Genomic DNA, 67,516 nt, shown 5'->3' on the forward strand with positions numbered 1-67,516 from the left:
ATCGGCCTTAAATAAATGGGTTTCTCTCCTAGCTTTAGTCTATGGGGCTGGGACAGCGTCTATGTGGTTATGTGTTTTACTCTGTTACTTGGTAGCGTGAACTAGCATCGTCCTCCTGGTAGGGGCCTCCGGGCGGCTCCCTCCGCGGGCGGGCGGGTGGCCCGGGGGAGCGAGAGGGCCAGGGCAGGGCGGCTGCGCCCCGCACCCCTGGCTGCCCCCGCCACGGGGAGTCTGGGCCCACAGGCCCTCCCCGACCTGGCCACCCCCGTCTGGACCTTCCGACGCGGCGAGAGGACGTCGTGGGGAGGGGCCCTCTGGCCGGGGCTGGCGCGGGGCGCGAGGGGACAGGGGAAGGAAGACCACACGACGGCCGCTGCCGGGGAGGCCCGGGGGAGCCGCTGCCCGCCCGCCCGCCCGCCCGCCCGCTCCAGACACGGGTCCTCCCAGCCCCCCGGCCTCACCGGTCCCCTCTGGCCCCACCGGTTCCCCGGCCCCACCGGCCCGGCACCTGCCGCCCGGCCTGGCTGCCCTCGGGACGGCCAGGCGACCACATTAATTGTTAAATAGGATTTTCTACAAATATACAACATATAAAAACTGTTAAATATATAACTTTAGGCTTTGCAAAATACATTTAATGATCTCTTTCAAACAGTGTTACTTCAGTTTTCTTTAATTTGCTTTCTGGAGCTAAATGGCGTGTCGATGGGACGCAGTCACAGAGACCCAACATGCTCTTGGCGCGTTTACTGGATTATCCAACTACCGGACATGGGCTGCGGGAGGCTCTAACTGGTTAAAACAGAAAGTGAGTTTAGTAGGTCAGGTCCGTCCGAGCGCGGGGCGGGCGCCGGGGTCCTCCGGCCGGCGCTGGCCCTGAGCGGGCCCCGCAGTGTTCGTGGGGCGGTGGCCTCGGCCGGGGTGCCCGCCGCGCCCCGCCGGCATGTCCGCGCCGCCCCGCAGGCAGGGGCTCGCCGGGCGAGTCCCGTCAGAACAGCCTGCTCTTTGGTCTGTCGCGGTGCTGAAGGGTAAGAAAATAAAAGCGATTCAGACAGTCCAGGCCACGAGGGGCGGCCACTTCTGCGCCGGGGCCGGTCCCAGGCCCGCGCCGTCCTCCTCGGCTGCTGGCCGGCCGCCCCTCGGCGCCTCCGCCTGGTGGGCGCCGGCCCGCCCCGGACGCCTGGGGCCCGCTGAGTCCCGGGCCAACACACCCGGCGGCGGGCAGGCTCAGCTCAGACGCCGAGGAAGCCTTGAGAAATGCGGGCGGGTGGCGGCCGAGAGCCGGGGTGTCCGCTGTGGACGGAGGACGGGGCCGGGGTGTGGACGCTCCAGGGAGCCGAGGCCACTCCCGAGGCCCCTCTCGGCTGTGTCTGTCAGGAGACCTGGAGCAGAGAGAAGACAGCGGTCAGCTCCGGGCTCAGGCGGTGTCAAAGGTCCGGCAAGCCGGGGGCTCATCGGTCTCCCCTCAGGCTGACCTCACGGGCCCAAGGACAAAGGCGACGCCCGAGCCACGTCTGCGCTGACTCGGCACCTCTGGCCGAGCACGAGGCTGCGGCCGTCGATCACCAAGGAACTGAACTGGGGGGAGACGGAGGCAGCAAATACCCCTCGGAGCAGGCAGAGAGCCGACTCGGAGGATGGCCCCAGGCACGGACCGAGCCACAAGCCCCTCTCCCCAGGTCTGCCGGGGTCACCTGCACCTCAGCGGCAACCCCAAGGGTCCGACCCATCTCCGGTGCAGCTGGGCTGCGGCCTCGGCCATCACCACGCCAGCCCCTCGCGGGCCGGGGACAGGCACCTGGATGCTGGGGGCGGGGGGGGGGGAGGCACCACAGGCTGCCGAGACTAGGGCGCCCAGAGGGTGCCGCTGCCTGTCCCACAGCCCTTCTGTGCCGCGAGGGCGCGGGGCCGGCGTGCGGGGCCTGTCGGGAAGGCGTGTGCTTGAACAGAGAACCAGGCTGCGGGCTCCTCAGTCTCCGCAAGTTGATAAATTGCTAGAATATAGATTTATTGATGAGCACACAGTCCAGCTTCATTTTCTGGGAAGAAATCGATTAATCTGAATATGGGAAAACGGAGTCCTGTCCCCACAGGGCCGGGCTGTCCTCACAGCGCTCTGCCGAGTCTGTCCTCGGAGGCGTCTCCTCTGGTCCGGCTCCGCCCGGCGGGGCGCCAGGACGCGGGCCGTGGTGCTCTGCAGTGGCCACTGCTGCGGGGCGGGGCAGGGCACGCAGGGCCTGGCTGCGCGGGGTCACTCACTCGGGGTCCGCCCCTGACCCCAAGGGAAGGGGGCTTGGGCAGCGCTGCCCCCACGCGGGACTGGCCTGCACAGCTGCGCCCCCAGGGAGCCTGGTCTGGAGACGGGCGCGGGCTGAGCCGGAGCTGCGCGCACGCGGGCCCCACCAGGGCGCCACCACCTTCCCCAAGGCTCCCGGGACGCCCCGAGTGCTTCACACCCGAGATGAAATGTAAAATCACTGTAACATTTGGAAAAAATTCTTTGGAGATTGGACTGAAACGGTGCTAAATCTGAAAATTAAATCAGGAAGAACGACACCTCCCTACACCACCCCCGCGCTGGAGCGGAACGGGGGCTTCCAGCCAACTCACCCCCTCGAGCGCTGGGGTACGGCAGCCCTGTCTCGCTGGAGACTTGGAGTAATTTTATCTGCTTTCTGCTTTTCTCAACAAAGCTTTCCTCTCACTTTTATGGCACTTACTGTTTTAATTAAACGCTGCGCCCCTAAACGTCACGACCAGCTCTATCGGGTTTCAGGATCTCCAGCTGCAAGCGGGCACACGTCCCCCTAAAGCTGCCTTCAGGTCGGCCTGCCCCCTGCCCGACCGCCCGGTGCCTGCTGTACCCTGCTCCCGGCGGGCAGTTGGGCGACGCTGGCCGTCCAGGCTGGGTGGGTGACCAGAGTGCACAGAGCCAGGCGGCGCCTCAGCCCCGAGACCTGCTGTCGCTGCACCCTGCATGCTGAGGGCAAGCAGGGCTGTGTTCCAATAAAGCTTTATTGACAAAATGGGGAGGGGGCCGGAGTTGGGCCGTGCAAAATGGGACCCCCCGGAGTCCCGACCGGCCCAGTTTATGAAGCTCCTCGGTTAGTGTTCAAAGTGTTCCCTGGACCCCGCAGCGCCGGGGCGCACCGGCCGCTGCCTGTTTCACGGGGACTGTCCAGTCTCGTGTCGGACACTCTGACCGTGTTTGCCAGGACTTCAGGAAGATGCCAGCAGCGGTGGGCGACCTCCGCGGGGGACGGGCCTGAGCGCTACATTCGGCCCCTTCACCGCACGGGGCCTGGGTGCAACGGGACCCCCTTCTGCCCAGGCCTGATGGGGCGCTGGGGCTCCTTTGTCCTCTGAGAGGGGTACCCACTGGCCACGGCCCTTGGCTCTCCGTGCCCACCCAACTGGCACCTGCTGCCCTCGGCCTCTGGTGGGGTTCTCCGCTCACCTGGCTGAGGTTCAGGGTGCACTTTCCTTTCTTTCTCTTTCCTTTTCTTTTTTAAATTGTCTTTTTAAAAAAATATTTTAGAGATTTATTTTTTATTTATACAAGAACCGGGGTGCAGGCCAGAGGTGCAGGAGGGTGAGAGGACTCACCAGAGACAGAGCGGGGAGCAGAACAGGCAGCTCGACTGAAACACACTGCTGAGGGGAGCAGTGGGGAGTCAGGAGGGGTCTGCAGCGCCCTGTGGGACCCTCGCCGGCCGGCCGGGAATCGAACCCGCACTGCAGAGGCCACGGACAGCTCCACGCGCTGCGCTCAACCCGCTGCGCCAGCGGGGAGGCCCTGCACTTTCATCTCTTATGCAGACCTACTGTGTGGGGCCCCTCTTGTCCCTTTGGGGAGGCAGAGGTCAGGGTGCTGGCGTCTCACACAGGTGCAGGAGCCGTGGCCCCACCGCCGCCAGGGGTGCCCCTGGGAGACAGGCCATGGGTACTCGAGCCCCACGTGGCGCCGGGGACCTTGGCCTCGGGGCAGTCTGCGGAGTGAAGCCCTCGGGCCAGGGCCAGCCGCGCCTGCTGGTGAGGCGCCCGGGGCTTCCTGCCCGGGGTGCTCCCGGCTGCCAGGGCTCCGGGTCCGGGCTCAGCTCGTGCCTAGGACCTGGGGGCGAGACCCCGAAGGACAGTGCCCGCTGGCCGCCTCGGTCCTGCCGTCTGGGGACGTGACCTGTCTCTGTCCCTTCAGGCGTGTGCCTGGTTTCCCCAGAAAATGCCACGCTGGGTCCAAAGCCCCACATTCAGGGTCAGTGAGCACGGGGCCGGGCGAGCCCCCGACGGCTCCCGCCTTCCCTCACATTCCTTCCACCTTTCCGCGGCCTCTCTTCTTCTTGTCGGGGGCTTTCTCGTCAGCGAGAGCCTCCACAGGCCCCCTCGGGGCTCCCACTGCGCCCGAGGGGCCGGAGTCATCGGTGGTGGCGCCGTGTCCGCCGCCTCGGCCCGCAGAGCCCCGCGCAGGGGTTGCGCCCGCTCCCGCTGGCCAGCTGCCTCCGCGCGGCGAGGAGCAGTCCGTGCCGGCGGCCGGCTGGACGCTGATGCCGCCACTCGATGCGCCGGCCCCCTGCGCCGCGCTGGCCCCGAGCCGCCCTCCCCTCCCTGCCCCCGCCTGCCCCCGGCCCTCGCTCAGCTGGCCGCGGGGCACGGCAGTTCGTTGTAACGGCCGTTGTTTCCACGTGCAGAGCTGGCGCGGCGCGGGGAGTGGGTGCGCGGCGGGGAGGCGGGCTCCCCGCTCCCGGGCAGGACGGCCCCGGGTGCTCACCCCCGGCCTCTCCAGCAGCGGCTCTGCCCTCCTCGCTGGCCTCGGCTTTCCCTGTCGACTTTCTCAGGACGGGCAAGCGGGGGTCGCCGCAGGGCGGGGGGCGCGGAGCGGGGGCTCTGTGACCTGGGCAGGTGAAGGCGGGTCCTGCAGCCCTGGGCGCGTCTCAGGCGTTCCCTGAGCTTGCACATGGGGGCCGGCCCCAGGCACACGGCAGGCGGGGCTGGGCCCCGGGGCTGGCAGGCCTCTCCCCGGCTCCCTGTTCCCTCGCGGCTCCCTCCTATTCTGCTCCCTTCCGTGGCTCTTCCTCGTTCCCTCGCTCTGCTCTTCTGCTGGCGCCCCCGTGACGCCCCCCTTATAAGCCCAGTCTCGGCCGGGCGCGCCGGGCTGTGCACACCCACACCCCAGTGCAGGAGCCGCCCTCAGGCCCGCGGGTCCATCATGGATGCTGACGCGGGAGGGCGGGAAGCCTGCTCTCTCTCACTTACCCTACGGCGCGTCCAACCTTGCAAATGTCAAGCTGTTGTGTTCACCCCTTTGCCCAAAGCGGCACCTCGAGCCCGGGCTGAGGTCCTGAGTGAACGCCTGCTCGGGCCCCGCGTCAGCTGGTCTGTCTCCGGCGCCGGGGACCTCGCTCTCCCGCCCCCTCTTGGCTGTGGTGCCGCCGGGGGCCGTCGTGGCTTCGTCTCCCGAGCCGCCGCACGCAGCGCCTGGCCCGAGGCCGGCGTCTGGCCCCAGCCGGAACAACCGCGCTCTTCTGGAGAGAGCCGCCCGCGCACGGGGGCCGGCCTCCCCTCGCAGCCCGCTTCTCCGCCTTTTCCCGCGAGTGGTCCTGGGCTAAGATCCGGGCGGCTTTGACCTGCAGCTGGTGCACCCCTCGGCCCCCACGCGCCGTCTGTGTCCATCTCCAGTGCTGCCCGGCAGGCCCTGGACGCTTGCCCTCCTCTGCTCCAGGCTGTTCTTCCGGCCGCCACCTTGATGCTGGAGGCGGGAGTCCCCGGGAGGGGGCCGGAGCCAGCTCCCCCGCTACACCCTGGGCGGGCCCCCACGGACGCGGCATCTTGACCCCAGAGCATGGACGCCCGAATTTCCGCACTGACGCCTTCCTATGTTCTCTGTTAAACAGGCAGAGCCTACTCATGGCTGGAAGGAGCCAGCGGGCCCTGGAGAGGTGGGGGAGCAGATCAGGGTCGGGGGCCTGACTGGTCCGGGGGCCTGTGAGACCCTCCTTTTCAACAGGCTTTGAGCCAGCAGGAGGCGGCTGCGGGCGCCCAGCCCTGGGAGCCCGGCTCTCTGCCCAGCTGGGCACCTCTGCTCTCTGGAGAAGGGAGAGCGAGTGCGGGCCTGCGCCCCGGGGCCCCTCCTTCCAGGCCTCGCCCTGCCCTGGGCGTGGACCCACAGGGCTGGGGGCCTGGGTGGGGGCTGCCTCCTGCCCCATAGCACTGACCACTGCCGGGTCTCCAGGCCGGGTTCGGCCCAGGCCCAGCCAGTCTGCAGTTCCAGAACAATCACAACCGTCACAGCGGAGACCGCCGGCCACGGTCACCGCAAGCGGGTGGGCGAGCGGAAGAGCTGCCAGCGTGATGGGACAGGCGTGAGCAGCTGCTGCTGGGGAGGGGCCCCGAGACCCCTGAATGCAGGGGATGACCAGGATGACCAGCGTCTCGCTCACGACCAAGCGGGTCTGCCTAGAGGGGCTTGAAATCACGAACTTCAAAAATGATGACTTAGAGGACCAGGGAGAATGTGGGGACCCGTGGGGCCTGCGGGGAGGGTCTGGGCACAGCCCACGCACCCCCTCACCCACGCCCGGCCTTCAGGGGCCTCAACCCTTCGTGCTGCAGACGCTGGACCTCAGGCTCTGAGCAAGGGCCTCCCCGCAGGCTCCGTGGCCCCCAAAGTGGCATCTCTGGGGGGTTATGAGGGGGTGGCCTCAGCTCCCTGGGATCTGGGGGATGGGACACCCCAGCAACCAACATGGAACCAAGAACAGGAGGCGCTGAGCAAGGGACCCCCGCAGGGAGAGGACAGGGGCTGCAGGCCCGAGGAAGGGGTCAGCGCTCAGCTTCCCAGAGCCCCCTCTACAGCCCGACCTGGCACAGGCTGCCTCAGCCTGGGCATCAAGAGCACCCCAACCCGGACCCTGGACCACGGGCTCTCTGTGGGCTCGCCTCCCATCTCAGCCGCTCCCTCACGATTTAAGCGGCACAAACCACAGCCCCGAGGACAGTGGGGTGACGCAGGCGCGAGTTGGGTCATAGTCGCCCCTCCGAGCACCCCCAGGACCTGCTGGGCCGCAGGCAGCCCCTCCCCGAGCGGCCAGCTCCAGGCCTGCGGGCTGAGGCGATAAGGGTCCCCACCGTCCAGTGGCCTCTTGGAGGAGCTAAGGGGCCGAGGCGGCGCTGGGCCGGAGCAGGTGCTGCCGTGGCCACTGTCCGGGGCGGGAGGTGCGGGGAGCGGCCCCCAGAGCCTGCCGGGCAGGGCAGCACGCCCAGCCCAGCCCAGCCCAGCCCAGCCCAGCCCAGCCCAGCCGGCCGCTGCAGGTCATGCCCTCAGGGTCCCCGCCACCCTGACGAGGGCCACGTGCCGACACCACTGAGGCGGGGGCTGGTCACGGCACGGCCAGGCCAGACCCTCCAGTCCCTCCGGGCGTCTCCCGGGGCGCCCGCCCGCCACGCGGCAGGACACTGCATGCCAGGAGCTGGCCTCGCCCCCCAGTCCGCTCCGCCCGACGCCCCTTCACCCCAGGAGGCCCGAAGTCCTCTGCGGGCCGGCCTCCCGCCTAGGACCAGGCCGCGGCCCCGCCGACAGCCCGAGGGCCCGGCCGATCGCCCCACGACCCGGGGCTGCCTGTGGGCACTGCCCTCGCCGACGGTGGGCGGGGCTCCGGCGCGGGGTGGGCGGGGCTTGGTAGAGGGTGGGCGGGGTGTGGGGCAGGCGGGGCTTGGGAGAGTGAGTGGGCGGGACCTGGGCGTAGGGTGGGCGGAGCTCGGGGTGGGCGGGGCTTGGGAGAGTGGGTTGGCGGAGCCTGGGCGTAGGGTGGGCGGGGTTTTGGGCGGGGCTCGGAAGAGTGGGTTGGCGGGGCCTGGGCGTAGGGTGGGCGGAGCTTGGGGGCGGGGCTCGGGCGTGGTGTGGGCGGGGCTTTGGGCGGGGCTCGGAGTGGGCGGGGCTCGGGAGTGGGTTGGCGGGGCCTGGGCGTAGGGTGGGCGGAGCTTGGGGCGGGGCGCGGGGTGGGCGGGGCGCGGCCTGGGGGCGGGGCCCGGGCGCGGGGAGCGGGCACGCACCGTGGTGGTCTTCACCCGCCCGCCGGGCTGTGAGCACGTCCAGCCGGAGCGGTTGATGAGCAGGTCGCAGCCCTCGCCCTCCAGGCACGGCAGCATGTCACACCAGCGCTTGGTCTTGATGATGCGCGCTGCGGAGAGGACACGGTCAGCGCGGGGCGCCCCCAGCGGGGCGGGCGAGGGGCCCCTGGAGCCAGGCGGGTGGGCCGGCCAGGCCCTTCCCGGGGGTCACCGCGGGCCTCGTCCTTGTCTGGCGTCGCGGGGCCAGGAAGGGGACGGGGGGGCCCGGGCAGCACAGCCCCAGGGCAGGCGGGCAGGGCGAGCCAGGAGGACGGCAGGGGCGGGCGCCTGCCCACCTCGGGGACCAGCCGGCGGCAGAGGCCTCCCCAGGGTGGGACCCCGGGGGCTCCAGGATGGGGCCGCGACCCGAGGGGGTGGTCCCTGGGGAACACGAGACCCCAGGCAGGCTCTTCCCCGGGAGGACACCCCCACCCTGCCCTGATCACGCCCTGGCCTGGACGTGCCCCCAGCCCCTGGCCGGAAAGTCTAGAGGCAGGACCCCGCCGTGACGCGAGTGTGGGCTCTGGGCCAGGGACGGGCGTCCCCAGCGCCCCGGAGGAACCGCTCTTCCTGATCCCCGATTCACAGAAGGACGCGGGGCGTCCTTGGCCCTTGGGTGGTCGCTCCGCCTGGCCGGGGGCACGTCGGGGTTCTAGAGCCAAAGGCCGTCCATGTGGATGCTGGGCAGGCAGCTGGACGCGGGCCCTGTGGACGGCCTCTGTCCAGCTCAGTGAGGCTCAGGTTCACGGCTCCAACTTGACCCCTGGGGGGACGGGAGAAGTCCCAGGGCCTCACAGGAGGGGTGGGCACGGCCCCTCACCACGCATCCCCCCACGCAGAGATGCCCCAGGGCCCTGACCTCTAGGCCCCAGGGGTCCTGCAGGCCCTGCCTGACGCCCCTCCCCTCCAGCAGAGGCCCCCGGGGCAGGGCAGCTCCAGGTTTTCCCGTTTCTACTCCTTTTACCTGGACTTCACCTTCTGAGCACCCCGAGCCCCAGGAGGCAGAGGCGGGCGCAGGCCCCAGAGCCCCTGACCCCAGGAGGTGTGGCTGCGCCGTGGCCCTCAGTGCCCGCTCTCCCTGCCCGCCTCTCCCCTGGTGCACCGACGTGCCAGGCAGCCAGGCTCCCTGCTGACGTCTGCCTGGGTTTCCCCGCGGGGAGGGGCGCCGTGCGCGCAGGGGTGTCAGTGACCGCGGCGGCTCGCGGGCCAGGCTGCCCTTGTGCTGGGACTTCCCAGTGACTTTCCAAAGGGTCCCCACATTCCCCTTTCGCAGGGGACCCCGCCAGTGATGCCTCGCGGCCACATGTGGACACACGTGTGGACACGCAGCTCACATGCCGGCAGCCAGCACGCGCCCACGTGCACGCCCTGCGGGGCGGCCACCCCTGGGCCCTGCGCCTGTGGGTGGAGGGACGAGCGGCCCGTGTGCCCGTGGAGCCGCCTGCTGAGGGCGCTGCAGCCCCGCCTGCTGAGGGCGCTGCAGCCCGTGGTGCGCTTGGCGCCTTTGTCCCCAGAGCCCGCCCCACTCAGCGCCGCTTCCTGCTGGGGCGGCCCAGGCCTGGCCCCAGCCCGGGACAAAGGGGCCTTTCATGCCCGCTCGCCGCGTCTCCCTCCGCCCCCTGGAGCTGGGCTGGAGGGCCGGGGTGGGCGGCGCGGGGCTGCGGCTGGGCCTGCATGTCCCGCAGCACGAGAGCTGCTCCCCGGCCCCGGGGGCTGTGACGCTACAGGGAAGGGGCCGCCTCTCCCCACGGCTGTCCGGGGAAGAGGGTCGCGAAAGCCTCGGCCTGCCACAGGCGCGGCCAGAGATGGGGGCCTGGCCGGGGCTCCTGCCGCCCGGCCTCCGTGAGGACACGGGGGACGCAGGGCCCGGGGGAGGGTGTGGACTCCCTCTGGGGAGGGGACAGCAGAGCTTATTGGGGCCACGCCACGGCCCGGCATACCCAGAGCACAGGGCCCCGCAGGACGAGGGGGCGGGGCTGGTGGTTCGAGACCAGCCCCGCCGGGACTAAGATGCACCCCTGCCTCCCGCCCCCCAGGCGCCCCAGCTCCCCCGCGCCCCCTCAGCGCCCCAGCCCTCCCGGCTGGGGAGCCCCCTTCCGTCACCCCGGGAAAGGCTGCAAAGGGTAGGCGACCACTGTCGGAATTAGACAAAATTTCTTTCTACAACTTTCAGACAGCGGAGTTCCGAGAGCGCCGCCGTCATGAGTCTCTTTTCTTTAAATCGTTACAGGGAATGTGCTGGTTCCCGAGACGCTTCTCTGATCAGCGGGTTCTCAGCCCGCGCTGCCCCGCTCCCCGGGCCCCCAGGCAGCCCCGCGGCCGCCACCGGGCATCAGAGCGGCGAGCGCACGTCCCCGCGCCCGTCCCGGGCATCTCCCTGGGGGCGCGGGCAGAGAAGACCCTCCCGGCTCCCTGCTCGGCCGGTTCCCACGACTGACAGGCGCCCTGGGTGGGGCGAGGCAGCTGCTCTGTCCTCACGCGCTCCCTGGGGACAGCCACCGCCCTGTCCCGAGGGCCCCAGCGCAGGGGCTGCTGGGCGCTGTCTGGGCCACTCTTGGGTGTGGCCCCTCACGGGGGAACAACAGACCGGCCAGGCCGAGAACGCTGCCTCCTCGGGGCGCCAGTGCCGCAAGGCCCAGAACCCCCAACACTCACCGCAGGTTCCACCGCGGAGCCCTCCAAACACTGAGAAAGTCGTTCTCTGTCCGCCTGTCCCCCTTCCGTTTCCCCCACCTGCCCGCCCTCTTGTCCACCCGCCTACCTGATACCCTGCCCTCCCTCCGCTTGCCCACCCAGCTCTCCCCCCACCCCCTCCACATCTCCTCCCGTGTCCACCTGCCCACCCTGAGTCCACCTGCCCACCCTGTGTCCACCCTTCCATCCAAGCCAGGTTGCGCTGAGCACCTGGAGTCCCCGAGTCGCCTTCCTGTTAGTCTGAGGTCGAGTCGAGGCTGCGCTTGCCCTGAAACTCGGGGGGCCCCTCCCAGCTCCTGGCGCTTGGGGCTGGCAGGTGCCTCCCCCACGTCGCCTCCCGCGCCGCTCCCTGTGCCCACACAGGTTCTGCGCATTGGGCGTGGTTGCCTTGGTTACAGCTCTGGTCGGGTCCCCCACCTTGCCGGACACGTGATTGTCCTTCAAAGCCCCACAGGCTGCACCTGTGTGTGGCCCCACGAGGACCCCCACCCCCTGAGCCGGGCGAATCCGCGGCAAGGGCCCCCGGCACCGACCCCAGGATTCGGACACGTTGTGGGGATGCATGGGCGCCACGGCCATCAGCTCACGCGTCCCCTACAGGGTGCAGGACCCGGGGGGCTGGGACGAGGGCCCTCGCCGGGAGAGCTGCACCCGGGCTTTGACGTGTCCCGGCTGGCGCCCCGGCCCGCAGGCGAGAGCAGACCCGCAGAGTGGGGCCTTGCCCCGGCCTGGTGAGGAGCGCGAGGCTCCTCCTGGAGCCTCCCCTACCCGCCCGCCCGCCCGCTCCCCACTCCCCAGACCCCGGTGGGCCCTGGAAGGAGACCGCGGGCCTCCGATGCTGCAAACCTGGCCGTGGCTGGCAGCCAAAGCTCTGGGGTGAGGCCGCCCTGGGGGATGCAGTGGGAGGCACTTGGGTGCTGGACCCCAGCTTCAGGGGGCTGGGGAGCAGGAGCAGCAGACACAGCCCCTCGGGCGGCAGCCTGGTGGCTCTCAGAAAGCTGACCACTGACCACCTGTGTCTGGTGCTGGGGTCCATGACATGAGGCAGTTCTGTCCCCACAGCACACAGGACACCCCAAGGCCTGGCTGGCGGGGAGGGCACCTTCTGACCCCGGGAGAGGGAACACGGCCCAGGGCACCTGCCGTCCAGAGGGGCCTCGCTCCTCAGGGGAGCACCAGGGATCAGAAACACCCAGGCTGGGGAGAGCTGACCTCTCTGACATGCACTGGGGGGCCGGGGCGGCCAGGTCAGGGCACCGGTGCACGGGGGAGTCGCCCCCCCCGGACCTGCCTTCCTGCGGGGACTTCCTCTGTCCCCCTGCTGGGAGGCTGGCAGGCGGCGCGTGGCCCTGGGGGGGCGTGGAGCTCGCCCCCGCGTGAGCCTCGTGTCAGACGTGAGGCTGCGGAAGCGCGTGCAGACCCTTGCTCCGGCCCCTGGAGCGAGCAGACTGCCGGCGTCTGTGCATGCCCCCCGGCTGCTCCCTCCTCCGCGGGGAAGAGACGGGCACGCGCTGCCCTCTGGGACTGTGGCGGCCGGCCCGGCCTCCTGGACCAGCGCCAGCGGGCTCTAGGGTGGTTGTGCGGGGGGAGCACCTGCCCCAGGGCCCACGACACCCCGGGCCGAGGTGGCCGCGGACCCTGTGGATGTGGCTGCGACACGGACTCGACATGCTGGTCACCGTGTGTCCTGGGAGGGCCCTGGGGGGCGGCCTGCGGGGTGGGGTGGGGACACTTTGCTTTCTGCCCCGCTAGTCTCTGAACCCAAACTCTCTAAAAACAAAGCCTTAACAAGGTTGGGGTTTTCATCCAAAGAGGTGAGTGCCGTGCCCAGCCCGGGGCGCGCCGCCCCCCTGCCGTGTGAATGGCGCACGGCAGCCCCCAGGACCCTCGAGGACGCCGTGGGGAGCTGCGGTGCATCACGGCCTCCCCCGGCCCCCGAGCTGTCCTGCCGTCGGGACCAAGACAAGCGCCCACGCCCGGCCTGCTCCTCATCCCAGAGGCGGCACGTCTGCAGGGTCCGCCCTGGCTGCCCAGCCCTCCGAGGCCCACCCCGGCCGCGCTCCACCCTGGGGCTCCACGCCCAGGCCCTGGCCGCTCTGTCTACAAGCCCCACTCGGGCTCTCGGCCCTGAGCCCCGTCGGCAGGCCCAGCGGGCCGTGGGCCTCACCCCAGCCACCTGCCCTCCGGCGCCGCTCTTAGGGGTGGCGCCTGCGCCCCCTCCCGCTGCGTCCGGCTCCTCCTGCCCGACCCAGGTCCCTGCTGCCCCACCCGGGCCTCGCTCTGCCAGTCCCTGGCGGCGCCTTTGCTGTCCATGTAACTGGCCGGCAGACCCGCACCCCGACTTTAGCAGCAGCTGTGTTTACGCGGGCGCGGCCGGGATCGGGGTGCCGGGAGGAGGGCCGGGCAGAGCCTTTCCGAGGCTCTCGAAGGTGGACGGACTCGGGCAGGCGCAGGAGCCGCGTCATGCAGGCCGCGGAGGCTCACCCAGACTTGGGGCTCAGAGGCCCCCCGGGAGCTCCCCCCGCCCCGCCCCGGCCCCTGCGTTGGGGAGGAGTCCCCGGTGGACGCTTCCTCACCCCTCAAAACGCTGCCGAAGCGGCCCCTCCCTCACGGCTGCAGCTCTGCCAAGGTCCTGGGCGGGACGAGCTGGGCCCGGCCACCCCGCCGCGGGGTTCCAGGCCGGGAGTTTTCGGAGCCCCTCACGCTCGCCTGCCCACGCCCGCGCCGCGTGTGCCAGTGCGCGGGGGGAGGTGCGCGCCGGCCAGCAGGCGGGCGGCCGCACTGGGCACCGGTTCCCCAGCTCCGTGCTCCCGGGCGCGGCCGGCCAGCAAGAGCCACGGCGGCCCCAGCGGGACGAGGCAGCGTCCTCTTCGGCGACGCCACCCGCAGGCAGGAGCGGGCAGCAGAAGCGCCAAGACGGAGCGAGACCCGGCCCAAGCCCCACCGTGTGGGACGCGCCGCCCCCGGCTGGGCCTCCCGTGGACACGGCCGGGTCCTGACTTGGGTCTCCGGGCCCGGCTCGGGGAGGGACGCGGGGCAGCGCGGCTTCAGGTGAGCAGACCCAGATTCCAGGAGCGAGGAGCCCTGAGCGGCGCCACCTTTCCGGGTGCTCTGGACACCCCGAGCCCTGCAGCCGGGACACCCACGGGCCGGGCCCCAGCACGGGCTTAGCCCCAGGCCGCCCAGGCTGCCCTCCGCCCCGCCGCGGGGGGCGGGGCACACCCAATGCGCCACGCCCTCGGGACACCCCGCAGGCCACATGGGCTCCCTGGCCGGGCGAGCTTGGCCCCTCTGAGGCCCGTGATCTGCCCTCCTTCCCGGGAACCCCCCCGGGCCTTGGTGATGGCCGTGTCTCGCCCCAGGCAGGCGCCCAGGGGTGGGGGGAGTGCGGCCTTGGCCCCAGACCGCACTGGTCGACACTCAGCGCCAAGGGCCCGGCCCTCCCACCCAGAGCGGCCGCCGCGGACAGTGCGGGGGTGGCCGAGGCGCTTACCGTCCACGCAGGCGGGCCGGGCCCGTGTGGTGCCCGCGATCTGCCCCTTCCTGCAGGCGCAGCGGGCCGTCTGCCGGGCGATGGTCCTCCGCGGCTGGCTGCTGTCCCGGTCCAGGGTCACAATCTCACAGGTGCCGGCGGCCAGCTGACCTGCAGGACAGGCACAGGGTCAGCGCGAGACACGCACTGGGCTCTGCCCCGGCCCCTGCTGGGGAGACCTGCACACGGTCCCGCCCAGGCAGCCGCCAATGGGGCAGACCAGGCCGGGGCCGCCCGCAGGGCCCCACATGGGGCGGGGAGGTGGCTGCGGAGGGGCCCAAGGGGGGGGGAGCAGCCAATGGGTCCTCGCCTCTGCGCCCACAGTCCCGCCTCATCCACACCACCCTCCCTACGGCCACCACGGCCCCTCTGGGCAGCCGTCCCGCCCTGTCACTGTGCCAGGCAGGGCTGCGCACACGGCAGCCTGAGCCGGGGGCACGTGGGCAGAGGAGCGAGGGGGAGAGGCACACAGGTGTGGGCAGGCTCGCGCGGCCTCTGCGCCCCCCGGGCAGCCTGCCCCAGAGCGTGCGCCCCTGACCGCCTCTGTCCCGAGGCTGCCCTGCTGCGAGCGGCCGGCAACCCCCGCTGTGCCAGGAGCAGACGGAACGCACTAGCCAGCCGCGCGCTCGGGTGGGGGGCAGCGTCTCCTGACCAGGCTGGTCGGGCCCAGAGGCCAGGCGGCTGCGGGCGGTGGCAGCGGGGCGCGGGCGGGCGCTGCGTGGGCCCCGCGGCTGCCGTTTCTGGCTCTGGGAGCTATTCCCGTCCTGGCTGCCGCCCACCTTGACCCTGACCGCTCCCGCTGACGTCGGCGGGCGGCCCAGGCGACTCCCAAGACCGGCTCACACGTCGGCACTGGGGCGGCCACCTGGGCGTCGGGGCGCCCTCCACACTCGAGGGGCTCAGGCCCCGCGTGGTCTCTGCCCAGGGGACTTCCAAGGCCGTGGCGAGCCGGCCTGAGCTCCTCATGCCCCCGCAGCAGGAAGGGAGGGGAGGGGAGGCCCCGGCGGCACCCACCTGGGAGACCCTGGCCTGGGCCCTGAGGACAGGCAGAGCGTCCAGCCCCACAGGACAGGGAGCCAGGGGCTGTCAGGACACTGTGGTGCCTTGACCAGTGTGGGCCCCCGAGGGGTCGGCGTGGACAGAGGGGGAGACAAGGGCCAGTGGGCGCGTCCTTAGTCCTGGAAGTCCTGGTGTGGACGGTCCCTGCTCCCCACCCGGGGCTGGGTTTCGGCGCGGACACGGCTACCCCGGACCGAGTCTCAAGGCCAGGGACACACGGCCTGGCCCCTGCGAGGGCCTGCTGTCCAGTGGCCTCGCAGGGTGGAGCCTCTAGGCCACACATGGGGCCCGCCGGGGGCCACACTGCCGAGGGGATGCGAGGAGGAGTCCGGCCTCGAGTGTCCACCTTTCAGAACCGCGCTCCCGACTGGCAAGGCAGCTGTCAGGCAGCTGAACCCTTGGGTCCTGCCAGCAGCCGGCCGGAGGGCGGCAGGGCCGCCTACCCCGGCGTCCAGGCTCCAGGGGCCGGCCGGGCCGCAGAGACCATGCAGCGAGGCTCGCTGGCAAAGCGCCTTTCCCCTTATCCTGCTGCAACCCCGGGGACTGCACCAGGCACCCCCAAACCAGGACATGCCTCAGCGGCTGGTGCTGCAGATGGGCGTCCACCAGTCCTCTGGGCCCCAGGGCCACTGCCACCTGCTCCAGCCCGGGCCACGGCTGCTCCACGTGCCAGACCCAGTGGGGCAGCAGGAGGAAGCCCCGGCGGCCACCTTAGGGTCCGGCCGCGCTGCCCATCGCCAGAGGCCTGGCCTTCGCCAGCCTGGGGCCACCCCGGGTCCATGTGGGCTCCGGAAAGTGGGCGCAGAGAGGGCGACTGGGAGGGTGGCCCTGCGGGCAGAGCAGAGGACTGAAGCCCCGTCCCCGCACCAGGGCCACAGCCGCCGTGTGCATGTCCCCTCCTGTGACCTCCAGACGCTCGGACGGCTCAGAGGGAGCCTGCAGAAGGCGCAGAGGGGCCGGGACAATAGGGGCGCCGAGGCGGGTCCCAGCGCCAGGGCTGGAGAGGGGCCAGGAGGGCCGGCCCCCAGCTCTGCCGCCATGGCGGCGCGAGTGTCCCGGGAGGGTCAGCAGCGGCCCCGGGGATGCACCCCGCCCAGGACAGTCCTGTGCCCGGAGCCCCACGGAGGACGGGGCGCGGCTGCCCCGAGCCCGGCAGGGCCGAGAGGAGGGGCCCCGCCCTCGCAGGTGTGCCTGTGTCCCGTGTCCCGGCACGGCTCGATTTTACCCTGTTTTGTACATGAGAAAAACAAGTTCTGGGGCCTCCCTGGTGGCTCAAGGAGTTAGGACGCAACCTGTGAAGCATCCGCAGCCTCTGCAGCACGAGCTCCATCCCCGCCAGGGAGCTGCCCACATGGTGCAGCCGACCCCTCCTGTCGCCCGCTGCTCCCCTCAGCAGTGCATTCAGTCAATCCACCTGTTCTGCTCCCCGCTCTGGCTCTGGGGAGTCCTCTCACCCCCGCACCTCTGGTCTGTTCCCCAGCTCTTGTGTGCATAAATAAATCTTTAAAAAAAACAAAGAAAACCAAGTTCCCAGGAACCCAGGGACAGGCCTGGGGCGCAGCCACTGGGAGACGCTTGGGCACCAGCAGGGTCGCCCGTGGGGGCCCTGGGGCCTCCGGCCTGGCAGACTATAGAACGGCTGAGGTGGTTCAATAAACAATATGTGGAACCCCAAGGAAAAGGGGGTCCTCCCCAGCGAGCAGGGGTCCTGAGGCTGCTGCTGCCCCTCCAGGACGCTGCCCCCAGGCCCCTCGGCACCCTGCTCATGGGCACACCGGGCACACCGACGCCCCGGCCTCCTCAACACGGTGCTCAGTGTCCGCAGGCCCAGGACCCACACCCCGAGCCCAGGGCCCCCGGCCCCGCCCAGCGCCCGATGCCCAGCTCTGGGAACCAGCCCAGCCTCCCGTCCTGTGGGCTGGGGAGCAGCGTGAGCCCTAAATCAGCGCACCCGGGAGCAACAATGAGCAAATTGGGCGTTAAACGCGCACCACGGACGGCACGTAACGGGGGTGGGGGAGCAAACAGACTCAAGAGCTGCGGCGGAGGGTCTGCGCGGGGCCTTCCCGGCGGGGAGCCGGGTGAGTCAGGACGGCAGGACCCGGCCCCGGGGACGCAGCGGGAACGAGACGCCCGAGGCGGCCAGCAGGGACGCGGCAGGCGCTGGGCTGGGTGCGCGTGCACAGGGGCCCCCGCCCGACCAGCTCCCGCACCTGCAGGCCCCAGCTGCCCTGTGTCACGGCCTGAGGACAGCTGAGTCAGCAGGACGGGGGTGGGGGGGGGGTGGGCGGCGGCGGTGGGGCCAGAACCGGGAGCTCAGGGCCCCACAAAGAAACAGCGGCTCACCCGGACGCAGGAAAGGGGGGCCCTCAAGACGCAGCATGGGAACCCCGACACCCTGCAGCCGGTGGGGCTGCCCGACGGGCTCCGTGGGTCACAGGCAAAGCCAAAGAGGATGTCCGGGGCGCCCCGCAGGGCCCCACTTGGCCCGGGGGTGCCCTGCCCAGTGGGAGCACTCGACTGGGGCTGTGCATGGCCCCGAGAGAGGACGCACCCCTTCCTGCCACCACCCACGGGCCGAGCACCCCCGGGCTGCCGCCTCGGCCCGCACACCGGCTGGCGCAGCTCCTGCCGCTGGGGCCACGCGGCCGGGGCATCCTCGTGGAGATGGGGCTCACCCTCAGATCGGAGCTGCCTTCCCCCAAGGCCCCTGGGCTGTACCCCAGAAGGTGCCACCTGGGGTGGGGCACAGAGCCCAACACATGCTCAGGACCCGCCGCAATGTGAGATCCGGCCTCGCTCCGGACCCGGGGTCGAGGGTGCGCAGGGCGTCCCGGGCTCGCGTCCAGACAGACGCCTGCACCCAGCTCCCCGGCGGGCGCCGCCCCGGGGCCCTCAGCCCACCCTTTCCCCGGTGTCTCCAGGGAGCAGACGCGGCCTCGGCACGGCGGGAGTCTCGGCGACCCCGGCGGGCAGGCCGGTTCAGGACCAGAGCAGCTCCCGGCCCCGGCGGGGACCCAGCACCCCGAGCAGCAGCGTGGGGAGGCCCCGCGGCCGGGCAAGAGGCTCCGCTTTCCCGGGTCTCTCGTCAGCAGCCTCCTAGGAAACCACGCGCTGTAAAAAGGCCTTGAGGAGACGGGAAACAACAACAAAAATAGCTAAAAATAATGGCAGCTGGACCGCACCGGAGGGCGGTAGGCAGTGCCGAGCTGTCCCCGCCCGTCACCAGCCGGGCGGCCGGCCAGGGGCAGGGAGGACAGGGGCTCCTGGCCGCGGGAGCGCCGGGGTGAGGCCGGGGGGACCCCTGAGTCGTGCAGCCGGGCCCGGGGCTGCGGGGGACTGGGCCCCAGGAGGGCTTCTCTGCCCGGGGGGACCACTGGCTCGGCTGCGGCCCGGGCCCCACCCGGCCCCTCCGCAGACCCCAGGCCCCGGCCCAGACAGCCGGCTCAGCCTGCCGGGCGGCGGGTGGGCTGCGGTCTCCGGCCCAACAGCCGCCTGCCAGGGTCTGCCCCCCACCGGCAGGACCCGCCAGGCCGGGCCCCTCGCTGGCCGGACCTGCGTCCCCAGGGCGGAAGGGAGCTGCACAGCGGCTGCCGGTCAGTCTCCCTCCGGCTCGGGGCCGGTGCCCAGGCACCCACTGCACCAGACCCGCTGGGCCTGGGTGTGAGACGTGGCTGGGCTCCGAGGCCGGGTCTGGTCAGCTCCGGGCTCCACGGGGCCTCCCCTGGCTCCCGCACTGCACCGGGATGCCCCTCCCGCCCCCCGGCTCCGAGGACGCCCAGACCCGGGACTCCTGTGAACACGGCACATGGCAGCAAGGGGCAGCGGGGGGCAGCGGCGGCCCCTGCCGGCCCCGTCCCCTCCTGAGTATCCAGAGGACGGTTCCTCTCACGCGCCGGCTGGTCCCGTGCTGGGCGAGGGTGGGGGGGCTGCCCTGGGGGGCCAGGGCTGCAGGCGCCACTGGCTGGCTGCGAGGCGGGGTCGGCCTCGAGGGCCAGAGCCTTCCCATGTCCCGAAACCCCCACAGAGGTGGGGAGCAGGGAGGACACGGGTCCTGGCCAAAGCAGCACTTGTGTCTGAGCACCCCAACTCGAGGTTGGGGAACAGCCACAGAGTCCGGTCAGGAGGACCAGGGGCTGGGGGTGACCATGCAGGGCCGTCCAGTTCCAGGATCGACCCCTGGAACCTGTCACTATTGGGGGGCCTGGCCCGGAGGCTTCCGCACGGAGGGGGCAGGCTGAGTGGGTGCTGAGAAGCTGAGGCAGGCCCCATCCTGGGCCCCAGACCCCGAAAACCGGGCCCGACGGTGGGGACAGGGCCGGGGGCAGCAGCTCACCCTAAAGCCAGAGCCGACCCATCAGACACACTCCGGAAGGTGGTCAATGGGCGCAAGTCCACGCCCAGGCCCCCCGGCCGCAGCAGCCCAGGGGACCCAGGGAGCCTGGAGCTGGGGCTGCCTGCACCAAGCCTCCCCGGAGCCGGGCTGCTGGGGGCACGAGACATGGCGCTGCCCAGGGCCAGCCGCACGGCCTGTCCTTCCAGGATGGACAGCACCCAGGGTGAGGGCCCTGGAGACCGCAGCCGGGGCTGCTGGACCCGGGAGCCCGCCCAGCCCAGCAGACGGCACCTCCCCGTAGACCCGGCCCCGGCGAGGGCTCACGGCCACGTGAGGCTGGGGCTGCTGGGCCTGCGCCGGCGCCTCCCATGGCCAGCTCCCACGAGGGGTGGCCCTGACCCACGGACGCACCCCACAACCCGGGCTCAGGCCCGGGCCGGCTCCTGACGCACACCCGTGCCGTGACCAGGGACAGGACGTCCCCTACGGAGGCCGGGCCGGCGGCTCAGCCGGACACCCCCAGCCACGCGGAGTGGGGGTCCGAGCCCCTGACCCGCTTTCTCTAAGGAGCCGGGAGGAGGAGGGGCCGGTGTGCGGGGCCTGCCCTCGGCTCCCTCGGACAGGGGGCCCGCGCAGAGGCGCATCTGGAAACGCAGGGGATGCTCAAGGTCACCCAGAACAGCCTGGCAGGCGCCTCGGAGGCCCCACAGCACAAGGCGACCGAGCTTCTCCCACTGCCCAGGAGCCTGGCTGGACACCACCCGGCCCCACCGCGGCAGCATCCCCCACCCCCGCCGGGGGCTTCCCCAGGGGCCTCCCCCAGCCCCTCTCCAGGGAGGACGTCACCCCAGCACCCGGCCAGGTGGTCCACAGGCTGGGCACCGGGGAGGGGCCGGCCCTGTGACTTCCCCGGGGCAGCAGGGGGACGGCGCACCCGAGCAGCCCCTCCGGCCTCCGCTGCCCTCCTGGCTCCCGCGTGGCCTCCAGGTGCTCGGCGCTGTCAGGCCACCAGCGCAGGCGCCCCAGCCTTCCTGACTGCGGGCCCCGCCCCCGGTAAGAGCCACGCCAGCGAGTGCCCTGGCCCCCCGGCCGTCCCACGAGGCCTCCCCGGCACCCCCCCGGGCCTCACACTCTGCCCTCTGCGGCGTCTGCCCGGCCAGCGCACCTCCACTGCCCAGCACCCCAGCCCGCCTGGCCTAGCGGGGCCAGTGCCCACGCGTGCCCCATGTCCAGCACGGCTGGTGGGGGGTGGCCCAGCGGGCCAAGGGCCTCAAGGCTGCCGGAACTTGCCCGTCCCTTGTCCTCGCCACCCGGGAGAAGGGGACCTGGGTCCAGGAGTGGCACCGGGCGGTGCGGGGAGGGGCGTGCCAGGCCTCGCAGGGAGCCGGATGCTCCGGTGAGGACTCGGGCGCTCGGTCTCGCGGGCTGGGGGCAGAGGCCCAGGGCGGCCGCTCAGGAGCCTCGCCGGGCGCAGAGGAGGAGGAGGAGGAGGCTGGACGAGGCTCCACCCTGCCCGCCCCACGCCAGGGTCAGAGCCGCCCCTGCGTGCGCCCCAGCACGGGTGCGGCTCCCTGAGGGAGCGACTGCGCCCCACCCCGCCCCTCCCTGCCCAGCGGCCGAGGCGTGGGCCTTCCACTGAGGCCGGCGTGTGGAAAGCGGCTCTGCCCCCCTTGGGCGCCCAAGAGCCAGCGTCCTGGAAAGGGCTGCTCACTCACGCCTCCTCCCTGGGGCCGTCACGGCCGCCCCGCCTGTCTGCCCGGCCCCCCTGGCCGGTGGGCTCCTCATGCCGCCCGGAGCAGCCCCAAGGCAGGCCAGGGAGGGCCAGACCGGTGGGGCTGGGGGCTGGGCGGGCCAGGAGGCCTCGGGGGTCAGGCTGTGCCCCCACGTGCTCTCTGGTGCCTCCTGGGCCGCGGCCACCCTGCTCCCGCGTCTTCCACGGCAGCGGGTCGGCCTCACGTGCGGCGGCAACGGCCACGCTCGGCCCTCGGCGCGCTCCTCCGGCACACGCCTGCCCGCACCGCCGCTGTCCCAGGCGCCAGACGCCCGGGACGGCAGACCCTGGTGGGCGCCAGGAGGCGGTGCCCGGGCAGAGAAGGGCTCCCGGCGCGGTCGAGGTGCAGCACCGGCCCCTCCTGCTCATCTAGGCTCCGCGACCTCGGGGAGCCGCCAAGGGCGAGAGGCAGCAAAACTTCCAGGAGCTCGGCGCCGGGTGGGCGGGGGCAGCTCGTGGCCAGACGAAGCCTGGCCTCCGGGGACTCCTGGCCATCCGGCCCTGCAGAGCTCACAGCTGAGGGCAGCCCCCTGGGGTGTGGCTGGGGACCGGCTGGGGGGTCAGCCCGGGGACCCAACCCTGGCGGGACACCCACTTCCCAACGCGGCAGGGCTGCCTCCAACTCGGGCACTGCCTCTCGGGAAGGACCAGCAAGTCCCGGGAGGCCCCCGGGAGGCCACCTCCCCGTCGCAGCGCGCCCCTCCTCTGTCCACGGCCGCCAGACCAAAGCCGAGGGAGTGAGATGTGCCTCGGGTGGACAGCAGAGGTCACCCGGCCAGGGCCAGGTCTCCCAATCCCCCGCTCCCCGGAAAGCCTGGCACCCCGACTCGGCAGGAGGGCGGAGCTGGGACCCTGCTGTGCCGGAGCGAAGGTCCGTCTGCATCACGGCCCCTCTGGCGGCCAGCGAGCGACCCGGCGGCCACGGCCGGCCGCAGGCAGCCCGTGGCCAGTGCCGAGGGCAGGGGCACGGCCAGAGTGGGCAGCAGGTGTCACTGCCACCGCCGCGGGTGCCTCCTCCTGCCGTCCTGGAGGGCCGGCGAGGGGCTCGGAGGGCGTGGGGTCCCCTCGGAGCGGGGCAGGGCCGGGAAGTTTCCAGGACTGCACTGGGGTGCGTGGCCACCCCTGCGCTGTGCCCCACTCCGAGCCCCGGCGCTGGCTCCCCTCCCGGAGACCCCCGGCTGCCAGGTCTGGGCGCCCACAGCGCCCTCGGCCGGGGCCCCAGGGTGGGCTCGGCTCGCTGGGCGCCCGCAGGACAGAGGCCGGACTTGGGGCTGGGGGGTGCCCTGCTCCCCGCGCGCCCCTCCGCCCGGGAGGCTGCCCCGGGAGCCGCCCGCGGGGCGCCGGCCCCCCAGCACCCCGGCCGGCTCTGCTCGGCCCCTCCGGCCCCTCCGGCCCCTCGGCGCGCGGCTGCCACCTGCCGAGGCCGCGGCCAGCGGGCGGGCGCAGCGGTCAGCGGGCCAGCGGGGTGGCCGCCGGGGCAGCCGCTCGGCTCGGCCGGGCCCCCGGCCCGCGCCCCCCCCGGCCCGCCCCGGCCCGCGCCCCCCCCCGCGCCCCCGGCCCGGCCCGGTTACCTTCCCGCAGGACGTGCGCGCGGAGCGCCAGGACGAGGACGCAGCAGAGCGCGGCCCCCGCGAGCGCCCAGAGCGCCCTGGGCAGCGGCATCGCGGCTTCGCGGCCGCCGGGTCCGCAGCGGGGCCGGCGCGCCTCGGCCGGAGCAGCCGCCGCTCGGCTCCCGCCGCCGCCGGCCGCGCCTGGGCTCCCGGGGCGCGCGGGGGGGCGCGGCTAGCGGGGGGTCTCGGGCCGCGGCGGCCGCCGCTCCGGCCCCTCGGCCACCATGGCGGGCTGCGGGGCGCCGGCGGCCCGGGCGCGGGGGGGCGGCCGCCGCGGCCCCATGAACAGCGCCGCCCCCGGAGCCGGAGCCGGAGCCGGAGCCGAGCCCGAGCCGCGCGCAGGCCGGACGGGCCGCGGGCTGCGCAGCGGCGGGGGGCGGCGGGCGGGGGGCGGGGGTCCCGCGGGGGGTCCCGGGTCCTGCGGGCTCGGCGGGGCCGCGGCTGGCGCCGCCTCCTCCCGCCCGCGCCCGCCCGGGGGCTCAGGGGGCCGCGCGGGCGCCGCCGAGGGCCGGGCTCGGGGCGCGCGGCCGCCGCACCAACCCGCCGCCGGGGCCGCGTCGCGGGGCGCAGAGGCCGGGGGGCGCGGGGCGCGGGGCGCGGGGCGGGCGCCGACAGGTGGGGCCGGGACGCGGCGCCTCGCGGCCGGGGGACCCGCGGCTGCGGCCGGGGGCGCGCTCGGCGCGGGCGGGGCGGGGCGCGCGGCGCGGGGCGCTGCAGCCAGGCGGCCAGGCCGCGCGGGCCCCCCCCTCCCTCCCTCCGCCCGGCTCCGGCTCGGCTCGGCTCGGCTGGGCTCGGCTCCGGCTCCGGCTCCGGCTCCGGCTCCGGCTCCGGCCCGCGCCGCCGCTGCCGCTGCCGCCGCCGGCCCGCGGAGCCGCGATGCGCACTGGGCCGCGGAGGGGACCCGGGGGACCCCCCGCCCCGCAGCGCCCCCGCCTGGCGCGCCGGAGGGTCAGGCGGGGCCGGCCCAGCCGAAAACCGCGGGTCGGGCTCCACCTAGGCGCGCCGGGCCTCACTGCAGAGCCGCGCGCCCAGCCCGCCCGCCCCGCGCGCCCCGCCCCGCGCGCACCCCCCCCCCCCCCCCGACGGGACGGCCCGGGGCCGGAGCCGCACCCCGCCTGCAGGCGCGCGCCCCTCTCGCGGCCCGCTCGGGCCTGCACAGCCGCGGCCTGACCCCGGCCCGGGGCCGCGCGCGCGCGAGCGGGGCGTCTGTCCGGCCAGGCCGCTGCCCGCGCCCCGCGCCCCGCGCCCGGGCGACCCGCGCCCGGCGGACCCGCCAGCGGGATCTCTCGGCGGCCGAGCGGGGACGCCCGCCCCGCCCACACCCCGCTCCGACGCAGGCACCTGCTCCTGCCGGTGCGGCCCCGGGCGAGGGCAGCGGGGCCCCGAGGGCCTCGGGAGATGTCAGGCCTGGGGGCGGCCAGGGTCCTGCCCCAGGAAGGGAGCCCGGTGCCCGCACGCACGCGCCGGAACCCAGAGGCGGGATGTGGAGGCCGGTAGAGGTCAGACCGGTCAAGCCACCGCGCAGCAGGGAGGCCAGGCGCTGACCCCGGCCCCCCGTCCAGCAATGGGGGGCAGGGCCTGCCTGAGCTGCAGCTGCCCGCCTGCCTGCCCACCCGCCCCGGGGAGGGTGCCCCCAAGCCAGCCCACGCCGGGGTGGCTGCAGCCCCATCCCCACCCTCCCGGGAGTCAGGTCCAGCTGGGGACCCTCCCCCATCCCCCCGCAGCCGGGCCACTCAGGTGCTTCGGGAGGTCTCTCCCCTGCTCAGAACCCCAGCACCCCCGGCCCGCCCCCCGCCCAGAGACCACCGGCAGGGCCCGCGCCAGCCCTCCGGAGCCACCTGCCCGCGCCGCAAGAGCCGACCTCCACCAAGGTCGTTGGCCTCCAGCCCCGGCCGGAGCAGCGGCCACATGCGCCCCAGCCAGGGCCGGCAGGACAAGGAGCCCCAAGACCGGTGTCTGGTCCACGCATCTGAGCTAAGCCTCTGAGAACCGCACGGGACCGTGAGGGCATCTGGGGACTTTCAGAAACGAGCCATTTGCAGGGTCTGTCCGTGCAGAGAATCAAGGCAGTTCCCAGGGGAGCGTGGCCCCGCGTGTCCGGAGCTGGGCAGGCGGCCACCGCCGCGGACACCTTCCCGGGGCGGGGCCCTGCCTGGTTCCCTGGCAGGAGTCACGGGACAAGCCACCTCTCCGGCTGGCAGTGCTGAGACCGGTGGCACCGCTGGGAGGCCAGCCCGGCGGCAGAGTGGGCACTGGAGGACGCAGCCCGTGCCTGACCAGGAAGAGCTTGCACAGCACAGTAGAGCGTCGCGTGGCTGGGGTCGAGGACGTGGCGGGGGCAGCTCCCGGCACTGCTGCAGAGGGCAGGGGCTGTCGCCGGGTGCGGGGGGCTGCAGGGCCCTCCCTGGTCATCACCCGGCGCCCAGGAATGGGCAGGCCTGGAGGGAGGCCGGCAGAGGGCTGCTCCCAGCCAAGGGCTGTGGTCAGGCGAGGTCGGTCCAGCTGGAGCTGAAGGTCAAGCCAACAGAGGAGCCCCGCCAGGGCCCAGCTGCACGGGACGGGACGGGGGTGGGGGGCTCCGTGCAGGGCGCCCCTGGGACACGGGGCAGGAGGCGGCTTAGGGGTGACGGGAGGGAGCTGGGAACGGTCCCGCCGCTGGGGCTAGTGCGGCTGCAGGGCCCCTGGCGCGACAGCTGGTGGCCCCAAATGCTGTGGGGACGCTTTAAGACTGTCCTCCTCAGCCCCCCGCACCTCAGAAGCCTCTTCCTTGACCAGGCCCCAGACTCTGTTGAGTCATCCACGACGTGACTGTCCAGCGTCCACCTTTGTCCTTCTGACCTGCTGGACGGCCGTGGCCCCACGGTGCCCCGTGGCGTGGAGAGACTGGGGCCTCTGGTCCCTCCATCAGCGCACGTGGGCCTCCCCCGTCCTGGTGCAGGGAGCAGCCCTCAGGTCATGGCTCAACAACATTCTGTGGGGAGGCCTGGGTGGCCACTGAGGCCGAAGCCCCACCGCCCGGGAACCAGAGCCAGAGTCCAGGGTGTCCCTGCACGTGGCCCAGCGGCCGAGGCTGGAGCTGGCCCTGCTGCCCACACCCTTACGGACCCCAGCGGGCTTCACTGGACGCCTGCTCCGCTCGGGGCCCGGCAGCGTGACCGCCTGGCAGGGCCGGGACGCGGGCGTGTGGGGAGCGGCCAGCACCCGCACCCGTACCCGAGGGCAGAGGCCGCCGAGGAGTCGGCTCACCCGCGTGGCGGCCAAGTGACAAACAGCACCGTTGCTGGAGAAACTGGGGGGAGGCGGCGTCACCAGAGCACAGGGCCGCCGGCGTCTTTTCCGTCCCCGCCTTCGGGCTCGCCCTGGCACCGTGTGTTCTGGCGACCGGAGGCGCCTCATTTCCCGCACGGTCTGTCCGGACACCCTGGATGCGCAGGGCCAGGCGCGGGGCGCGTGGGAGCCCATGGGGGGCGTGTGCCCCACCTCCAGCTGCACACGCACCGGAAGCTGCTCCCGGACGGGGCTGCCCGGCTCCCGCCCCCGGAGGCTCGGCCGCGCCGGCGGTGAGGGCCCCGCAGACGCCGCAGAGCACCAGACACGCGGGGGGGGGGGGACACGCACGGTGACGGGCACACGCAGAGACACGCAGAGATGGAGACACGCAGAGACACACACGGGGACCCACACGCAGACAAAACATCTGCACACACGTGGATGCACAGCGGCGTGCAAGCGCCCTGCACGCAGATGCTCCGCGTCTGCCCTGGGGCTCACTGGGCGGGGGAGGCGTCTCCTCGGCCGCAGGGCCCCGGGCGCGCCTGCTCCTGCACCGTCCTCCTCAGCAAAGCTTCGGCGAGGCCGTGGGGGCGCCCGCCCGCCCCCCTCAGGCTGAGCCCCCGCCGGGGAGGGCAGCGCAGGGCCGCCGGCCGGCTCTCGTGCTTCGCATTTCGCTTCGGCGTCTGAGCAGGTGGCCCCGCCGCCCCGGCCGCCGCGCACCTCAGGAAGCCGGACTCTTAATTTTTATTTTTCACCATCGAAAGTTGGGGGACGCCACTAAATTGACCACTTCTGACCACCTGGAGGGGCCCCAAGCCCCGAGCTCCGGCTGGGCCAGGAGCCCCCCGAGGCCGCCGCTGCGGCCCCCCTGCACGCTGGCCCCCAGCCCGCGGGGCCCGTGCTCTGCACCCCGACAGCCTCTCTGTGGGGGCCCGGAAGAGCTCCGAGGCGCAGCACTCGCGGTGAGGATGGGGCGGCCCCCAGGCGCCCCCAGCCCCGGCCGGCCCAGCAGCAGCCAGCTCTGCCCGGCCGACCGGCCTCCTCCGCCCCATCCAGACGCTCCTCCGCACTGCCCGCGCTCTGGCCGGACCGCACGGACCGTGAGCCCGAGCGCCAGAGGCCCCTGCGCCCGCCGTGCCCTCAGGCTGGCCGGTCGCTGCCCGCGCCTGCGGCTCCGTCTGGGCCCAGGACGCCAACGCAGGGACCCTGCCGAGTGTGCAGTGATTTCCTGTCCCGGCAGCCCAGGAGGGTCCGTGTAGATGCTTCAGCCGCCCCGTCTACCCTGAGCAGCACCGGCGCCCGCACACGCGCCCCAGGCTGCGGGCAGGACGGACACGCCCACGCGCGGGACAGATACGCCTGCATGTGGGATGGACACACCCGCACACGCAGCCACGGCCCCGCGGCTTGGAAGCAGCCTGGCGCTCCCCCGCAGTCAGGCCGCCTGGGCAGGCCCGTGCACAGGCGCTGGGGCACAGGATGGGCCAGGCGAGCCCCACGTGGCAGTGGTGGCCTTGGCAGGAGGCTGTGGGCCGTGGACGGGACCCCAGGCTGGCTCCTCATCCCCCTCAGGGACCACCTGAGGCTCAGTCCCCACCTCCTGCCATGCACACCGGACTCAAACTCAGTGACCCGCCGCAGCGGCACAAAGCGGGCCTGGGTGGGGCCTGGACCTTGCGGCCGCCCCGTCACCAGCCTGAAGAGGCCGTCATGTGACATCTTCAGGGGCCCCTCCATCTCCCAGCCGTCCGCTCGTGTCCGGCTATCCAGCCACCGTTCACGATCCACACACCCATCCACCCGCAACTTCCCGCCCATCCGTCACCCACTGCACGGCCATAATCCACCCTCCACCCACCCGCCCGGCTGCCCTCCACTCATCTATCCGTCACCCACCCCTCATCAACCCACCCGCCCACGCGTACCCGTCACCCATCCAGCCATCCCTCTCCGTCCAGCACCTGTACATCCACCGACACAGCCACGATCCAGCCTCTGTCCATCCACCCAGCCACCCGTCCATCATCCATCACCCACCCGTCATCCAGCCACCCGCTCATCCTCACACCGTCCATCCAGCATTCTAGTCATCCATCTGCATATCCATCCTCCATCCATCCTCCATCCTCATCCATCCGTCCATCCTCCGCCCACCATCCATCCATCCTCCATCCACCATCCATCCATCCTCCGCCCACTATCCCTCCTTTCTACTTTTCTCCCATCTGCACATCTACCTGTGCATCTCGGCCCCGTCTGTCCCCTGCTTGTGCTGACCTGGTCACGGAGCACTCACGAGGGATGAGACCGAGGCGTGCTCCCCCCACCCGGGGAAGACGACCCTGCTCCGGGCAGTCCAGCCCCAAAAAGCACACTGTGGGCAGGGGCCAGCCCGAGGGTCCCTGGGAGCCTTGTGCAGGCTGGGTGGGCAGCAAGGCAGAGGTCTAGTGTGGCGGACGGGCTTCCAGAAGCTACGCCCTGGGGACAAGGAGGGTCTGTGCCGACACCCAGAGCCCATGTCTGAGGAGAAAGCTGCAGGCAGCGGCGGCGGCACCTCGGGCTGAGCGCAGTGGAGCTGGAAACGGAGAGAGGGCTGCCCGTCCTTCGGAGGCTGCGGCCAGGCAAGGAGTGGCCGCGCTTTCAGGGCAGACGGGACGCCTCCCCAGGCTGCTGCTGCGCCAAGGGCACACCCTCCACCTGCCCGCGTGCCCGTCTGCGTGCCCATGCTCCGTCCGCACCCGGAGGACCCCTCTGGGTGACCAGGTCCTGGGGACGCCTCGCCTGCTGCGTTCTGGCCCGGCCCTGTGGGCGCCGCCACGGAGCTGAGCCAGATGCCCAGCAGGGGTGCTGGCTGGCTCCCCGCCCCCGGCTGTGGTCAGGCGCAGGTCTGGTCCTGCTCCTTCCCGCCCCTGCCACCCCAGACCCTAAGCTCAGCCTTCCCTGCTGCCCAGGCCATGCCGCGCTCGTCAGCCTCTGGGCCCCGCCACGAAGCCCCTCAAGACTGTAGACGCACCTCCAAGCTCTCTGAGCCTCAGTTTCCCGCTGCGCACCGCATCAGGAGGCGCTCCCGAGGCCGTGAAGGCCGCAGCCGTGAGTGTGTGGGCATGAGCCGACCGTGCTCGTGCCCAAGGTGGTTGCCGTCCCCGCGCGGCTCCCGCACCCCTCCACGGGGGTCAGCGCCACGCACCTGCTCCAGCCAAGCGCGCAGTGGATGCCCACCTCCCCGGGACCTGGGTCCAGGCCCCAGGGGCTGATGGTCCAGTGGGCTGCGGACCCAGCCAGACACCTGTGACAGTGTAGCTGGGCTCCATGGCTGGCACTGCCCCTGCCACTCACCCGCGTCCAGAGAGCCCCACCTTCCCGCAGCCCAGGATGCCCCTGCCCGCCCGCACACGCCAGCGCCAGGCCCCGGCCCCGCAGCAGCCCCCGCCGGCCCTCCCGCTGGGAAACAGCCTTTGCTGCTGCCCAGGACGCGTGTGACTGCGCTGGGGAGCCCCGCTAACCACAGGCAGGCTTGAGGAGGCCCTCCCGCCCCCCAGTGTTCTCTGTCCACCTTCCCTGTGCACCCCTCCTTGGCGAGACGGCCACATGGGGACCTGAGGCCCTGCACCTGCCCCTGCTTTCATGAGTCCCTGCCAGGCTGCCCGACACCACCTGGCTGCTCTCCCTGAGGCCCAGTTCCACCCGGTCCCTCAGGTCACCTTCCTCCCTGCCTCTCCAGACAAGTCTGCACCCCTTCTCCAAGGCCTGTCACCCCTAAGGACCTGGGAGGAGAAGACGTCCCCTCTCTGGGGCCCCAGGTCAAGGCACAGGGCACATGCAGGGGGCAGCTGCTTGGGGCGAGGAGGGGCCACGGCCAGGGGCAGTTGGGAGGGCCCCAGAGCCGGTGGGCAGGTTCCCGCACACCCCAGGGAGGAGCCACGCTCAGGTCCCCGAGCAGATCTGCGGCCGGGGCTGGGGTGAGGCCAGGCCCCACCTCAGTCCAGGAGGCCACCAAGCAAAGCACCACAATCCAGGGTCTGGACAGCAATTTCTCGCCTTCTGGAGGCCGAGGCCCAGCATGGCAGCCCAGATGCCTGTCCTGGCCCCGAGGAGGGCCCCCCTCCACCACCGGCCCGCACGACCTCGGGGACCCTGCTCTCCACCCGCACCTGAGGCCCGGAACATGGCCACGGAGCGGGCCTGCCCCGGATCAGGTGCCCGCCACGCGCCGCTCTCCGGGAAGGCGCGGGCACAGACAGGGGCCTGAGGAGGCCCCACGCCCTGTCCCCCCCTCACCGTCCCGTGCATTGCTGCCCACGCGCCACGCCCCCAGCCCGGGACACCTTTCCCGCGGGCCCAAGGGGCCGAAGCGGGCGTGTCCCCTCCGGCCGCCCGCGTGGGGGGGGGGCGGCAGAGCCCAGCCTCGGGCCCACCGCACTGAACCACCGCGGGGTCGGCCGTGCGGACACTCCGTGGGCGAGGGGACGCGGCCGCCCCGGCGCACCCCGTCTTCCGGGAGCAGGACACTTGCGAACCGGGCCGCACCTGTCCGGCCGCCCCACGCAGACGCGCAGAAGCACCTGTGCGGGGAGCAAAGGCGCCGAGCAGGCCCGGCAGCCCCGCCCACCCGGCCCCGCCCACCCCGGCCCCGCCCCCTACCCCTACGCCCCGCCCACCCCGGCCCCGCCCACGCCCCCTACCCCTACGCCCCGCCCACCCGGCCCCGCCCACCCCGGCCCACGCCCCGCCCCCACGCCCCCGCCGGCCCCGCCCCCTACACCCCGCCCCCGCCGGCCCCCCTACCCCTACGCCCCGCCCCCGCCCCCCCCGGCCCCGCCCCCCTACCCCTACGCCCCGCGCCCGCACCCCCACCCCGCGCCCGCACCCCGCGTCCACCCGCAGCGTCCACGCGCCAGCCCGGGGAGTCCCCCCCCCCCGCGGAGTGGACCCGCCGTGGGCGCCCCGGCCGCTGACCCCGCGCACGGCCGGCCGGGGGGTGAAGCCCAATCTGAGGGCAAACCTGATAAAACAGCGATCGACGTCCAGCTGCGGCCGCGATGAGCGTGGATGACCCTGGCCAGCCCGGCCACTGCTCCCCCGACCACCCCGCGGCCTCCTGGGGCCGACCCGCCTCCCGGCAGGGAGCGCCGGGGGACGAAGGGACGGGCCGGGGTCACCTCCTACCCAGGAAGGCGCCAGGCCGAAAGCTCACCGGGCGCCGCACCCCGCGAGCCCTTGGGCCAAGGAACCCTGGCGGAAGGAGGAGCCGGCGGACTCCGTGGCCAGCGCGGCTCACATCCTTTCTCTCCGCCCTGCGTTTTATTAATGCGAAGAGTGACCGGCCCAGCGAGCCGGTCGCAGGCCTGCGCGCCGCGAGGGGCCCACGTGGTGCTCCCTGGGACGCTGCTGGGCCCCTCCGCCCGAAGCCCCAGCGCACCCTCCCCTGACCTCAGCGGGCAGGCGTCCCTGGAGGGCCCGGGGCGGCCGCGCTTCCACCTTGGGGATGTCCGGGAGGTCGGGGCCTGGAGGGAGGGCCGAGCCTCTCCCTGGGCGGGGGGCGGGGGGCCTGGCGCTGCCGGGTCCAGGTCCTGCTGGACCACGGGCAGCGACCTATCAGGAGCTGGTGCTGGGCCAGATTCCGGTGGGACCCTCCCTGCAGCAGGCACCCCAAGACCCAGGCGGGCCGACGGCACAGGAGCACTCAGCCGGGGGCGGCCTGTAGGGCGGGCAGCGCGTGAGCCAGGAGCTCAGACACACCACAGGCACCTTCCAGAAGGCCCCCCAACAGCACCCCGGCAGAAGCAGACTCAGTGGCACCAGGGCCGCCCATCGGCCAGACGAGCAGGAGGGCCGACCCCCGTCAGCACAGGCAGCCCCGGGCCCAGATGGGGTGGCATCCAGCTGCCCCTCACTTCGTCAGGAGCTGGCCTGGCCCCTCTGGACGTGCTAAATATTTATTTAAGGTTTTTCTAGTTGTCAGTGTGATAAACGGACCCTTGACAAGATCAATGAGTCAAGTAAGCCGCGCTAATCTACAGGGGACCCCGGGGGCTCTGCGGGGTGGGGGCTCACTGCACACTCGGCCCGCACGGGGCTCCGGCCTGGCCAGGAAGGGCCTGGTCTGAGCTGCTGCGCAGGAGGGCAGAGCAGCGGCCACAGGGCCGGGCCGTGGAGAGGCCAAGCCAGTCATATGCCCAGGTGGCCCTACCCTGGGCTCCCAGGCAGCCCTGGACAGAGGCCTGACCTGCCTCAGCTCGGCCGGCCGGGCAGCAGCGCCCTAGGGCCGGGAGCAGGGAGGTGACAGAGGCTGAGCCCGGGCTTGCTCCTGCATCGGGCGTTCCAGAGCACGTGGGTGTCCTCTGCAGAGCTCACGACAGGCCCACGGCGGCCACCCCGGCCCGAAGGCCCCTCCTGCTCTTGCACAAAGCACACGTGGTGGGTGGGTGGCAGGTGGGCGCGGCCGGGCCAGCCCTATGGCCGAGGGCCTTCAGGAAGGTAGGGGGACGCGCTGTCGGACCTCTGGCGAGGACCCTGGCGGGCTGGCCCCGGCGGCTGGGGTGTGTGGGCGGGGGGTGCCCCCTAGCCTGCCCTGGTGGGGGCAGGGTACTTGGCCGCCATGGGGGCATGAGGGGCAGCCGTGCAGCGGCCCAGGCAGGGGCAGCACCACCTGGCGTGTGATCCTGACGGCCCCCGGGCCTGTGGTGTGGGCAGCGAGCAGGAGCTGAGGCGCAGGCAGCGGGAGCCTGGAGGAGCTGCGAGCAGGTGCGTCTGCAGTCAGGGGCGCCGAGGAGGGGCCGGAGGGTGGGGGCCGGCCACGGCTCTCCGGGAGGGGCAGGGGTGGGGAGCAGTGACCGACCGCGCAGTGTGTGTGAGGCTGTGACCGGCCGGCAAGGCCCCGCCAGAGCTCGAGCCCACATCCATGCCCTGAGGCCACCGCTAAGTCCACGCCCTGCCCGCTCGGCCGCAGCTGGCGGAGTTGGGACAGCCCCACAGGTCCAGGCCACCAGCCTGTGTCCCGGAGCAGCTTGGGGTCCCCGCCGGCCAGCTGGGGTGCTGGCAGGGGAGGCCCACGGCCAGACGCCCCGCCAGGGAAGAGGACGCCCCGTCCAGCCGGTGGGCCTCCCGCGCCTCCACCAGGCCTGCGCTTCTCGTGAAAACACAGAGACCATCAGACGCGTCCACCATCCACCATTTCTATTTTTGTTTCTGCGCTTCAATTTTGGCAGTTCTCTCCTGGGAGCTGGGGGAAAACACATTTCTCTGCCATTTTTAATCTTCTTTTGTTTATCAAACTCAGCCCCTCCTTTCGTGGGTTAAGGCAGACTTGGACCGAGCCTGGAAAAACAGATTCTTTTACAACAAGACGAAGACTGGGCCGGCCAGCTGGCTCCTCCAGCCTCGCGACGGGCCGCTGGGTGGGGGGGCTGTTCCTGGGCCCGCGCTCCCCGCGGGCCCGGCCCCGGCCCAGCCCCGGCCCCGGCCCCTGGCCAGCCTCACTCCAGCCCTGGCCCTGGGTCCAGCCCCAGCCCCGGCCCCAGCGCAGCCTGCCCAGCACCACACCGGGCCGAGCCAGGGTCGGCCGGGACAGAGACGCGAGCTTGCTGGCGACCCAATGGGCACAGCCAAGCGGACCCTGCCCCCCACCATCGTCTCCCCTCCTGGCCCGCGGACCCCTAGCACCCCCTCAGTGCAGGCGAGTCAGGGGGCCAGAGACGCCCCCAGCCCTGGGCGCGGGTGCCCCGTGTGGACGCCTGGCTCCGGCCCCACCCCCGCGACGGTCTGCACAGGTGGGGCCCTGGGCTTGTGGCGCAGGGGCCCCCGCAGGGGAGATGCACGTACAGGGGCGCCGAGGGTGGGGCGTGCGTGAGCCCCAGGCCAGCCAGCAGGCCGCAGGGGCCGGCAGGCGGCCTCCTTCCGTGCTGAGTCCCATGAGTCCTGGGGCTGCTGGGAGACACCCCTCATGAAAGCCTGGCGCCTTGGGGGGGCCCTCCTGGGAAGGACCCTCTCTGGCACAGCACTGCCCACTCGGTGGACGCAGGGGCTGCTGCCCTCTGACCTGGTGATCCTCTGGGGGGTCCGGGGCCTCGGGGATGGGCTCTGGGCAATGCCAGGAGGCAGATGGCACTCACGGGAGGCTCTCATGGCCGCAGGGGTCCCCCACTGCCTCCACAGCCCACTCCTGGTTCCAGGCATCTCCTCGGACCCCGGGGGTCAGGCCCAGCCTTGAGCCCTCCTCCCAGCCTCAGCACCTCCTGCCCCCGGGGACGCAGCCCGGCTGGTGCGGAGAGCGCCAGGGAGCCCGTGTCTCTGGCCGCCGGGGCGTGGGGCTCGGCCCCGCCGGGACGCGCTGTCCTGGGGACCCTCCGGCCACGGGCCGGGTGACGCGCTACAGCCACAGCAGATGAGCCGCGGAGGCGACGTGAGGGGCACTGCCCAGACCCCGGGGCCGGGAGGGCAGGCCCCGCTGGGCAGCCGTCTCCCAGTATCCAGAGACGGACTTGGGCCTCCGGATGCCGGCCCCAGCGGGCAGAGGGGCGGCAGGGCCGGGCCGAGGCAGGGACAGGGCAGCACATGCCAGACACGTAAACAGCCTCCTTGGCCCTGAAGACCTGCGGGGGCCCCGGCTGCCGGGAGGGAGTGGGCGCTGCTGGGGGGCCCGGGGGCCCTCCCCTTCTACAGCCCCGGCCGTGGGGCCGCCCAGGAGAGGTCGCTCAGGGCCGGGTCACTGGCTGGAAGGAGGCCCCAGCCGCTGCCCTCAGTGTGGACACGGCTCCATCGCTGTCAAGGGGGAGCCCGGGGTGGGGACGGCAGCTCCCGGGGGCCGGGACCGGGAGGACAGCGTTCACCGCTTCCCGACCCTGCAGCCGGCGCCTGCACAGCTGCCCGCGCCCGCCCGCCCGCGCTAACGTCGTTAACACCGTGTCCTCACCCCGCCGGCTGCGCTCCTCTGAATAAAGCCCAAATTAGCATTCGGTGCAAGGATCGTGGGCTTGTCAGATGTCACCTCCGCAGGGGCCTGCCGGCGCCCTGGCAGAGCGCGGCCGTTCTGGAGTAAAGGGAGGCTGGGACTGACCCTGAACCCGGGCCTGCTGGCCGGCCCCCGGCCTCCTTTAGGATGACAAGCCACACAGGGCGGAGGGCACCCCAGACCCGCAGCGGGTCTCACCCGGGGCCATGGCTGTCGGGTCCTGGGGAAGGCATGGGAGCTCTTTCTGGAGGACAGCCCCGCCCGGACCGTCTTGCTGGGCCTGGTGCACAGGGAGCTCCAGGTCCGAGGTCTTGGGGCCACGGCGCAACGCCACAAGGCCCCAGGTGTCTGGTGCAGGCTGGGGGGCTGCACCCCATGGTCACAGCCACCTGGGGCCGTCTGGGGCGGGCCTCCTGCCACCCACGAGCCACGTGGGGCCGAGCCAGACCCTCCAGCACCAGGTCCCACCTGGCCCCACGGGGCAGCCCATCACCCTGCAGTGGCACCAGGCCGCGGAGCCTCCCGACGGGGGTAATCTCATCAGTGCAGTGAGGGGTGCACTCTCCTGGCCCAACACCCAGCCTGTTAAGCACCCAAAGGACCCAGGTCTGAGTGGTTCCTGAATGGGGCCTACCTAGGAGGTGGGGGTTCTGGCGCCCCAGACGGGCAAGAATATGGCGGGGGCGGGGGGAGGCGCAGCGGCTGCCTGGGGCCTGAGCCGTCTCCGTCAGCCTCTTGCCCTCTCTGCCCCGCCATGGGGGCTGTGAGGGTCCAGCGGCGGGGGTGCCCTGCTTGGACACGGCCCACCCCCCTGCTCCCTAGTGACACTCCCACGTGCGCCGGAAAGGTCGGCTCCTCCGCGCCGCGCGGCTCCATGCTGGGATCACGCTTTACGAGCCCCGACGAAGATCGTGAAGTTCCACAAATGTTATTGCAAAGAATGACCCGGCCTCGCTCCTGCCGCGGCTCTCCTGCCGCTGGGCGCAGGGGCCCTCGGCCCAGAAGAACGAAAACAGAGGACAAAGGGGGGGGATTTGTCTGTGGCAGGAGGAGAAGGGTCCCCTTGCCGGGTTGGGGGAGCAGGTCACAGTGCAGGCAGCCCCCCAACACACGGTGTCCCTGACCCTGCGGTTGGCAGCGCTGAGGAGCAGCCTGAGGTGGGACCAGGGGGGCCTCAGCCTCTTGGGTCTGCTCCGCCCAGGCCCCCCAAGGCCCACAACATGGGGGCACTGCCCACCCCAGTCCTGTGCCTGCGCTGACCCAGGAGCCACGCTGGACAGCCCCCCTCCCCACGCCTTGTGGGGCCCAGGCAGGAGCGCGTCCCTGGTGTGGCCGGCCTGGAGGTGGTTGGGATGGCGCGGGGGACAGCTGTTGTCTTCAGTGCCAGTCTGACTGCCCAGACGTCCAGGACCCTCCCGGTGCTAGGGGCTTGGGATCCACACCACACCCCGTCCCCGGCTCCCCTGCAGCACCCTCCCAGAAGCACCCCTGGGCCCGGCTCCCCTGCCCCCATCAAGCCGCCCTGCTGCAGTGCTGAGGCCCCCGTCCATGCAGGAGCCGGCACAGGCGGTCAGGCACAGGCGGTCAGGGTGTGGCGCCGGCCTGGGCCCCAGGGCTGGCACCCACGGGAGCGCACCCACCTTGTGGAGCACGGCTGTCCACCCCCTACCCCGCCCCCGTCCTGGGGCCGCCCCCGCCTGTCGGGATGGAGGGAAAAGTCGCCTTGACGAGCTCCAGTCAGTGAGCGTTTCTGACGGGAGCGCCACCAGCAGCCGCCTGGCCGGGCCGGAGGGAGCTCAGCGCGTCTCCCGGGCGGCGCCGGCCCGTCTGCTCGAGCGGGGTCTATTACCGCGTCGCTCTGCCTGCGATTATCTGCAAATAAACCAATTTAGGAGCCCGCCAGGGTCTATCTGGCCACCTCCCCCGGGCCCTGGCCGCGCGGCCTCGTCTCCGCCGCAGCATCTGTGTGAGATGTGGAGCCGCGTCGTTTACCCGAGAGCGAGGGCGGGACACGGCGGCAGGACGCGGCAGGCAGGAGACGGCGGCCCTCGCGCCAGCTCGCAGGAGTCCCTGGCCTTCCAAGGGAGGACTGACTGGAGCCCGGGACACCCCAGCGGCTGGCCCAGGGGTGCACGGCCCCCACAGCGCCCTCCTCCCGGGACCTCTAGATCCACCACCGGCTCCAGAAAGTGCAGGGCCCCGAAGGAGACCCAGGTGCCTGCGGAGGCCGCCCAAGGGTCACTGCAGTCCACCCCTCCCTGCCGTGCATGCAGGGGGCTTGGGATGGGCCTGCCGCCTCCTCCAGCCAGCGGGCTCTGGGGTCCCCTGCAGGACGTCTACTAACGAAACGTGGGGGTCCCCGAGGGGCTGTGCTGCCCACCGCTGGCACAGGAGCCATGTGCCAGCAGGCAGCGGAGCACGGGCGCCCCGGTCAGTCAGGCCCCAGGGCCCACGGCTCCCCACAGACATGGCGGCGCACCCGCAGAGCCGGGGACACAGGGGCCCACGCCAGAGCTGACCCGGCATGTGGACGGGACACCCCGCGCGCAGGGCCGGCCCCCCACGCTGCAAGCACCCCGCGAGTGGCTCCAACGTCCCTCCGCGGCGGCCCGTCGCTCTGGAAAAGGCCAGGTAGTAAACACCAGGCTCGCGGGCTGCGGCCATCTGTGCTGTTTCTGCTCACGCTCGAGCCGCGAGAACCGCTCTCAGCCGCGGGAGCGGGAACTGGCAGGAAGAGCTGCGCAGCTGGCGGCCCCCCTCCCTCGTCGGTGCCGGCGCTGCCCCCTCCCCGGGCCGGGCCCCCGCGCCCCAGCAGGCGTCTGGCCGCCACCCGCCCCCACGCGCCCCTGCTGGGCGTGCCGGACCCAGGCTGAGGAACTTTCCAGAGCAGCAGCCCCGCACTCCGCGCCCCTGGTGTGCCCCAGCGGACGCCTGGCTCAGCGCAGGGCGTGACCTGGACCCCCTCCGGCGCGGGAGGCCCCCTGCTCGCCTCACAGGCGCAGGGGCTGCCGGGCTCGGGGAGGACCACCACGGCCAGGCGGCCAGGCCCAGGCTCCCAGTGCAGGACTAGCCTGGCCCGGCCAGACCACGCCTGGAGGCTGCGGACGGGGGGCGCCTGGGCCCCAGATGCAACCCCACCTCTCCCGACGCCTCCCTGGGAGGTGCGGCGGCTGGGTGGGCAGAGCAGAGCCTGCGACCACGGCCTGGGGGGGGGTGTGGTGGCCGAGCAGCCCCGCAGAGCAGCGTCCCCCCGACACCCCTGCCGGCCCAGTGCCCGCGCACGTCAACAGGAGACTCTGGGTGCCGCCAGGGCAGGGCACAGCGGGGCCTGACGTTGGGCACGTTTCCCGACCAAGGCCCTCGAGAAGCCCAGAGGCGCCCAGGAGCCCTTCAGGGAAATCGAGGCAGCCGGCCCACAGCTACGGGCCCCGGCCAGACCCTCGCCAGCTGCACACTCGGGGCCTCGCGCCCGGGACACCAGAGGCCCGTCCACTGCGAGAGCCTCCCGCCACCACAGAGACCCGAGTGGCTGCCCCTGCCCCTGCCGGGCGGCCTCTGCCCACCAGCTGAGCCAGCCCGAGACAGCAGCCGTTGGCGGGACCCCAGGGCTACACCCGCAGGCGCTTCCGAGACGTCAGATCTGGTCACCCGGCGGGACCCTCGTTCCTCCACAGTGACCACCGGCCAGCAGGCCAGGGCCCCAACGACACGTCAGGGCAGGGGGAGTGGCTCATCACATGCCCCAGCCCACACGCCGAGGCCCCGGCTGGACGCGGCTCTGCGCGGGTGACCGGCCCAGGTGTGGCCTGTGGGGTGCAGGGCAGGGGCCTAGGGGCCGCTCAGTCCCTCTGCTCCAGGGACGAGGATGCAGCCCCACCGCAGTGCTCACCGTGGCAACTGCACACGCCGTGGGGACCCCACACCGGAAGGAGCCACCCAGTGGGGACAGTGTCCAGTCCGGGTGTCAGGGCCCCCGTGGCCTGGGAGGGGCAGTCACCCCCACTAGACTGCGATGCCCTGACGCAGGCAGAGGCCTCCTTCTGGGGTGTTCCTCCACCCTGCCCTTCCAGCTCACTGCCAGGGGAGGCCGAAGGTCGCCTGGGTGGGAGCCTCACTCTGGGGGGCCACAAAGTTCCCACCAGCCTCCACCTCCTCTCCTGCACCCCACATCAGCCCATTACCAGATCGGGGCAAAGATCCCACTTGTCCATAGTCCAGGCTGCAAAAGACCCTCCACTCCTGCCTGGACACCCTCTGCTCCTGCCTGGACACCTGGTCTCCTGCCTGAACACCCTCGACGGCCTCTGACTGACTGTCCCTGCCTCCATGCAGGCCCAGACACATGGAGTCACTGGAGCTCTTCAAAGTGAGGGGGGTTAACTGGCCACGGCCCCACAGGGGATCTGCTGCCCAAGTCACTCTGGAGCAGGACATCGGCGCTCACCGCTCCCCCAGGCCAAGGGGCTCTGCCTTGCCCAGGCTTTCCCCTGGGTGGGCCCCCCTCCCCGACCCCGGGCCAGGGCGACCTCCACCAGGGCAGCGGGGGAGCCTGGGGGCTGCCGACACCACAGCCCCGCCTGCTCCGGGCCCTCTCGGGCACTGCCCTGGGGGGCGGGGCGGGAGCAGCGGGGTGGAGAGGACCCTCCTCTGTGGACTCTGGACCCAGGGCCACCCTGGGCTCTTGGGGAGAGGCCATGCCTGGGACAGGCCTGGGCCCGCGCCCAACAGGCCTGGGGCTGCCCGGAACCGGAGCTCTGTTTCTGGAAGTTTCCCTCCAAGGGCGTCTCCGCAGCCCCTCTGCGGCTGAGCCCGGGGCGTCTGCAGGGCCCGGCTCCCGGGGCCCACATGGGGTCACTCGCACACTGTCCCTTCACCCCCAAACACGGCCTGCACTGCCTTCCTGAGGAGGGGGTGTCTGCCGGCCTGGGCCTGGGCTGGGACACTGGGCGAGACCCCAAGGAGTCAGGAAGGCGGCGGGGCCAGGCCAGGCCACAGCCCTGCTGCCCCCGCCCATGTCCCCGCCCACTGGCCACTGGCCGGATGGGCGCGGCCGGGGCGGGGCTGGGCGGCCGCAGCCCCTCCCTCGGGTTCTCCAACACACACACCCGCCCGTCGTCGCAGGACGAGAAAGTTGGGAAGTGATGACATAAGATTAAAGGCAGAGAAATCACTTCAGAAATGACAAGGACGACCGACGTTGCCGCCGCTCAGATGCCAGCCCCGCGCGCGCCATGTCATCGCTAATTTCCTAACGACACATCCCAGAAACAAAGCAAAACAAAAGAACCATCAACTCAGCGTTTAGAACAACATATTTTGACAGCGTATTTTAAAACCGGCTCCCCGCTCCCGAGGAAGCGCCGCCTCGCAATCTCCAGGGCTATTCAGGACACACCAGCGTGATTGTCTCATTCTTCTCGCGGTGAAAGCCCGGATCCGGATCCGGGGGCAGGATGCTCGGGACGCGGCCGGGCCGGACGCTGCCCGCACCCAGCAGGCGCGGCGAGGGGCCCGCACCTTCGGGGGCCGCAGCGGGTCCTCTGGCCGGGACCTGGCCGGGACGCGCCCGCCCCGGAGCCCCGGCCGCTCTGCGCTGGCCACTCGCTTGCTGTCAGAAACGTGGCCACTGAGAAGGGGAACGTGGCCGCTGAGAAGGGGGACACGGCGGAGCCGTGGCAGTGGGAAGACGGGTCTGGACGCCCACGTGACCCCAACGCCTGGCGAGGCCACGAGCAGCAGTCCACGGGGCAGGACTGGCCATGGGGCCGATGCCCGGGGTGCTGGCAAGCGTTGGCAGAGGCGCCCGCACTAGGTCTGAGACGCGCCCGCCCCAGGCCCACGGCCGACGCGCTGACCGTCAGACACACCCCCACCCAACGCCACCCAGACCACGGCCCATGGTGGGCAGGGTCGGACTCACGAGACGAGGGGCCCAGGGCCCCTGAACTCCCACTCCGGGGCAGCTCAGGGCAGCTCGGCGCTGCCGGGGATGGGGTGAGGGCGATGGCAAGGAGCAGCCACAGGGAGGCAGGGGCAGGGGGAGAGACCCCTGGGGGCCCGTGCCCAACAGGCCTGGGGCTGCCCGGAACCGGAGCTCTGTTTCTGGAAGTTTCCCTCCAAGGGCATCTCCGCAGCCCCTCTGCGGCTGAGCCCGGGTTCTCTTCCCGCGGGCCCAGCGCCCCCTCCGCCCCTTGCCGTGACGCCGGATGTGGCTGGGCCTCGTGTTGGCACAGGCCACCCAGGGGAGCTCGCGTGGTCACGCGCCCCCCAGCCCTCCAGCCGCTCGGGCCAGGCCCGCGTGTCCAAGCACCGCCCCGCAGACACGCCCGGAGGCCGAGGCCCGAAGGAGTCTCTTGTTTCACGCCGCTGGCTCTGCGCCGACCTGCGCGGGTGGGGCTCTCGAGCTCCCTGTGGCTCCAGGGGACGCCACCCATCAGCACGCAGGGGCGTGGGACCCTCAGCCCGACGCCCTCCATCCCTCGCTGTTGCCGCTGCGGAATCAGACGTGCCCAGGCCGGGAGGGGCTCCCGAGAGCGGCGCCTTCTAAGGTGCCCAGATGCACAGAGATGCAGCCACAGGGCGGTCGTCCCTGGGCGGGGGCCTGGGAATCCGGTTCAGCCTCTCGGCCCCGGAGCCCGGCTGCAGCGGCACGAGGAATCACCGGGCAATGGATTTCCAAAGACCCGTCCAGGCGCCCCTGTGAGCAGACGCCCCGCCTTGGGGGCCTGCGCCGCCTCCCCCCGCCCCAGCTGGGGAGCGGGACCTCGAGGCCTGCCGCGCCCACCCCCCAGCCCCGCCAGCCCCGCTGCTCTTGCGGGGTCTCCGGCACAGGCAGCCGGTCCTCGGGGGCCGTCCCGGTCTGGGGCCTTACGCTGTCCTTGAGCCCTGACCTGCCCACCTCCTGGGTCCTCAGGTTCTCCCCACCGGTCATGGGCACAGGCAGGACCCTGTGCCCACCCCCAATAGCCAGCGTGGCCCCAGACCGGACAGGCCAGCCAGCCCCACTAGTCTCACGGCCTGAGGGGTTGGGGGGATTCTCAGCAAACCCCTCTCTCGGGAGAGCCTCGCTGCCCGCTGGTGGCCGGGAGTATCCTTCACTCTCGCTCCCTCTTGTAACAAACCTGCCCTTCTGGACCCACCAGTGTCTCTGCCGTGGGGAGACTTGCTGGGACTCGCCGGTGCTGCTGAGAGGGGGGCTCTGGGAAGCCTTTCCCAGGGTGAACCCAAGGACCCCGCTCTCAGAGGGGTCACCTTGCTGACCAGGATGCTGGGAGGAGCCGAAGTGGCTCCCGGGAGGGTCAGGGAAGCTCAGAGCGGGCATGGGCCTGGCCATGGCAACAGGGAACAGCGGGGGCCAGCCGGGAAACGAAGGACAGGGCGGCCGTGCGCATGTCCGCTCCTGGCCCCTCTGCGGCCCACAGGCAGGTGGCCGGCGCGGCCGAGTCCGCTCTGGGGTAAGAAGGCCAGACCAGGCCCCTCAGCGCCCGGTGCTCCAGGGCCCCTCGCCCCTGCGCAGGGGACACGCCCACCGTGCCCAGCGTGTCCCGGCATGTCCTCTTGGACAAGGGCCCCGTCGCTGGCCCTGGAGCCTCCAAGGCGACCCCTCCCGCCCAGGAGCATCTGCGGGACCCTCTTTCCGACGGCCACCTTCCGGGGGCAGCCAGTGGATGCCAGCGGGGAGGGTCGTCACCCCGCCAGGAGAGGGGTGTGACCGGCACCCCAGGAGACTGGGGCGAGGGCGGGGCCGAGGCGGACCCACTCTGCGCCTGCAGTGAGGGCTCGGGCGGCGGTGCCCAGCCTGCCCGGGGGCCCCTCGGCAGCCGCTGGAGCCGCGGTCCCTGCTGGGGCAGCTCCGTCCTGCCCGTGCCTGAGAGACAGGCCAGCCCTGGGCGCCAGAGCCAGAGCGGGGTCCCTCCGAGGAAGGCGGGGGGGGGGTCCGTCTCCCTCAAATATGTAATGAAATTTAAATTGAATCTGGTTTAAAATCATTTACCTTTTGACACCGTGTATCAGTGCGCTGCGCGTCGGCCGCGAAAGCAAATAACCTTCCGAGCAGAATGAAAAATTACTCTGTCTCTTTTGATTTCATGTTAATTTTCAAATTTAAAGTATCCCAGAGCTCCCTGCTTGGGGTCCATCCCTCCGCGCCTGCGGGGCGCTCGGGGGCCCATCTATCCTGGATGCCCTCCTGGCTGTGGGGTGACTGGGCCCGGGGGATGGGCTGCGGGGTGACCAGGGTCCAGGAACAGGCTGAGGGGTGGCCAGACTTGGGGGACGGGCTGTGGGGTGACCGGGCCTTGGGGACGGGCTGTGGGGGGACAGGGTGCAGGGACAGGCTGAGGGGTGGCTGGACTTGGGGGAAGGGCCGCGGGGTGACCAGGATCCAGGGACAGGCTGCGGGTGACAAGGCGCCGGGGGCCGGGCCTGCTGAGCCCGTCTGGCTCTCGGCTCCCACGCGGGCCCAGCCCCAGCCACGGCCGTCCTCAGCTTCCCAGCTCAGGAGGCCGAGGGCAGTGGGTGGCCGGCAGCAGGGCCCACGGAGGCGGTGCTCCTGACGCCCAGGAAGGCGGGCCCGCCTGAGGCCGTGGCGGGCGTCCAGGGAGGACGTGGGGCCTGGGCCCCCGGGGCTGCTGCTACTTCTTAATTAGTCAGAGTGAACAAAGGGGCTTTCAGTGGCCTCAGCGCGGAACCGTCACGTGGCCGCCCGGCCGGGCCGGAACAGAGTGGGCTTTGCCAGGACCTCGCCCCCACCGGCCAGCCCAGGGGGACGCGGGGTTGGGGGACGGGGGCCCGGAGGGGAAGGGGCCGCTGGCCGCGCTGGCCGGCAGAGGGGCCCGGCTGAGTCACGCGGTCCAGCCTCAGGCCACCCTGGGGCCTGAACCCGGCGGCTGCGCTCCCCAGCGAGGGGCCCTCCTGGGGACGCAGCCCGGCCCACGGTGGCCCAGGGCCAGGCCCGCACAGAGGCCCCGGATGTCGGTCACCAGCCGCCAGCGCCAGGCCCGGCCCCGGGGGCTTGCTCCCCGTTGCCCCTCCCCAGCTGCACAAGCAGCCCCAGAGGCCCGGAGAGGGATGGACGGGGGCGGCAGAGGGCAGGGCAGGGGGCGCCCCTGGGAGCAGGGCTGTGCGGAGCCCCTGGGCTCAGCACTGCGTGGCACGGCAGCCACAGCGCCCACAGTGCCCCCTGCAGTGGCTGGACCCTCGGAGTCGGGAGCCGCCGGGCACCTGCTGTCCGTGTCTCCCCCTGAAGTGTCCCAGACCCTCTAGGGGGCGTCCCCATGCCAGGCCCACAGGGTCTCAGCTCCTGCTTCGAAAGGCATGACGGGGCCGCGGGGGGGCAGGCAGTGAGGCTTCCTGGGGGGGCTTCCTCTCGGGGGTCCCCGCCCTGGGGGCACGCGGCCCCGTGATGCCTGCACGCGAGTCTCGCCCACTGTCACGGCGCCCGACCCCGCAGAGGCCGCCCCGCGGCCCGTCCCCTCCGGTCCAGCTGCCGGTGCTGCCTGGTGGCCTCTGCACCGGAGACCCAGCTCCTGCTGCGGGCCGGGCCGGGGAGAGCCGCGGAGGCGGGCGGTGTCGCGGCCCCCAGGAGGGTGCAGGGATCGTGGAGTCAAACCCTCTCACCCCCGCACGTGCCACGCTGACCCCCCGGCCCAGGTGGAGCTGTGCCCACGCCCGCAGCGCGTCTGCTTTCGCGAGTCCCGGGGTGGCCGTGCCGTGGTAACGCCTAGTGCCCGCTGAGCCGCCGCCCAGGCCGGGTCTCCCGAGTTCCTGTGTCAGCCCCCGCTGGCGGGGGAGGTCAAGGCCGAGGTCGCAGGGGGGTTGCGGGTTGGGACCCCACGGGTCGGGCTGGCGGGCGGCTGCCTGGGGGTAGGGTGGGGGACAGGCCGCGGGGCGGGCAGCGCCTAGAGGCCTCAGGCCGGACCTGCGCCGTGGACCCTGACAAGGCCGTGGTGGGGAGCGGGGCCGGCCACAGGGGGCCGGAGGAGGCAGGAGCGGCCGGGGCGCCAGGGCAGGAGGGGCTGAGGTATCTGGATGGAGGCCGAGGTTCCAGGAAACGGGAGGGTGATGGCCGCAGGGGTCAGGCAGGACCAGGGCCGGGCTCTGCCCTTGCGGCTGGCTGTCCGTCCGAGGGCAGCAGGCCCACACACCTGCCCCAGGCGGGGCCCGTCCTGGCCAGCGGGTCATTTCCGTCCACGGTGTCTTCTCGGGCTCACACCAGCCTGGTCTCCGGCTCCCACTCGCCAGCATTTGTGAGCTGAGGCCCTGCCGCTGGCTGGCTGGGAGGCCTGTGGCGGGGGCGGGGGGAGCCCTGCTTCGCCCGTAGACGGAGAGGACAGCGCCAGCCCCTCCTGGTTTGGGGGTGGTTTGTCAAGGCATCGCCCCAGCTGAGTCAGCGGCTGTGAGGGCTGGTTCTGAGCGCTGGAGGGACGTGAGAGCTGCACCCAGAGGGCTTTCCCCTTTTGCCCTGTCTGCCAGGAAGCTCAGAGCTAAGATTCTGGCTTCATTTCAGGGGCTCCCCCAGCGGGCTGCTGACGCCCTGCTGAGATGGCCCAAGATGGGGAGGGCGTCCCCCCTCTGCCAGCACCAGCCCCGCAGGCACGAAGGGTGTCCTGCGGCCCCGTCGGTGGAAGGGGAGCACTCCCCGCGTGCAGGGCTGCAGGGAGCAGAGCTGCAGCCCGGCTTGCACCTCCACAGACCACAGGGAGGGGGCGAGCCCCCGTGGGGGCCAGGGGAGCCCAGACCAGGGTGGGGGGACGCCCCGACTACAAGGACTCCGCATCCCCACAGCGCAGGTTGCGACGTGGAGGTGCGCTGGCCCCGCTCCGGAGGGGCAGGCCCGACGGCGTCACCCAGCGCCCCTGCCGCCTCCCGGACTCAGCACGCCCTGTCAGGAGCGACAGTTTCGCCGTCTGAGCCCGCGCGCGGGAGCCGAGCGAGGGGTGTGCTGGGCCCTGCCCGGGGTCTGGACGCCGGCACTGGGATGCCAGCAGCAGGCTCTGGCTGTGCAGGGACGGGGAGGTTCCCACCCCCCGAGACCCGCGGTGCCGGGGAGGTCAAGGAAGACAGGGGGGTGGCCCCATCCCCTCCCGCCGGCAGCCCTGGGCCCGGCACGCGGAGGCCGTGGGGCCACAACTGGCCCCCGCCCAGCCTCGAGGGCGAGCGCAGCAACGGAGAAGCCGGTCTTCACGGCCAGTCACTGCCACACCCGGTGCCGCAGCAGGACACGCGTGGGCTCCCCAGCAGCACCCAGCCCGCTGGCGCCGCCCAGGCCAGGCACCCAGCGCAGGGAGCCAGGAGGACTCGGCTCTGAGGGTGGGGGGCGCCCCGTGGCTTGAGGGCTGCTTTTAAAGTCGCCTCGAAAGAAGCCTCTGCGAGATCTGCGGGGCGAGCTGGACCCTGCACACGGCCCTCGTTAAGGCTGCAGCGACGGGGCAGGACGGGCTGCAGCGTCAGGAGACCAGGGTGGCCCGCGTCCGTCCCTTCCTCCAGGAAGCCCTCCCGGGTCAGCTCCCGTGTCCACCGGGGAGAAGGGCACGTCAGGAACGTCTGGCATAGCGTCGGCACAGGACCACCCCGTGGGCCGCGCTGGTCAGGCCTGGCTACTCCCCTCGCTCCTGCTGGAGCCTCGCCAGAGCCCCCGCCATCTAGGGGCGCGGCAGGCGGGGCTCCTCCAGCGGGCCGCGGTGTGGCGTGGGCGGGGAAGGGGTGCTCTTGTCCCGCTGCACAGGCTGCTGGCGGCACAGACCGGGCACCGTGGAGCTGGGGGCACGGCAGAGCCCCCCGCCCGAGGAAGCCGAGAGCACTGCCTGGGCCTCCGGGCGCGCGTGGGAGAACCGAGCTGAGAAAGGGCTTTTCTGTAGGCCTGGGGGTGCTCAGCCGGCCCCAAGGGCATTTCCAACACGGTCACCGGGACCTTGTGAACGGTCAGGGGCTGGACACAAGCACAGGCCTCTTGGTGCACAAGCAGCTGCAGGAGGGCGGGCCCTGTCCAGGCCGCAGCGTGTCGGCCTCCTGGAGAGCGGGCCCCAAACCCGTCTCCTGAGCCAAAGCCTGGCCGGCTCTGCGATCCCCGCAGGGCCGCCGGCTGCGCGGTCTGCAGGGGCGGAGGGTGGACAGCGCCGTCGCGGCCCCGGGCTCCCGCTCAGGGTCCCGTGCTGCCCGGCCCCACGGCTCGCACGTCCACCTCCCAGACCCGGCACGCCTGGGTCGTGGCCAGAGTGTTCCCGAGGGCAGGGCGGCGCTGCGGGGCCAGGACACTCCTGGAAGCCCCCCGGGAGGACGGCCCCGCAGCGTGAGGCGCACGGGCCGCTGCGTTGTCTGACCCGGCCCGCCGCGGGCTGGAAGGACGGCCACGGGGGACCCCGAGTCCCAGAGCAGACTCAAGCCCTGGCCGTGACAGCCGCAGGCCCCCAGCCCCGGCCTCGCCGGGAAGGCCTCGGGTGTGGCAAAGCCGGGGGCCGGGGCCAGCAAGCGGGGGCACAGGAGGGGCCCAGCCTGCTCCCCAGCTGCCCCCGCGGCCTGCCCCGGCCCGCCCCTCCTGTGGCTGGTGGGCTGGGACGTCGCCGCAGGCCCCTCCCCCAGGCAGGTGGACACAGCTGGCTGGGCGCGTGAGGAGCGGGCGCCAGGGTGCTGGCCGTGGACTCTGGGGCGACGGCGCCCTGGGCACGGACGCTGAGGCCCTCACATGGAGCCTGTGTGGTTTGGGTCAACCCGGTGCCGTGCGGCCTGGGCTCAGCGGAGCGCGTGACGCCTGCTGGAGAGGCCGCCGCACTCGGCCTGGGACCACCGGGAGGACAGGGCAGGTGCGGCCCCGGGCGAGGGGAGTGGCCTCCAGCACCCGCCCAGCTCCCGTGGGCCTCCAGGCAGACCAAGGAGTCCTCCTGGCGCCCGGCACCCCCTGAGCCCGGAGACCCAGCCAGGCCAGCACAGCCCACCCCGGAACACGGCCTCGGCCCGTGGGCCCCCTGGCCGCCGGCTCTGCTGCTGCCCGCACCCGCGGGGCCTGTGGAAGCAGAGGCCCTCGCTCCGTCACGTGGCCTGTGCCCACCTCACACCGGCACCCCACTGAGAAGTCCCAGCCACTCCTGACATTGGCGGCGGCGGCCCGAGGTGGGCAGGCAGGGCTGGTCTGCCGGTCTGGAGCCGGATCCCACCCCCCAGAGGGCAGATGCCAGGGGGACAGCGCCCAGAGAAGGCCCTGCACCCACACAGGCCTCCTCCTTCCTTCCAGGAGGGCAGCTGCTGCCCGGTGCCACCCCCCCGCCCCGTGCACTGGGGCCAGCCCACCCCGTCAGGCTCCCAGACACGGCGGGGGGTGGCGGCGGGAGGCCGCACGGGTGACCGCTTCCCTGTGAGCGCTGCCATCCGGCCACGCCTGCTGTCGTGGGCAGTGCTGTTGGGTCCCCGACGCGGCCAGGGAAGCGGGCTGGGCGGCCAGCCTCCTGGCCTCCTGTGCTGCTGCCCCTGACAGAGACCGCTGGGTCACTGCCCGTCTGCAAACGCCGGCCCTGGGCCCCACTGTGGGAGGCACGTCACCCCGCGGTGCAGCTGGGGAAGCAGATGCTGTCAGCGGGCCTCGAGGGCAGGGCCAGCGGCCGGGGCTGGAGCTGCTCCGTGGCCCCGGGGGCTCTGGGAGCGAGATCCGGGCCCTGCCAACCTCTAGGTGCCGCCCCGCTCTTGCCCAAAGTCCACACCGAGCAGACATCGGCACCTGCCTCGGGAGACCGAGGCCCCAAAGGGGACAGTCAGGAGGATGCGTGCCGTGGTCAGTGTGCACGCGGGGCCGGCGCCATGGACAGGAACTCCGGGGCCAGGAGGGGAGCCCCGGCACCGGGGGAGCCCAGGCCCGCCCACATGGGGTGACGGCTGCCTCCATGGCCCTGCAGCCCCCGGTTCAGAGCCAACTAACGAGGGAAACCTGCGGGCACCATCCCATCAGGGACCCCGTGACTCACCACATGGGGCATCTCTGGACTCACAGGGGACACAGGGCCGGGGGCCGGGGGAGACTCAAGACACGCTTGAGCCCGGGGTGAACAAGGGGCAGGCTGGGCTGGGGTGCAGGGCCTGCACGGCGTGGGGGCTCAGGAGCTGCACTTTCGGGGCTGTGGCCAGAAGCAGCCGCCGATCCCTGTGGGTGCGCAGAGTGACGCCCATCCCCGCCGCCCCAGGACCAGGACAGCTCTGCTTTTGCCTCAAAAAGAGAGGGAGCCAGACGCCCCGACATGGCTGGAACCGGTCAACGATGCTGGGGCAGGGGGGGCCCCAGGAGAGGGGCCGGGAGGGAGGGGCACCGGGAAGGAGCCCAGGCGGCACGCAGGACAAGAGCAGCTGCCCACCAGGAAGCCCCGCAGGTGCTGGGCGCTGACCTGGCTCCCTCCCTCCCTCTGTGGACGGCTTCGGGGCCAGCGGGGCCCAGGGACGAGGCAGGGGCCAGAGGGCACTCTGGAGGTGGGCCGGGGGTCCCGCCAGTGGGACTGAACCCAGGGCAGCCTCTCCCCAGCCCGGGGCCTGGCTGCTGACGGCAGAACTCTGCAGAGTGAGAGGCGCCAACAAAATCTGTTTCAGTGGCCTCTAGACACCCCAGAAATCTTGAATCACATGTAGGGGGTCGGCCCCTCTTGGGGAGGGAGAAGTGGCAGGTGGGTGGGCGTCCGGGCCAGCGGGACGGGCTCTGGGCCCCGGCCGCCCGGCCCACGCCACAGTCAGACGGAGGGCAGAGGCTGCCAGCGGCGCCCGCGGACACACCGCCTCCCCGGCAGCCTCCCTCCGCGCGGCCCGCGGCGCTGTGGGCACGTGGATGCTGGGGCCGGGGACGCAGGTCGCGGTCCCGGCCCCACAGCGGTCCGGGGCCCCCGCCGTGCCCGGGGCCAGAGGACGGAGACGCCGGGGCAGGTGCCGCGGCGTGGACGGGCCCCGGCGAGGGTCTGGCTCGAGCAGGCTGCTGGCCGCGCTCGTCTGCCCGCAGGACGGGCATCACGGTCTGGAGCCACCCCTGGTGGCGCCCAGGGTGCGGGGACTCCTGGCATGGGGGGGTCAGAGATGCTTCTGAGCACCCCAAGGCCCGACAGCCCCACCAGCCGGCGGCCCAGCCTGGGTGTCCGCGCCCGGGGGGCGGGTGGGCGCCTGGACGCAGCGTCTTGGGGGAGGTGTGGCACCTGGCCCGGGAGCCGGGGAGCAGCGCGGGCAGGGCTGACACCGGCCCGGGCTCACCCAGGGGGGACCCAGGGCTCACCCAGGGGCGCCCCGCGCCCGCCTCCCGTCAGGAGACGCCGCCAACAGCCGGGCCGACCGGGCGCGTCGGGGCTGCTCACCGGGCGCGCCAGCCCGGCCGCCAAGACCCCCCGGCCCCGCCTGGGGCGCCCGCAGCTGTAGCCGCACCCCGTTACAGGGCTCACCGGCCCGCGCCGCCTCAGCCCCGCCCACGCCCACTGGCCACGCCCACTGGCCACGCCCACTATCTAGCCCCGCCCACGCAGCACATCAGCCCCGCCCACCCTGAGCTTTAGCCCCGCCCCATCCTTTAGCCCCGCCCACCGCGTCCTTGAGCCCCGCCCCGTCCCCGAGCCCCGCCCCCGGCCTTCCGCTGGTGGGGGGCGCCCTGGGCAGCGGGAGTGGACGCGGCGCCCCCAGGGCTCCGTGCCTGGAAGGCCCCGCCGGCAGCCTGGGGGGGCGCCCCGCGGCCCTGGGCCCTTCCTGCCCCCCGCGCCTCGGGGCGCGGGTCACGCGGGCCTGGGCGGGGGCGCGGGCCGGGGGCGCTCCAGGGCGCGCCAGCCTCGGGGCGGAGCTGGCCTCCCGGGGCCAGAGGGCCAGGGCCGCCTGCTCCCCGGGCGCGGTGGGGGCCGCGCACCCGCGGCCTCGCTGCCCCCCGGCGCCCGCCTGCCCGCCGGCCCGGGGCGCCCCCCCCAGGGGCCCGCGAGGCGGCCGGCGGGGCCGCGGCCTGCGGGTCCAGCCACGACTCGGGGAGACCGCGCGGCCCCGCGTCCAGCCGCCGCCGCGCCGGGGGCCTCTGCCGGGTCGTTGGCTCCGCAGCCCCAGGCCCGCCCCGCGCCGCTGCGGAGCCGCGTAAAGAAATGGGGTTTAATGTTTTGCTTTTCTTGCCTTTTCTAGAGCCACATCCTCCTCACATCCCCGTGGTTACACCATGGAAGTCACCTGCGAGCAGCCACGCCGCAAAGCCGACCTCCACATTTCCCTCCCGGACGCCGAGCGGGGTCCCCGGGCGCCCCCAGGGACACCCCGAGCTCAGCCTCCCCGCAGGGCGGCGGGCGGGTGGGGGCTGGCCGCTCCCCGAGGCCTCCTGCGCCAGGGCCTGGCCGGAGCCCCTCGGGGGACACGCAGGCCCCTGCCCGGCTGACCCCTCGGCGCGGCTCTCAGCCCAGCCGGGCGCGCGTTGCCGGGGCGGGAGGCACACGCCCCTCCCGGCCGAGACCCCACGGCCGCGCAGGGGAGGGACGCGGGTCCGGAGCGCCGAGTGGCCCGGCAGGCGGCTCTCCCGCCCGCCTCGCCGGACCCCAACGCGACGTGTGAGCAGCGGGAAGTGGCCTTTTCTGATCTCTCCCAGATAGGCGCTAGATTGTGTTTGTCCAGGGCGCCCGCAGCGGCCCACGCTCGCTTAGTGTCCTAATGGATTAAAAACAATTTGCAAGTTGTTTATAATTTCTTCCCATCCTTGGAGCCGAGGCCGGAGATTCAGCTGAAAGACGCAGCTCCCTGTCCAGGGGGTTCGTTGAAAGAAAGAAAATCCCCGTGCAAAGCAGCGCACGAGCCCCGAGCCCCCCGCCCCCCGCTCCTGGTTTGCGCGAAATCAGACTTTCCTCCCACCCCCCACACGCCGGGGCACCTGTTCACCCGCGGGCACTCGGCCGCCCTCCGGCCCCATCAGAGTCGGGGCTCCCCCACGCCTGCCTTCAGCCTCAGCCAGCGCGCCATCAGCCAGCCTGGAAAGCGGCTTTGGGGTGCTGCCCAGCCCTGCCCCGACAGCCGGGCCGCAGCGTCCGGGGCCAGAGGCCTCTGCCCTGAGCGGCTGGGGGGGCCTCTCCAGGCCGCGACAGGGGCGTCCCCAGACCAGGCCAGGAGGTGCAACTTTCTCCTCCTCCCCCGCGTCCCCGTCCACTCCTCCCGCAGCACCCGGCCCGCTGTCCGGGGGCGCACAGGTCGGGGAGGGCCGGCCGGGGAGGGCCAGCGGCCGCTGCCCGGGGCCTCCTGGCCTCTCCCGCAGGAGGCAGGGACAGGCGGTGTCTCTATAGCAACAAAGCTAATTGGCGCCTGCAGGTCGCTCTCCCGCCAGCCGGTGGCGCCCGACCCCTGTGCTGGGAGCCCCCCAGCCCCCTTCTGGGGGGCTCCAGGCGGCGGGCAGCCGGCAGGGAAAGCAGGGCAGGACCAGCCCTGTCCAGCGGCCAGCAGCACTGCCCAGCTGCCGGGGCGCGCGGAAGGAGCCGGCGGGGACGGTGCGGGGCGGCGCCCGCTGTGCCCCTAATGAACACGACACATAGACCTGCCTCACCACACAGCGAGGACGCTGCGGGCACCCCGGCCCTGAGGGCCACAGGAGCCACGCGCCCGCGGGGTGCAGCCGCGCTCCCTGCGGCCGGGGCCGGGGCACGGCAGGGCGGCCCCGCTCGGGTGTGATCTGCTTTATCCTTTCCAGAAGAGCCGTCCGCTTCTCGGGGCGCTGTGCTGAGCTGCGAATCACTATTATGCCTGTTTTGTCTCGGCGACACGTCTTAATTTCTCCAGCGCGTCCCTGGCGTCCTGGGCTTGTCCGGAGACGCCATCTCATTGCCAGTGACTCCTCGTAGCGCCGAGATTTGGCGACCCGGCCGCGGGGCCGCCCCGCCGTCCTGGGGGAGACGCCTGCGCCGCCGGCCGCGTGTGGCAGAAGCGCCGTTTCGGGCGCCGGGGCCTCCTCGCGGCGCCTGGCGTCAGGGGGCCTTGGCTTCCACGTGCGTCCTGTCGGCAGCCGCACCCCACCGACGGGTGCAGGCCGGAGGGGCCGGCTGAAGATCCGGGTGGGGGTGGCCTCGCGGGCAGGGCAGTGGGGGCAGCCTGGGTGTGGGGTGTGAGGTCGCGGGGTGGGGTCAGGACCCAACCACACTCATCCCGTCTCCCCCCACAGGGCTGCCCCCCGTGGGGTCTCGGCACGGCCCCAAGGACCAGGCCAGCAGCAGCCCAGGGCTCGGGGGGCTGCTGTCTCCTCCCTAAGCCCGCTGGGGAGCCCCTCTCGGGGTGCCCAGAAGCCTGTGCACCTCCTCCCTGCAGCTGGAGTTCGGTGCCTTTGACCCTGCCCACGCCGGCCGGGGCTCGCCGGGGACGTCAGCCAAGCCCAGGCCTGGGGCACCCCGCCTGGCGGTGCCCGCCCGCGCCCCGACCCCTGCCCACCCAGGGCCGCCGCCCGAGCCGGCGATTCAGGGGCAGGACCGAGCCGGCCAAGCAGGCGGACGGGCCGCGGGCTTCCCTCCGGGCGGCCGTCCCGGGCCGGGCCCCGTCCCGCTGCGCTGGCCCGAGCAGGGACGCCTGGGCCGGAGCCCGAGGAGGTGCTGGCGAGCCCGGCGCTGGCTGCCTTTGGGGTTGGGGCGGGTGAGGATCCAGGTTCCCCACCTCGCCGGCCGCCCTCCATGACAGGTGCGCCCAGCGCCGGCCCTTCCGCCCGCGGGCTCGGGAAGGGGCCCAGCAGCCGCTGCCAGGAGGCCGGCGGCCGGCCAGCCGGAGCCTGCCAAGGACGCGCCGCTCCCGCCCGCCCAGCCAGCTGCCCGCCGCGCCCGGCGCTGACCGGCGCGCGCCCCAGTCCCGGCTGCGCGGGACCGACCCCCATCGCGGCGCTGCCGGCCCGGGCTCGGCGCACTTGCCCCCGCGCCGGCCTGGTCAGGTCCCCGCGCCGCGGCCACGCCGGAGCCTGTGCCCGGGGCGCCCGCCGGCCCGCCCGGCCCGCGCCAGACCCGGGTCCCGACGCGTCTCCGGCCGCCGCGGCAGGCGGCGCCTCCCGCCCCGGACAGCGGCCGGGGCTCCTCGCGGGCACCAGCCTGGGCGCGGACCCCCCCCCCCGGGGGCCGCCCCGCCCGCCCCGCGCCCCCGGCCCCCCGGCCCCCGCCCCGCGCCCCCGGCCCCCCGGCCCCCGGCCCCCCGGCCCCCGCCCCGCGCCCCGCGGGGGTGTCGCCCCCGGCCCCGGCCCCGGCCCCGGCCCCGGCCCCGGCCCCGGCCCCGCCGCCTCCGGAGCGCGCGGCTCGGCGGGGAGCGGCGGGCGGGCGGGCGGGCGGGCCGGGCCGGCCATTCCGCGCAGGGACGCGCCGCCACCGGGCCTGGCGCGGGCGGCGGGCCGGGCCGGGCCGGGCCGGGCCGGGCCGGGGCCCCCGCGGCGGCCCGCCCCCGCCGCGCCCCGCACTCACCGCAGTAGGCGACGAGCAGCCCGGCCAGGATCACGAGCGCCCAGAAAGTTGAGGACAGGCCGGGCCGCGCGGGCGCATCCTGCCGGCGGCCGGAGCGCGGCGATGGCGCCATGGAGCCGGCCCGGCGGGGCAGCGTCTCAGCGGCCGGCCCTGCCCGCGCCCCCGCGCCGGCCTCCACGTGCGGGCCCCGCGCGCGCCATCCCCGCCGCCGCCGCCCGCCCGCGCCGCCGCCCGCCCGCCGCCCGCGCCCCCGCGCCGCCCGCGCCCCCGCGCCCGGGGGAGGCGGCCGCGGCCCCGGCGCCGGCTGCGCGCGCCCGCCCGCCCAGGCGAGCACGCGCCCGGCGCGCGCCCGGCGCCGCGGGGCCCCGCCGGCCGGGGACGGGCCAGGGCCGGGAGGGCGAGGGGCGCCGGCGCGCGGCCTCTGGGGGGCGGCAGCGGCCCCCGCGGGGCGGCCCGGCCGGCCGGCCGGCGGGAAGTTGGCGGCCAGCGCCCGGCTGCCCGCGGGGCCCGAGGGCCGGGGGCCCGCGCAGGACCCGGGGGCTGTCCCGGGCAGCCCCGGCCCGCCGCGGCCTGCCCGCTCCAGCCCCCCCCCCCCCGCGCCGGGGCGCGCTCGGCCTCGCCCGCAAACCCGGGCCTCGGGGCTGCAGCGGGAGGGAGGCGGCCGAGGGCGCCCCCGCCCCCCCAGAGGGCGGTGCGGGCGCCGGCTCGCTGCCCACCTCGCGGCCTGGCCCCGCCGCGGACCCGGCATGGGGGGCCGAGGCCCAGCGGTCTTGGGGTCCCGGGGACCCCTTCCAAGGAGGCGCTAGAGGGCCCGGCGCTGGCCTGACGGCCGGACGGACGGGGAGATGCACGCACACACATGCACACACCCGCACACATGCACGCCATGCACGCCACAGTCTAGATACACGCATGCAAGCAACACAGGTGCGCACGCCCACACACGCATGCACACGCCCACACTCGCACGCACCCATACTGTCCACACACACGCACGCCATGTCCTCATGCATCCGCACACAGCACGCACAACACACTACACGCGCGTGGTAACCACACATGTGTCCGCACACAGCACGCACAACACACTACACGCGCGTGGTAACCACACATGTGTGCAGCACTCTGCCCTGCCCGTGCACGGCCCTGTTGCACGCCAGGCAAGCCCGCCTCTGCACGCAGCACACAGTCCCCGCAGGGGAAGCCCAGGCTGGGGCGCAGGGGCCTCCCGCCCGCGGCGCTGCCTGTGTCCAGCCCGATGTTTCCTCAATGCCTGTGAACCCCAGGCCCTTCTTCCTTCTTCCCAGCGGTGGCCCCTGTCCCAGGCTGGCAGGGGTGGCGAGGCCTGGGGGCGCAGGAGCAGGGCCTCTCCGAGGGGGGCCTCGCAGCCTCCCCCGCGCCGGCCCTCCGCCTTCCCGCGCCCTCCGCTTTGGCTGTGGCTGTCGCGACCCTCCTGGTGCCCGCAGAGGCGGCCCTTCCTCCGGCCCCGCCGGGTCCTGCCGCGCGGCACGTTCCTCCTGCGGCTTTTACTGAGCACCTACTAGATGCCCAGGCGGGAGGAGGGGGCACAGATGCGTCCTGCCCCCCGAGACCAGGGTGCGGGGGCCCGGGGACCGGGGCTGGGGGGCTCCCGGGAGAGAGGCTCCCCGGCCCGCTCGGTGTCATCCACAGGACACGCAGGCGCGGCGCAGACAGCCCCGAGCGCCCGAGCACCCCAGTCCTCTCCTCCAGCAGCTCCCCCTGAGAACGCCGCTTGCCCACCCGGTCGTTCTGTGGACGGGAAGTTCCTTTGTCTGAAACCGCCGCTCCAGAGGAAGCGCTGCGCCCGCGGGGGCTGGGGCTGCTGCCCTTCTCGGAGCACCTGAGGGCGGCCGGGTGCCCCGCGCACAGGGCTGCTACGGGGCCGCTTCCTCTCGGGGCAGAGCTGCCGCTCAGGGCGTGACGTGTCCGGGAGGACTCAGGGATGCGTGATAGGGCGGGGAGCTGACCGCCCGTCATCCCGGGGCGCCCGGGCTGGGCTCTGAACCCGGGGCGGGAGGGTGTGCGGGCAGGCGGCGGGGAGGAGGCCGGGCTCCGGCCAGGTGAGTCCAGCCTCAGGCCAGGACTCTGGCGGGCCAGAGCAGGCCTCCCGGGGCCCCCAGACTGCTGTGGGGCTCTGGGCGCCGAGACTGAGTGCTGGGCCTCACACGGCCCAGCCGGGGTCGGCAGGAGGCGCGCGAGGCCGGCCCAGCACCGCCTCTGGCCATGAGCGGAGCCCGGCGGGGCTCGCAGGGGCTCGGGCTGCGGCGGCTCCCGCTGGGGAAAGACGCCGGTGCCTGGAGCCGGGTGGCGGAGCACCTCACCGGTGCGGCTGGAGGAGCGAAGGAGGCGCAGGAGAAGGTCGGGGCCCCCGCGGGCTCAGCCCGACCCGCCCGGAGAGCAGGTGCAGCCCGGCGGCCCCGCCCCCGCCGCTCGGGCCGGGAGACACCAGGATGGAAACTGAGGGCGAGCAGAGCCCCAGCGCTGTTGCTAGGGAACAGGAAGCTCAGCTCCGCGCCCCACGCACGCCGCGGAGTGACAACTTATTGTTGTTGATTGGCTGGTTTTGATTACTCGCCAGGACCGACAGCAGCTCCATTCGGAGCCTCCGGTGAGTCCCGGAGGAGCCGCCTCCTCCCTGGCCAGCCTGGGGAGGCCGCGGGCGCCCGCGGGGAGGGGCCGGGTCTGGCGTGGCCGCAGAGGCCCGGCTTGCGGGGGGCCTGCCTCGTGGGCTGCCCAGGTGCCGCGGGGTGGGCGGCCACGGAGGAGGTGAGGTGCGAGAGGGCGCTTGGCCAGGGAGCACCCCCAGTCTGGGCACACGCGGGTTCCCTTTCCCTGCTCTGCTTTCACGGAGGGGACTGTGGGTTGTGCCTCTCCCCATCTCTGCTCCCCCCGTGGAGCGGCCACGTCACCCCTTACTGCGGCTGCCGGCGGACCAGGGCTCCGGGGACCCCGAGGCCTGTGTGGATGTTCCCACTGGGTGGGATGGTGGGGTGTCCCGCTGGAGCAACAGGGAGAGGCCCTTCGGTGGAGAGGCAGCCCTGTGCCGTAGGAAGAGGCGGTTCTCCCCGCAGTGGGCGGCTAAAGGGGTGGACTGTGGCGGGTCCAGTCTCCGCCTCCTTCTGGAAACAAGGCAGGCGCCCTGCAGGCCTCCTGGCCCGGCGGTGAGAGGGGCAGCCGTGGGCAGCAGGTGTGGGCGGGTGCTGCATCCCTCAGGGGCCACTGGGAGCCCCCGGGGGTGCTGAAGCCCTGAGAAGTGACCAGCCCAGGGACCAAGACCCTGGAGGCCGTGGGAGATGCCTGGGGTGTGTCTGGGCTCGGCTGAGACGGGAGGATGGACTGAGGCCTGTTGAGACGGGCTCTGGGCAGACGCCGGGACGGGCACACACCCAGCGCCAGGCCTCTGCGGGGAGGGGCCGCAGGAGAGGGGAGCAGCGGGCCAGGGGACACGCTGCGGCTGGTGTGATTTGGAGGCACAGCCCATTAGCCGCGGGCAGAGCAGCTCCGTGGGGTCCCAGCACTGGGACGGGGCGCGCAGGCGCTGGAAACAGACCCCGCGACTCGTTCTCAAGCTGTGTCTGAAAGGCCTGGCGGGACCCAGAGTCACTAGCGTGAAAAGGCATCTGGGGGACGCCCGCCCGGGGGCGCGAGGAGGAGCCCGCCCGGGCGAGAGTGAGCCCTGCTGAGCCGTCAGAAAACAGCTGCTGCTCGTTACCTGCGCGCCCGGTGCCCTCTGAAACCCGCCTCCCCCGGCCAAGCGCGCGGCTGCCCCGACCCCCACCTGCGGGCCCTGGGGTTCGCCGGGAGCGCCGCCAAGCCCCCCTTAAACTCCCTCTGTCGTCCTGCCTCGCCCTCCTGCCCTCCCCTGCCGACCTCCCCGAGTCCGTCTCATCCGACGTCCTCGCAGCAGCAGGATCCGCACCCGCCGCGCCGCCCGCGGGCCTCCCCCGTCCCGGGCACCTGAGGTCCGGCGGCACCGAGGCCAGGTGGGGGTGCGCCGGGTGAGGGGCGGGCGCGGCTCCCGGGCAGGCTCTCTCTGAGTTGCGGGACTTCCCGGCCAGGGAAGGCGGCCTTCCTCGCTGGCGACCTCGTCTCCCGCCCCGCGGTCTGCAGAGGGCGCAGCCTCCCCCGCGGGGCGCGCCTTTAATTTTTCGGCCGTCGAGGCTATTTCCAGTGTGTTTCTCTCCTGGACATCAGCAATGGCCACGGGTCGCTCTAAGTCTTTCCCATGAAACCATCATTTACAGAAAAAAACAGTAGAACTGGCTCTGTCAGCAGAGGACAGATGTGAGGGCCTGGCCCTGTCTCCCCGCGATGTCCTGTTGAGTCACACACGTGGGCAGTGCCCCGGCCAAGGGGGGCGCAGGGGGAGGCCCGGGGAGGCCCGGGGAGGCTCCCCCGCGGGGTGGTCTGCCGCGGGTAGCCGTGTTCACGCAGCTGGCACCTGCCACCTCCCACGTCAGCTCCTCGTCTTCCTTCCCAGGTCTCTCCTGGGTGCTTGTCTTGTATTATTGATCAGTAAGGAATATTTTTGGAAATAATTTCCTGGAATTTAGAAAATGCAGAAAGGCACCATAAGAGAACAACAGGTGTCAACAATCCCCCCATATGTTGTGGACCGTTTCCCTCCCTTCCTGGATGAGGTGTCGTCTGGCAGCTTTTCCTTCCTGGGGTGGGAGAGGTGAGCCCCCCGAGGGGCGACAGCCGGGGTTCCCCAAAGTAACAGAACCCATGGGGAGGAGGGACGGGGAGGCAGGGGAGGGAGGTTGGGGGCAGGAAGGGAGACGTGGCGTGGGATTTGGGGACTGGCGAGTCCAGTTTGCAGGGAGGAAAGCGCCGATGTTGCACCCGGCGCTCAAAGGCGCCTGGAAGAAGAACACCCCCCTCAGGGGACTCTGGCTCCGCTTAAGACCCTTGGCCGACTGCACACGGCCCACCCACGTCGAGGAGGGTCACCGGCTTTACTCAGAGTTCACGGATTTAAATATTAATCACGTGCAGCGCCACCTTCCTGCAACAGCTGCCCCTGGGCCAGGCAACGGCAGGGCACTGAGGCCCAGGCAAACCCTCACATAGAATCACCGGCCGGGGAGAGATAGCTGCGTGCACCGCACAGCACACGTTCAGGGTGGACAGTGGAAACACTCAGACACGCCACAGCCGTCGTGGACACACCCACATGCGTCACCCCAGCATGTGTCCTCGGCCCCTCTGCCCCTGTTCGCCTCATCCCGGGCAGCCGGTCCCCCCATCACACATGCTTTGCATCCCTAGAAGTCGGCACACAGAGACACACAAACTTCCTCCTATTTTCCAGGCTTGTATCACTCACCCCCTAGAATTATTCTGAGTCGTCCACGTTGCCGTAGGTACCAACAGACCGCTCGCTCTTTTTCAGTGCTGCGAAGTGTTCCACCGCGGGCTTCTTACGTGAGTCCACTCGTAGCTGGCCGCCCGGGGGGCTTGGAGCGTGGCTGTGGAGAATAAAGCTCTGAGGTGTTACGGGCAAGTCCTGCTTGAGGCGTGCGTGCGTGTCTTGTGGGTGGCTATCGGGGAACAGAACTGTGATGTCACCGCCGTAGCTGCGCTTTCCAGAGCGGCTGGACTTTCTGCACAGACAGCTGGAGAGTTCTGCTGCGCCCGCGCCCGGCCACGCGGCGACGCGGCGCCCGGACTGTCATCACCGTCACCGTCCCCTGGGCTAGGAGGTGTCATCGCATGGGCTCTTAATTAGCATCTCCCTAATGACTGATGATCTTGAGAATCTTTTCATGTGCGTATTTGCATATATGCAAATCATCCTTCTATGATCAAATGCCCACAGCTTTTTATCAAGTTGTTGGTTTTCTTGATTTTTGAGAGTTTTTATATATTCTAGATCCAAGCACTTGATCAAACATGTAATTTGCAAATGTGTTCTCCCCACCCCAGGCCCCGGCAAGTCCTGGGAAGCGCAGAGACTTCGCGCTCCGGCGGGTGTTGGCGGGTGTGCTCTGCGGGGGGCGGGTGCCGGCCCGGAGGGGGGCTGTGTCCGGCCTCCTCTCTGTCTTTTCTTTAAAAGTATTTTGGCTTCTAGGGCCTGAGTCCACCGGTGCCCCCCGGAGCCTGTGGGTAGACTGGACACGGACAGGGCCGGGGGCAGGGGACACGCCCCGGAGCGGGACCCCAGGGAAGGAGGGGCAGACGCTGGGCCCCGGGAAGCCCCCGGAACTCCTCCTGCCTTGCGTTCACGGGGTGGGAACGGAGAGGCTCATGGAAACATCCCCGGAGAATGGCTTGGGAGGAGATGCCCCTGGGGGAGGGAGCAGGCGGGAAAGCCAGGCCTGCTGTGTGTGAAGGCGCCGGGTGGCGGACGCTTAGGCCGAAAGTGGAGGAGATGCTGGAGGGCCCCACTTCATTCACAAATTAACCCCAAACAAGGGGAACTCGGACAGGGGCAGGGATCTCAGGAAGGTGTCGTTTTGCAAAGAAGTTGTTGGTGATTTCAACGTGAATTTGAAAGGAGTCACTGAAACACATTTCACAGAGGCAGGACGCGCGGACGCTCTGGTCTGCTTGGACCAGCCATGGCGAGAAAAAGTGGCCGGGACGTTGCCACGCGGGCGAGCACCCACACAACGACTCTGCAGCCACAGGTCGAGCAAACGTGTCTCAGTCTTGCTTAGAAGATGGTCGACTCCCCTTTGCCACGGGATCGCAGCGCCGGCGGCCAGAGCGGGCAGGACAACCGTGCACAGGCCACCGAGCCCGAGCCCCAGGCGGGCGGTGCAGGTGGGGCCGAGGGAGGGTTTGTGGAGCACTGCTGAAGCCACCGGCGCTCGCTTTGCACGACCCTCCACGTGGCTGCAGCTCCCACTCCGGGATGACATTCCAGGCCGTGAAGAAGCCGCCAGCAGAGTCGGACAGTCCGGACGGACGCGCCTGCCCGCTCGGGCCGCAGGTCACGCTCGTCCTGGAGGACATGCCCCGGTGGCAGGCGGGGCCGGCGGAGCCCAGGGAGCTCAGGCGGCCTCACTGCCCTGCCCAGCGTCGGCAGGTCCGGCCAGTGGGAATTACACGACGAGCTAAAATGATATTTATTTGCAGGAGATGTGGCCAAGCACAGTACAATCTAAGGAAAAGCTACCAGGAAGGCTCTGGGCGCAGACGTCGGGAAGCGCCAGCGGCATTCAGAACAGCCAGTCAGTGAAAACACGACAGGAAAGGCGTCTGCTCTTTCAGAAACTGCCGTGGAGACCACAGACCTCTCAGGCCACGAGTGACCGGCGGGGCATGTAGGGGTTGGGAGCCGAGCAGTGGGGACCAGTCGGGCGTGGACGTGGCCTCTACCCTGAGCTAGACTCCGGGGCAAGGGTCGCGGGCCTGCAGCAGAGTCAGCCGCGGAGGCGACGGCGTCTTGCCCACCTTGGCAGACAGACGGCCCGCGGGGTCATGACGGCCCGGGGGGCCCAGGGCAGCAACCCCGGGCAGACAGGCCCGTGCGGGAGATGGAGGCTGTTTCCGTGACAGGCGAGCACAGCTGCTCGTCGGCAGGACAGGTCAGCGCCTCCTGCCGCTCTCGGGGACGACGTCGGGGGGCCGGGAACTAAGCGCCCAGAGGCAGCGTTGAGGGCCTCCCGCGTCCCGCTGGCTGTGGCGTGGGCTGTGGGTGAGGTCCCGCGAGGGCGGGTTAAGCCCGAGACGCACAGCGTATGCCACGGGTGCCCCAAATGCGTCCTTCTACCCAAAATAGCAAAGAGAAGCTTCCAAAATAAAAAATGACAGGGATGCGCAGAACGGAAGTGGCTGCTGCCCCACGGCACCTGCCGGCTGCAGAGACGGGGCGGGGGGTCGGGGCTGCTTGCGGCTAGAGCTGCAAAGGCCGGGGATGGGGGACTTGGAGGGGCCTCCCGGAGGGGGGTTCACTCCCACCCGCCCTGGGTCTGGGGTCTGTATTCAGAGCCGTCCAGATGCAGCGTCTGCAGAGCCCGGCCACGGGGTGCAGGGGCCTGCTGGGGCGCAGTCTTCCCTGTGAGTTAGAGGTCGGGGCAGACGGAGCCCCAGGCGGGCAGCGGGGGGCAGACGCCCCCTGGTCCCGGGAGGAGCCCGATGCCCCCCACTGCCCTGTCCCAGCCAGCGCGGAGGGCGAGTCTTTGGAGATGGAGCGTAGTTGCCTGCTAAGCTGCTTTGCAAAAAGGTCATAAAATCATAACAAAAGTAAATAAAATGATAACAAAAGTATCTTCGCGGCCAGCTGTGCGGGCGAACGACGAACCCACCGCATACCCGCAGGGTTAATTCCGCATTTCCCGGCCTTTGCCGGGCCCCTCAGGCCAGGGCCTCCCGCCCGGCTGCCCTTCCGCGGGGGCGCCCTGCTGGACCCCACAGCTGAGTGGGGCCGGTTCCTGGCGTCAGACGGGAACATTTTTCCTGAGTTGCACTAATTGTCAGAAACGCAGAGGCCCGTCTGCGCTCGGGGCGCATCTGGGGTGGTTTTATCTGATCTGGCCTCTTTGGGCCCTTTGCGCACCTCTCCGGCTCTGGCTCCTTTTCCTTGCCCAGGCACCCCCCCTGCTCGCCCCCCTGCTCGCCCCCCTGCTCGCCCTCCTGTGACTTGCAGAGCCGCCCCCTGCTCCGGCGGGCGGGCCGCTCCCCGTGCGGCTGGCGTCATCACTGACGACATTTCACACCTGAAAACAACATGGCGTTTCCACGGCACTGGACCCTCCCAGCTCCTTGTCCATCCAACCACGCCGCCCTCCTGCCCGCCACGCCACCGTTAGCGGGAGCGTCTTTCTGTCCCCGCGCGTTAAAATCGGGCCTTGCAAGTCCTTGCACTTTATCCCCCCCAAGAGGATTTCGGTTATTCTGGTCCCTTGTCTTTCTCAGACAAATTCTGTCATGGGCCGGAAGTTCCTCCTGCATTTCCACAGAAATCAGGCGGCTCCTCGCTGGGGGACTTGACAACTAAGGTCGCGCCTTTCACTCCCTGGGCCGGGCCGTGTCTCTCCCCCCGGCCTCCCTGCCCCCCCGCCCAGCATCCCACAGAGCTCAGGCTGCCCACGGCCCACACCCCAGGTCCCCGTCCCACGCGCCCTGCATGCCCTGACCACCCCCGCCAGCTGTTTGCCGCTGGTGGAGGGACAAGAAGGGTGCTGTGTGGGTTCTGTGTCTCGCGAACTTTGCTGACCTCATTAATTCATCACAGAATTTTTAAGCAAATTCAGTCCATGGCGGTGATGAATTCTCCAGCCTTTATTTACTGGAATAAAGTTTATTTTGTCTTCATCTGCAAAGGCTCTCCTCGCGACGCCAACGTCAAAGCGGACACTTCTCCTTTTTATTTCAAGATATTGCTCCATTGACTTCCTGCTTGGATGGGTTGGATGATAAATCCGCTGTCATCTTTATCTCTGCTCTTCCGTGTGTATGTGACTTTCACCTGCCGGCTTTTCTCTTTATCAGCAGCTGGGGAGCAATTTTCCGAGGCTGCGTCGTGTAGCTTTCCTATTTCTTGATCTAGGGGTTCACTGAGCTTCTTGGATCCGTGAGCTTATAGCTTTTATAACATTTGCAAAATTTTCAGCCATCATTTCTTCAGTTATGTTTTTTCTGCCTCCCCGGGGACCCCACGCGCACTCCCCGGCTCCTGCAAGTCTCCTGCGACTCACGGAGGCGCTGTCCGTTTTAAACACGCTTCTTTACACGCTTCGGCTGGGATACTTTCTGTGGCTGCGCCTTCAGGTTCGCCGATCTCCCTCTCTACAGTGTCTAGCGCCGGGGACAGCCCTGACCATCGCCTCCCTCCACCTGCTGCTCTTCCGCCTCGCGGGCTCAGCGGGTGCCCGCAGGACCTCCCACGTGTGACGCGCCCGCGCTCAGTGCTCTGGACACGGGATGCGCCATCCACAGCCATTTTCTTGCCCGTTCTGCAAATTCTAATACCACGTTGGCTTTGGGCGGGTCTCAGTCACGGGGCGCCCCCTCGGCTGGGGCTGAAGTTTCCTGGGGGTCTGTGGTCGGATGGCAGGCAGGACCGACTTCTCCCTGCCGATGCCGGGGGCTGCGCTCGTGAGCTGCCCCGCGCTCTGTTCTGACAGGCGGAGCTGGTCCTGGGGCAGCGCGCGGCTCTCGGGCGGGACCGCTTCTGCAGCTGATGACCCCTGTGCGGAGTGACCCCTGGGCCGTCGGTCGCTGCTTTCTCGCCTTCGGAGGGGGCTGGGGAGGTGGTGGTGCTTCTGGCAAAGATGGTGAGTTTCTGGGGATTTTCTCAGTCCTCCTGGGTCTTTGTCTCAAGACCCTGGGTGGTTTTCTCGCTTGCACACTGTGTCTGCTCTCTCCACACCGCTCCCTCCTCTCTGCTTCTGGCGGACAAGCCCCGTCTGCTTTGGCCTCCTTGGAGGCTCAGCTCTGTCTACCTCCCTGGGGCGCTGAATGAGGGCCCTGCCTCCGCCTCCCTCACGTACCAGAAAGCTCTCCCTGGCAGAGCCTGAACTGTCTGGGTGGCTGGAGATCTGGGTGGCTGGGGTGGCACCAGCCATCTTCCCGCCCCATCTCTCATAGATCCTGCTCTTATTCCAGTGTCCCTGAGGCTCCGTGTCATGAAAATCATCTCCCCCACTAAGCTCGTTGCTTCAGGGAGGCTTTCACTGACCGCGGTCAGAGGTGGACGTGGGCTCCGTCTAGCGCCGAGAACTGCGGAGCCCTGGCATCCTGGAGTGCGGCTCGCAGGGTGTGCGTGGCTGGAGGTCAAGGCCACAGGGAGGGACAGGCTGTGGAGGGCGGGTCCTGAGCACCCGCTGTGGGCTGGTGGACGCCCCCAAGGGCCAGCTGCACCGGCCTCTCCACACAACTGTGTGCCTCTGGGGGGAGCCGGGCTCCTGGGCTCCATTGCGGCCATGCTGACCCATTAAACTGACCACCACGGGACAAACTCTGGACACTCCAAGATGCCCCCCGCCCTGCATGTCCATCTGTGAAGACGCCGCGCTGTTTTGAAGAAAGGGGCCACTGGCCACATTGAAAGGCCGCGATTCTAGGGGCGTCTCCTCTGCAGACAATTTGACGCTGCCGTCGGCCGAGGCCCGGGAGATGCCGGCTGGTGGCCGTGGGGGTTCCGGCACCTGGGCATGCGACCCCCGACGCTGCGGCGTCAGCAGGTGTGCGCGGAGATCAGCTGCGCCCGGGGTGGGCAGACTCACCGCCCTCAGCGGACAAGAAAACGGCCTGAGATCATACAGATTTGAGCAAATCCTTGGAGTTCAAAACACAGAGCGTGACTCAGACGCGGCTCTGCGCCGCAGGTGGCCGGCAGCGGTCGGGGCCAGCGGCCAGGTGTCCTCGCCGAGTGCCACGGGTGCTGAGCCCGCGCCCGCCCGCCCGGGAGGCCATTCAACACGGAGCTGTAATGGGATCCGGGCTCACTACTGCCGCGCAGCCCCGCTCTGGCCCTGGTCGCTGTGAGTCGTGTTTACGCCGAGCCGCGCGAGGGGCGTCACCTGCCGCCGCGGGAGCCGCGGACGCCGCATCTTCTCGCTTGGGTTTGCATGGTGTCTGCGCGGGAGGCCCGCGGGGCTGGTGGCGACGGGGTTGCCGGGCCAGGGCCGCCTCTCCGCTGGGTTCCCCCCACTCTGGCGGCGGCGCTGGGGCCGGGGTTGGCAGGGCTCCTGGCTTCCTGGCCTGCACTGGGGCCTCCTGCCTGTGCCAGCCGGGTGAGCGCGTGCCCTGTGGCACCGTAGGTGAGGCCAGCCTGCGCCGGGGCCAGTGGGGGTGTTGGGGGCAGTGGACGCCGCTCCTGTCCCGCTCTTGCCGGGGGCCTGCGACTGGGCCCGTGTGATGAGGGACCTGCTGTTCTGGGTCTTGCCCCTTGGGCACCCCAACCCTGACAGCCGGGCCTCACACAGCTGGGGGCTGCCTCCTTCTTCCATGCTGGTCACCTGTGGGCGAGGGGTCCTGGAGGTGGGACTTGGTGGCCTGGACGCCCCCAGACTGGCTGGCAGAGATGGGCACACAGCCCATGTCTGGACGCAGCCATCCCTGGGTGCCCACGAGGGGCCAGCCTTGGGTGTTCCCACTGGATTGCCCATGGCCTGCAGAGCGTCTGCAGCTGACCACCTGGAGTCCCAGCTCCCTCTTCCCTGCTCATTCTAGTCCCTCCATCCACCAGGAGGGTCCAGCGGCTGAGGGTGGGCCTGGTCCACGAAGCCGGTGGGCCCAGTGCTGGTCACTTGCAGCTCGTGAGCAGATGAGCGTGGGGGCATCATGTGGTTGGGCCAAAAGGCCCGTGATGTCGTGACGCTGGACAGAAGGCTGGGCAGCCCCATGGGCAGCGCCCTCTGGGCTCCTGGGTGCCCCATCCTGCCCTGTCTGGTGCCCGGACACTGGCTCACACAGCCGATGAGGACGGAGGCCAGAGCAACCAGAGCATCCAGACTGAAGCTGCCTGAAGCTGCTGCTGGGCAGGGCACAGAGTCCCCCTCCAGGCCCACGTGCCTCTCAGGGGCGGCGGTCCTGAGAAGGCTGGGCCAGCTGTGCCTGGAGAGGCCAGCGTGGTGACCTCCAGCCCTCCTGCCCCCAGGGGCCCCCAAGGTGAGGGTGGGAGATGGTCATGGGGGGGAGTGGGGAGAGGAGCTCAGAGGGCGACCCTGCTCCCCACGCCCATGTGTGCAGCTGTCCACTCCGGGTGGACGTGCTGCTGAGGTCACGCGCTGGCCGTGGGCCCTGAGCTGTTGTCTCTCACCTGCTGGTGACCCGTTGGGACGGGCCGCTAGGCGCCGGGGCCTGGAGTGTGGGCGGTGGGGGGACTCCCT

General features: G+C 71.7%; 1 protein-coding gene across 2 annotated transcripts; it reads right to left on the bottom strand.

Moving 5' to 3' along the window:
* Window positions 1-1,194: 1,194 nt before the first annotated feature.
* On the bottom strand, window positions 1,195-54,822 carry TAFA5 (TAFA chemokine like family member 5). 2 transcript variants are annotated; one of them, XM_054695969.1, is made up of 4 exons: window positions 54,711-54,822; window positions 14,291-14,440; window positions 8,047-8,174; window positions 1,195-1,382 (listed from the first exon to the last, which is right to left on the bottom strand). In XM_054695969.1, the coding sequence occupies exons 1-4, from the start codon at window positions 54,820-54,822 to the stop codon at window positions 1,374-1,376; spliced, it is 399 nt and encodes a 132-aa protein (XP_054551944.1). In that variant the 3' UTR covers window positions 1,195-1,373. The 2 variants fall into 2 exon arrangements, with proteins under 2 accessions (XP_054551944.1, XP_037369267.1); XM_037513370.1 differs by lacking the exon at window positions 54,711-54,822 and adding an exon at window positions 23,067-23,157.
* Between the last annotated feature and the right edge of the window lie 12,694 nt (window positions 54,823-67,516).

This window comes from Talpa occidentalis, unplaced genomic scaffold, assembly GCF_014898055.3.
Source record: "Talpa occidentalis isolate TD23 unplaced genomic scaffold, MPIMG_talOcc4v2.1 talOcc4.16, whole genome shotgun sequence".
Taxonomy (NCBI): domain Eukaryota; kingdom Metazoa; phylum Chordata; class Mammalia; order Eulipotyphla; family Talpidae; genus Talpa; species Talpa occidentalis.

Excerpts from the sequence above, each read along its gene's own strand:
- TAFA5 (XM_054695969.1), bottom strand. The coding sequence starts at position 54,822 with ATGGCGCCATCGCCGCGCTCCGGCCGCCGGCAGGATGCGCCCGCGCGG. Across the intron at positions 14,441-54,710 it reads GCTGCTCGTCGCCTACTGCG|GTCAGCTGGCCGCCGGCACC; the intron begins GTGAGTGCGGGG and ends CCTGTCCTGCAG. Across the intron at positions 8,175-14,290 it reads CCGGCCCGCCTGCGTGGACG|CGCGCATCATCAAGACCAAG; the intron begins GTAAGCGCCTCG and ends TCCTCTCCGCAG.